The 64,375-nt window shown below is 50.2% G+C and overlaps 1 protein-coding gene across 2 annotated transcripts; it reads left to right on the top strand.

Annotated features, from left to right (window-relative positions):
- The first annotated feature begins 558 nt into the window (after positions 1-558).
- On the top strand, positions 559-48,962 carry PCNX3 (pecanex 3). 2 transcript variants are annotated; one of them, XM_033136419.1, is made up of 35 exons: positions 559-1,705; positions 8,660-8,853; positions 9,481-9,583; positions 11,043-11,082; positions 11,879-11,974; positions 13,872-15,170; positions 15,859-15,988; positions 16,095-16,264; positions 17,909-18,005; positions 19,262-19,397; positions 20,449-20,609; positions 21,233-21,386; positions 21,561-21,593; positions 23,008-23,179; positions 23,287-23,397; positions 24,876-24,967; positions 25,264-25,373; positions 25,822-25,927; positions 26,809-26,901; positions 27,698-27,848; positions 28,235-28,382; positions 29,806-29,983; positions 31,616-31,724; positions 32,471-32,600; positions 34,167-34,225; positions 35,405-35,620; positions 36,959-37,212; positions 38,098-38,328; positions 38,917-39,020; positions 39,803-39,950; positions 40,144-40,374; positions 41,808-42,082; positions 43,185-43,381; positions 44,414-44,841; positions 48,464-48,962. In XM_033136419.1, the coding sequence occupies exons 1-35, from the start codon at positions 1,553-1,555 to the stop codon at positions 48,653-48,655; spliced, it is 6,501 nt and encodes a 2,166-aa protein (XP_032992310.1). In that variant the 5' UTR covers positions 559-1,552; the 3' UTR covers positions 48,656-48,962. The 2 variants fall into 2 exon arrangements, with proteins under 2 accessions (XP_032992310.1, XP_032992311.1); XM_033136420.1 differs by having other exon boundaries at positions 1,623-1,705; positions 8,641-8,853.
- The last annotated feature ends 15,413 nt before the right edge of the window (positions 48,963-64,375 follow it).

Raw genomic sequence — 64,375 nt, forward strand, 5'->3', positions numbered from 1 at the left:
AGAGGCTAAAACGGAAGAGGACCATCAGTTTGTCTGGATAAGTCACTTCCAGGTTCCCATTGAACAAGCTTTATCAAGTGTCCTCATCCCGCCACAGAAGTTAGAGCTGCCCACGGAAAGGAGTAGAGAAATCCAGGATTGTGACCGTTACTGGGGAACAAAGTGCCCGCAGAAGAACGAAGGGCAGCAGCAAAAAGGGGCTCGCGCTTTTTTCTTATTTGGGTTTTATTCAGCGAGAATTCCCACTCGTCCCTCACGGCATTCACAGATATTGAAAAACTCACACAACCAAAAATCCCACGCGCAGAAAGCCTCGAGCTAGAAAAAGTGAGTCATTCCTATCTTTGTATCTGTTTACAGAATAAACAAAATAAAAAATAAAAAATTCCTTCCTGCACACTTCTTCAGATACATATTTGTACAGATCTTTGTATCTCTTCCTCTTTTTTTTTTTAGTCGAAGGGGACTTTTCAGTAAAATACAGTACAGTATTGGGATTTTTTAAAATTGCATGGACAAACTTCACTGACTTCCCGTTCTGAAACCGAAATATATATATCTACACTTTTCATATATCTGCGATCCCGTCAAGAGCGACACCCCCATCCATGCTCTCCCTCTTGACCCTTCCCTTTTACTTCCTGCCTGCAAGGGGGAAACAGGAGAGGATAGCGCATGCGCGGTGCCGTGGCTGCTGCTCCTGCTGCTTCTCGGGCTCCTCTTCCGGCCTCCCCAGCCCCTGAGTAGGCTGAGGTACCGGGAGCCCCTCTCTGCTCAGGCGAAGTAGGGCTGACCTTTGACTCCGGAAGTGCACTGGACTTTGACTCCCCTTTATAATTTTTGGAGGGGGGGGCGGCCGTTCTCCGGCTTAATTTTGCTCTATACTTACCCAAGGGGCCCCCTAGCAATTTCGGGGCTGTTTCTTCCCGCCTCGGCTAGCACCCCCAGTTAGCACCCCCAGGGGCCACTTCCGGTGCAGGCTGGCTTGGTTTTGGGGTTCCTGTCGTCACTAGTTAGTGTTTTGGAGCAGCTTGTGCCATATCGAGCGTGGTCCCATTTTGCCGTCGTCCTCCCTCCTCCCCCCATTCCAGAGGCGCAGGAGTCCCACTGCAGCCCTTGCGAAGATCCACCAAGGTGTCCTGGCGGAGCCCCATCATTTGAAGTCAATATGGCATGAGTCTCCATAGTGAGCCTCCATAGTGGAGATAGTGGAGAAAGAAGCTTCTCCACAGTGGAGGTTGGGGAGGGGAGGGGATGGTTGCCCTGAGCGGGAGGGGGGGTATAGTGGTGTGGTGAACCTGCCTTGCTGAATGGGGAGCATGGGCCTTTGGTGAATCGCCCCCCTCTCCCCACCCCGCTGCTATAGGAAAGGGTTTGTAGAGTGAGCTGAAGTAAGACCCAAAAGTGGGGAGGAGAGGGTTCTGGATTCCCCAGGCCTTGTGGATCATGGGCCTCAAGCTGCCTTGATGAAGGAATCTGTGAGTGCCAGCTGTGCAGTGGTGTTCCCTGAGGAGGAGGAGGAAGAAGAGGAAGAGGCGGCCCCACCGTGGACATGGGGTCGCAGGTCCTGCAGATCCTACGCCAGGGCGTCTGGGCTTCACTGACCGGTGGCTGGTTCTTTGACCCGCACCAGAGCACCTTCTCCAACTGCTTCCACCTCTATACTTGGATCTTCCTGCTCATCTTCCCTTTCCTGCTGTACATGGTGAGTCTGGGTCTCAGTAGGCTGGGGGGGGGGGGAGTGTTGGTATGTTGGTGTTAACGTCTGTAGCACTTTTCAGGGTGCAAAGGGCTGTACAGCAGGAGCCTCCCTCCTGGAGAAGCTTTCCCTCCTTATTTATTCACTCATTTCTTTGTCCTCTTTCAAGGCACAAAAGGTACTGTATAGACAAGAATGTTAGAAGCTCTTGAAATTTCAGCTTCTTGCATCAATTAATCCCAGTGGCGGCTCTCCATTTACTCTCATAGCCTGAATCTTGCTGTTAAGATAGTGTTGTCTTTGCAAAGTGAGAAGCTTGAAGTGAGAAGCTTAAACAGAGATAGGAATAATTACTGATTGAATTTCAAGATGGGTGGATGGACAAGTGGCTTGGAATGCCTTGTATTTCAAGTCCAAGATGGAAGAGTCCAATGCCTGACTGATTTTCTGATGTGACTTAACTAAAAACATGGAGTGGAATATATCTTCCCACCCCCCACCAGCATTTTCTCCTTTTGGACCAGCTTCTAGCTCTCATGGCTTCCAAGCAATGCCATCCCAGTGCTTGCTTGAGGAAATCTGAGAACTTGTCTCTCAGGAATCATCCAGGAAAGAAATCGAGCTGTCATCTATTCCTGCAGGATCTGTGCTGCAGGATGCAACTACAGTCTACCTTGATGGATGGCTGTCCAGCTTCTGCTTAAATACCCCTAGCAAAGGAGAACTCACTGCCTCCCGAAGTAGTCACTTCCACTGTCAAACAACTCTTGCTGTTAGGAAGTTGTTTCTAATGTTTATCCATCTGCTTCCCTGCAGTTACTACCCATTTGTTTAAGTCCTGTCCACTGGAGCACCAGGGGTCAATCCTGCTCCATGTTCTTCTGCATGACAGCTCTTCAGATATTTGAAAAATGCTGTCATCTCTTTCCCCTCCCCCCATTAATTTTCTCTTCTCCAAGCCAAACATATACAGTTTTCTCAATAGTTCCGCATTGAACTTCATTTACAAATGCCTTGCCGACCCAGTTGCAAACGTTCAAACCAAAAGCCGGAGTCTAGTCTTGGTGGTTTTAGCAGATAAGTAATATTGCTGTGTAATGAGCAGAGACTCTGAGGACCAAAACTAGGGGTGGGGGTGGGGGTAGTGGCGGTAATTTGCACTACAGAACACTCCCGGTTCTGGCAAAAATCCTTCCAACTGTTATGCACTTTGGGAGAGGAGTTGCCATTGGCAAAATAGCAAGTGTGCATGTTTTTGTGTTAATGGAGCTTATCGCATAAGAACCCTGCTGGCTTAGGAAAGTTTTTAATGTGTGACATTTTAATGTATTTTAATCTTTGTTGGAAGCTGCCTAGAGTGGCTGGGGAAACCCAGCCAGATGGGCGGGGTACAAATAAATTATTATTATTATTGTTATTATTGTTATTATTATTATTATTATTTTATATTGCATCTTGTTTACCACAGTGACCCCCAACCATTCCATCAGGAACCAGCAGAGGGAGCCAGTGTTAGAAACTGAGATAGGAAACCTAGGAGCTAAATGGCACCTTAAACCTAAGTTATGGGCGCAACAACAGAATGCCTAGGTGTGCTTTTTTATAACCAGAATACAAAGCTGAAAATCAATGAATTGCAGCTGAAATACTATGTTTATTTTTCACATGGTCTAGTCCTTCCCCTGCCCACTCTTCTAATATTCTTAAGAGGGTCTCTTTGCCAGTCTTCAGAGTAGCTGGAAGTAAAGGTAAAGGGACCCCTGACCATTAGGTCCAGTCGCGGACGACTCTGGGGTTGTGGCGCTCATCTTGCTTTATTGGCCGAGGGAGCCGGCGCACAGCTTCCGGGTCATGTAGGGAGGCAGAAAAAGGTCCTCCTTTCCTTCCACTCAGTAGTTTTAATCTGAAATCATAGGTGCAGTACTTCGCCCACAGCTCAGAAACTGCTCATGCTAATGAAATGTTGCAAAATGTGCCTAGAACAATGGGAGTTTTGAACACTGGAGGGAGCAAGAGAACTAGGGCCCAATCCAGCCCTTTCTGAACTGCTTGCATTCCAGCTGGTCATTATTTGTTTATTTATTAAATTACATTTGCATCCCGCCTTTCCTCCAGAGAGCACAACTTTATGCTTGGTTCTGTTTGATGTTGGTTGCTTTGATACTATTTTTAATACATGTTTTGGCATGGGTTGATTTTATGTTTGTGCTTTGCTGATTCCTTGATTTTGCAAACACCCGGAGGACTTCGTTGATGAGTGATGTAAACCAGTGTTAGAAACTCAGGTATATAAGCTAATGGCCAAATGGCACCTTAAACCTGGGTTACGGTCACCGCAATGGAATGCCTAGCCACCTTTTTTTTTACAGTGACATTTATTAATACTACTACTACTATTAAATTCATTTCTATATTTTAAAGAAAAAAATCTCAAAGCAGTTTACAACACATTAAAACCACAAATAAAACAATCCAGATTAAAACAAACTCAAGCTTCAAAGAAAACATTTCAGATACTTCTCTTAAGTGCATTTTGCTTCCCCCCTGTTTATTTACTTACTTAATTCCAGGTAGGGGATACATTGTGACCAACAGTTGACAATATAAAGGTTATGAGAATGTAGAAAATAAGGCGAGGAACTAATGTATATGCAGCTACACAAGATGTATAAAGAACTGTCATGGAACGCTGGGTGGGAAGTCTAAAAGATCTATTGTATAAAAACGGAAAATGATGCAATTGTAAATTTGAAAACTTAACATATATATATATATATATAGAGAGAGAGAGAGAACACACACAAACACACACTGCTGCCCCATAGCAGAGGACCTCTAAGAAGCCAGTGTGGTGTAGTGGTTAGTGTGTTGCACTAGGACCTGGGAAATCAGGGTTCAAATCCTCACTTAGTCATGAAGCTCACCAGGTGACCTTGGGCCAGTCACAGCCTCTTAACCTACTTCACAGGACTGTTGTAGGGATTAACTGAGGAGTGGGGGGGGGGGTGAACCATGTACTCTGTGGGAATACACTCCGTGGGTGTCTTTGCACCCGCGATTATTTGTATCTGGTTAATGTCAATAATGTGCACTATTTAACGTATACTTCCGAGTAAAAGCGAAAGTGAAAGCAGGACTCAGTAGGCGTCTTGCCACTGAGATCCCTCCGCTTAGACTTTTTGGCTCCAAAGGTTTAAACTTGTTAATGGTCAGTTAATCTGCTTCCCGCCCTTTTCAAGGGCAGCAACAGTGTTCTGATTGGTAAAAGTATTGATCATGACGTTGCCTGTTCGTTGTCAATAAAAGGCTGCGGCTCCCCGTTTTGGGCAGATAGTTAGGATTGATCAGTCATTCAGGTAGTCGGGGTTTTGGGAACGGGTTGGTTGGGTTGGTTGGGTTAGAAGCGCGTGCAGGAGGTAGAGAGGTTAGATTGCGGAAGAATTGGCGGTAAAGGTTTAGCTAGCTTTAGCTTTAGTATAGGTTAGTCTTGCGGAAGAATTGGCGGTACAGGGTCGGCTAGTTTAGGTAGGCTTAGAACAGTCGAGGCATAGAGAAAAGTAATAGCCTATGCGGGTCAGCCAAAGCCATCAAAAGAAACAATGGTTGTCTGTCTTTATTTCATCTTAATTTAATTTTTCCTAGTTTACTAGCACTCTTGCTTGGCCGTAGTTTTGGCCACCTTTTATTTGGGTACGTTACTTAAGGGAACAAGTTAGGAGGTCGCAAGTGTTTGCAGGTACATCTACGAGGCACTTTTTCATCCGAACTACTCACGCACCCTTCAGATTCAGCCTGGCGGACCGCGGCGCGGTGTGAGTTAAGCTCTGGAATTACCGGCCGTCCCATTCGCAGGCTTGGCCGGCACCCATGCAAGGACGCATGTGAGGCGCTGGCCGCAGATCCCCAGCAACTGGTATCCCGTGTGCAGTTGACCTTGTCCTGCACACGGGAGGCTCCAGCAAAGAATCCCCGCAGTACTCCTTGGAGGAAAAGGTGGGACATGAACGCAGTGAATAAGCTCTTCTGCTTACCTTCTTAAGAAAGCTGGAAGAGCCAGCCAGATGGAGAGTTCAGTTGCCAACTTGGCATCCAGAGATCTCTACATGATTGCAGCTGGACCCACACCAGTTGCAAAATGCACCTGATGAATTTTGATCACTGGTGTAAGGACGCTGTAAATAAATAAATAATAAAGAAACCCCAAGCCCTGGGAATTCAGTTGCTGTTTCAGGCACAGTCTCGTCTCGCTGCTTGCGGTTGCTCCTTGCCAAGCATGTGAAAATCAAAATGGGGAAGATGCTGTGTGAAACTGGAGCTGGACAGCTGGTGTGGAGGAGGGGGGAGTGGGTCCTAGTGGCGTGCGTACTGTACAGTGGTACCTCGGGTTACAGACGCTTCAGGTTACACACTCCACTAACCCAGAAATAGTACCTTGGGTTAAGAACTTTGCTTCAGGATGAGAACAGAAATCGTGCTCTGGTGGCGGGAGGCCCCATTAGCTAAAGTGGTACCTCAGGTTAAGAACAGTTTCAGGTTAAGGTCGGACCTCCAGAACTAATTAAATTCTTAACCCGAGGTACCACTGTACATGGCTAGTGTTGCCTGGTGCCCGACAGCTTTACTCCCCTGCCCCAAATCTCTGCAGAAGGCTCAATCCTGAAGGATTGTTTGTGTTGCTTAGGAGAAGCTTGAAACGCCTTCTCCCAGCAATGTTTTCACTACAGGTGGAGAGTCAATGCTACTTCTGAACCTGCTTCATCAGTGTTAATTACTTGTTCAATTTTCAGGTAACAACCCTGGAGAGCTGCTGCCAGTCAGTGTGGACAATTCTAGTTGGACAGTGGTCAGACTTGGTATAAGGCTGTTTTTTATGTGCCTACAGAGTTATGGGGAAGGGTTGTAAATGAGTGGTAGAACATCTGCTTTGCATTCAGAAGGGTGGTCCCAGGTTCAGTTCCCAGCACCTTGAAGTAGGACTGGGAGAGACCCCCATCTGAAACCCCAAAGAGTCACTACCAGTGTGTGAATTCAATACTAAGGTAGATGGTCCAGTGGTTTGTCTTGGTATAAGACTGTTTTCCTAAAAATTAAAGGAATTTGGCATGCTCCCAGTTAGGTGCCTAAAGGACATGGAATTATTGTACATGTTTTTGCGTGGCTGCAGCCAGGTTGACTTGGAAGGTGTGGGCTCTACTTGTGGCTCCTCCCCAGCCTCTTGTTTGTGTTTGTGGCTCTGGCCTTTTATCAACTCATCCCACTACAGACTCAATAGGAACTTCAATGGCTCCAAAGAAATAGGCCCATTCTGTGCAGTTGGGAATGGAGGGAAATCAGGGGTTCTGGGATACGACTGTCAGAGCACCACTTAATAATGGCCAGGTTTCTCTGAGTCACTGCTTCCAAGTGTCTTTGGGGGTGAGATATGATGGGGTCGCTCAGGTGTGGGAATTTCAGTGGCCCAATCAAGAGTCCCTCAGATGATGCATTCCTGTAGCTTCTTTCCAGCTTTTGGGACTAAAATAGGCTTGTTAGCAGAGCATCACTGCTGAAAGCAAATTGCTCACCAGTGTCCTGTTTAGATTTTGCCGCTGCAAGTCTGCAAAGCAAAATCCTCAGTCTGAACAATGCTCAGAAGACTTTGTGTACTAAACTGGGAATCTAGGTGTCTGGCAACCCAGTCTGATGGTCAGGGTATAAGCAAAAAGTTGTTATTACTATGATTACTATTATTACTGTGTTGTTGTCAACTCTGACTGGCACTGGCTGTCCCGTTCTTAGGCAGAAAAGAGTGCTTCCTATCTACTTTGAGCTGGAGATGCTGGAAATTGAAAATGAGGCCTTCTGGGTACAAAGTGTGTGCTCCTCCACTGAACTGTGATACCTCTTTCTGGACTGTTAACCTTAGAGCTCCCTCTCGGCATCTGGTGGGGGAACTGAGCATCCTGATGCTCTCAGCATTCTTTTGAAAAAAATGCCGAGTTTCTTTGTGCAGATAGCTTCAGTCGGGCTCAGTGGAGCTCTTTAGTTAAACATAGCTCTTTTCACCGGGCGTGGGAGTTGAATGTAAACATTAAAACATTCCCTCATGGTGTGTGCACCAGCTTGAAGTTACAACACTGCCTTCTATGTTCTCACAATTAAAAAAATGTTTTGCTTCAAATACCTGTACCTGAAAAAGAATTTTGTGTAGCTCAGAAGCTCACTTCTGTCATTCTGAACGTGAATTGGTTCCAAAGAAGTACTGTGCCATTTGAACTGTGTTTGTTCGGAAGTTACAAGGGCACGGATATTCAGGTGTGCTTCTGAATCAGTTTCTGTTGTGCAAAGAACAGGTGCCTAGTGTTTGTGTGTGTGTGTGTGTGTGCATGCGTTTTATGCTACCTATGCTAGGCTTTGGGCTGCCACCAGATTGGGCTGCTGCAATGCACTTCCTGCGGGGCTGCCTTTGAACATAGACTGGAAGTTGCAGCTTGTGTATAATGCTGCTGCCTGGAAAAAGCAGGCTAGAAAATCTGAATGCATAGCTCCGATTTTTGTGCCAATTGCATTGGCTGCCAATAAGTTTCTGGGCTCAATTCAAAGTGCTTGTCTTAACCTTCCAGACCCTAAATGGCTTGGGACTGGATACTATTTTGTTTGTGCACTAAATATCTGATTCAATGATATTCCTCGAATGCCTGTTCTTCAGATCAACTAAGTTGGTGTGCACAGGAGACGGGACCTTCTCGGTGGTGGCCCCAAAACTCTGGAATTCCCTACCAGTTGGATCATGCCTTTCCCTTTCATTACAATAATGCAGAACTTTTTTCCTTCCAGCTACCTTTAATACACGCACTGAAAAGCTGCACATTTCAGAACAGCGCACTCAAAGTGGTTTGTTGATTTCTTTAACGTGGATGCTAATACCTGCGGTATCTTTATCTACTCCTTTTTATGCACAGCCATCTTTTTCCCTGGCAGGTGATGCCTCCCAGTATCGTGGTGGCAGGTGTCTACTGTGCGGTGGTTGCCACCTTCTTCACCACAGTCAAGACCATCAACTACCGCCTGCACACCATGTTTGATCAGGGTGAGATTGTGGAGAAGAACTCTGCACTTGCGGAGGGTGCCAAGGCCGATGATGGTGCTGCAGTGGACGAGGGGAACTTGGCCAGGTGAGCAGGGGGTCTGAGAGGGTGCGACTCAGCTTCTTGCGGTTGGGTGACTTCCACGGACCGCCTTTGCCCTGCCTCTGTTCTGGTCCCCGTCGTACTTGCGAGATTATTTTTTTATTCTTATTTGATGTGAAAGTGTTGCTTAAAAACATAAGGTGAGCAATGCTAGATCAGGCCAAAGGCCCATCTACTCCAGCGTCTTGTTTTCAAAGCAGACTGCTAAATGCCCACGAAAAGCCCAAAAGTAGGATCCGAGTGTAGCATCACTCTCCCCACCTGTGATTCCCAGCAGCAAGTATCCAGGAGCATATTGCCTCCGTCATCTGGGGACAGGATTTAGCTTTGTTGTCTAACGAATCCCATTTAGCAGCATAGGAACTTAAGAAACTGCCCAATACCAACCCAGACTGTTGGTTCATCTAGGTCAGCATTGTCTACAGTGTCTGGCAGCGGTTCTTGAGGGTTTCAGGCAGGGGACATACCTGGGTACGGCGTTAAGGATTGAACCTGGGACCTTTGGCGTACAAAGCAGATGCTGTCTTGCTGAGCTATAGCCCCTCACCAATCAGTATTGTTTATAATTTTAAACTTGGCCCTGGCTCCATTCCTCTCCCTCTCTCCTTGCAGAGACCCTGGCGGGGTGGAGATGACAGTGTTTCGGAAGGTCAGCTCCACACCTCCGGTGAGATGCAGTTCCCAACACTCTGTGTTTGGCTTCAACCAGGTCATGGTAAGAGCGAGGAAGCTTCTCGAAAAGGGTTGGAAAATGGGGGCTGAGAGCACTGGTGGCGTTATCGGGACCACAGTCATCCCCTTTGGCGAGAGAAAGCATCAAGGGGGCAGCACCGAACCTGGCACCGCAGAACGAGCTGTTGAGACATGCCACCTTCCTCCAAAGCTTTTTTTTTGGGGGGGGGAATGGCATAGGATGCTGCTGGGAAGGTGTCTGGCTGAATTGCACTGTCTGCTGTCTTCTCATTCTGTGACTCTAGGATTTATTTACAGAGTACAGATGGACAGGTGCCAGGCTCTTGCTGGCCTGGATTTTGCATTGCAGAATCTTGTATGAGCTCAGCTGGCTCAGATCAGTGGCCTATCCTGCTTCCCCCAGCGGCCATCTCCCACTTGTGACTGGCATTCAGAGGTGTCAGGGTGCCTCTGACCCTGGAGGCAGATTACAGCCAGTGGGACTAGTAGCCCTGGACAGCCTTGTCCTCGGTCTGTCTAATTGCCTTTTGCAGGCCTCTAAACTAGTAGTCGGCACTGCATCTTAAGGGAGGTGGATTCCATCATTTAACTTACATGCTTTGTAAAGATGTATTCCCTTTGGTCTGCTCTGAATATACCACCACTCAGCTTCCTTGGATGACCCTGGGTTATAGCATTGTGAAAGAAGGGATGACCTTGACCATGTTATCCCATAGTTGCTTCCCTTCCCCCCACTCCACCCCAAAAGCCCCCAATGTTGTAGCATTTCCTTTATCTTGTATATGTAAAAGACGTAGCTGAGGTTAACTCAGCATGCACAGACTTAGGGACATCCCAGTTTTCAGGTGGGTGGCCTGGCAGTTGCTGATGCTGCCATCCCACAAGGAAGGTGCAAACCTGATCAGAAGCCCAGGACTACCAGGGGTCACTCATTCAAGTGGAAGCAGAATATGTGTAATAAATGAAAAACGAGAACAGCAGCAGTGATAAGAGCATCTGAGTCCTGCCCTTCAGAAGGGAGGTACTCCAGATAAGCCCTCAAATGGTCTAGTTGAAATTAAGTGCTGCACGGGAGCAGTGGGGTTAGGGGTCGGGTGCTTGGCCCTTAAGGGGGTGGGCTGCACTTCAGCACAGGATCAAGAGATCCTTGCATGAAGAGTACCCCCACCGCCCTCCAGCTGGACCTCAGACTTCGTCAAGAGAGTGTTATGAACATAGGAAACTGCCTTATACTGAGTCAGAGTATTGCCTATACCGACTGGCAGCAGCTCTCCAGGGTTTCAGGCAGGATTCTCTTCCAGCCATCCTGGAGATGCCAGGGATTGAACCTGGGATTTTTTTATTTTTTATTTTTTTGCGTGTGCTATGCTCACACTGAGCTCTGGCCGCTCTGAAAGGCGTGGAGGTCCAGCCTTCATTCCTGCCCTCCCTCAATAATCTTTCTGTGAAATAGCAGTTTGATATTTCTCTTTGCCTTTTAGGATCTGCTGCCCCACTTGGAGGACGGGAGGCCTATAAGAGGTGAGACTATTCCCTCTGCCGATTCTGTCCAAAACATGACAGCATGGATTCATTTCAGTTATAAATCGGGGGCAGGGGAGGGGCGGGGAAAATCCACTCTGCACAAGGCGCCTTTGCAGCAAATGGACTTGTGTCTGAACCTCCCAGCACTACGATACTGCAGGCACTCTGCCGTTTTCTGGTAGCTTTCCAATGTATGTGTTTCAACAACAACAAACTTTATTTGCGTAGCCTACAGGCCATTGCATCAAAAAGACACATATTACAGATACTGGAGAAAGCGCTATATAAACCAATAAAATGAGCTGAATCAGAATTCAGCACAACACAATTAAAACAAAATAGATGAGATCTTAGTTATAAGTTCATGCAGAGGGCGCTATTATCATTCAGCTGGCAGCCCTCAATTTCATGTGTTTCTGAATAGGGGCAGAAAGTGGCCCTGATGATCTTACCCTCCTGAGCTCTCCAGGAGGTGGTGGGTTTCTCCAGCCATGTGCCTTGAAGCAGGGGCAGGGCAATTTGCAGCCCTAAGGCTAGATCGGGCCCTTGGCTTAATTTCATGTAAGGGGGGGGGGAGGAAGGGGGCTGCGGCGCCTGCGGCCAGTATGCAGCCCCCAGCAGATTACGCCCAAGGGAACGTGGACCTCGATAGAGAAGAGATGCCCTCATCTGCCTTAGAGCAACGAGCCCTGGCTTTATAGCTGAGATTGGAGGCATGAATGAGGGGTGGTGAGAGGGTGGGTTGTCTGCGATGGGGGAAAGTCTCTCAAGCTCCTGTTGCTTCATCCTACAGACATCAAAGAACTCGTGCGTGAGCAAGGCAGCAACAACGTCATTGTCACGGCAGCTGACCGGGACATGCTCCAGCACTGTGCCCCCGAGAACCGTGGTAGGTCCCTGGCTGTGGTAGGCGGGGTGAGAAGGAGGGAGGCCCTAAACAAGACGGGAAGAAGTAGGTTTATAGACTTACAAAGCTGACTTCTTCCAAGCTGGGCTGTCCGTCTGTCTATCCCAGTGTTTCTGCTGTGACTGGCAGTGGGTTTCAAAGGATCTCAACAGCCATCTGGTCCAAATCCCTTATGATTACCACACCCTTGCAAGGTTGCCACCCAGCCTTTGCTTAAAATCCTCTAACGCACCACCTTCTAAGGCATAGCACCGTTCCATAGCTTGCACTGTCCAGAAATTCTTCCTAATGTTTTGTCAAAATCCCCTTTCCTGTAACTTGGTTTGGGGCCTGCCCTCTGGAGCAACAGAAAACATTTGCGCCATCATCTGTGTCACAGTCCTTTTGAATATTTGGAGATGGTTTACATGTCGCTTCTCAATCGCACCTTCATATTCACACCTATCTGTTCCTCATAGGACGTGGTCTCCGTCACCATCTTTTTTTGCTACCTTCCCCTGGTGTGTTGCAGTTTGTCAAGATCTTTCCCAGCCCTGCCACTTGGGAGCCTTTTTTCATGTATAATATGTACAACTCCCCACCCCCAGCAAATGTTACACAAAAAGAGAAGCAACTCGCCATAGGCGACCAGAAATTCTATGCAGGCAAGCGAGTGGGCTGACAGAGGAGAGACAGTTCACTCCATTCCTCTTCTGTGCTAATCATGGAGGGAGGAAAATCTCTTCTTCCATGATAAGCATGGAAATGCAGCAGCACAAGAGGGTCAGAGTAATCCACTCCCCCTCTGGCAGCTCACTTGGTAGAAGTCTCAGGCAACTTCTTATATTCCTATTGCTGCTTCTCAAAAAGAGGAGTGTCTGTAATCTTCCTGCCTGGAGATTAATGTGTGGATTGCAGGCTTTTTCAGACACATAGGATTGTTTCTAAGAGTAGACCTATTGAGTGCTGCTGTCATTAGACAGTGAGCTGGATATCTCTTGTTCAGTACAAGGAACTTGTTGCCCTGCTGTTGGCAGCTGTGTGAGTGGAAATAGCACTCCATTGAGAGCACTTCATGAGGAAACAATTCGAGACTGTCTCAGAAAAGCTAGCTTGACGCAATCTGGCCTGTAGCAGTGTCAAAAAGACTTGCTTCCCACGGTAGAGTGGTCCAAGGCACTTGGAAGCGGTACCATTTTGAATCGGTGCTGTTTCCGTTCTTATGTTTCGTTAACAGAGAGTCAAATCTCAAGCCCCCCACCCCCACCCCCCCAGTTACCCAAGTGAAGTGACACTCTGGAGTGATTTCACTGTTTTGCCTGAGATTTTGGGCAGAAAAATTGTATTCCACTTTTATTTTTTATTTATATTGTTGTGCTTATTTATTTTTGCTTCCTCTTATCATCAGTGTACATACCATCAACTGTACATAGACCATCTTTTCACTCTGCTTGTCCATAGCGACTCAGATATCATCGCTCCAGATTCATATCTTTACCCATTATGCACCCATTTCAGGGGCAGATCTACTGCGAAAGTAATGAAGCATAAATTTCAAGGCCCCAATCCCAGAGGGCCCCAGAAGTGAATAGTTCACATTGCTTTAGAAAAAGGGGGGGGGGGTTAAATTTTCGTTCCCAGAGTTTGAGAGTCGGTAGCACAGATGTAAAGATTGTTGTAAACAACCCCATTGAAGAAGATAACAGTGGTTGCCCAGACCTCACTGCTGGTAGCAAAGGGCCCCTGAAAATGTAGGCCCGCCACTGACCCATTTTATATGCTTTCCTGTGCATACATCCTTGGGTGGGGCTAAGATCCCAGCCAGCTAATAAATGTCCCTGTCTTGAGACGTGCACTTGTGTGTAATGCCCTCCTCCTCTCTGCCTTGCCCTCTCTCCAGCCAGTGATGTCAGGATGGTTTCTGCTGATGTGGAAGGTGCAAGCGGTAGCCTGCTGCCTCTTCCCAAGGCAGAGCCCCCACCTGCTGGGAGGAAGCAGCCTCCCTCCCTCCCAATGCAGACTTCCCTGCAGAGCACAGATTCCTCGGAGCAGTCTCCCCCTGCCGGGGCAGGGTCCCGGGCCCCACCGCGCTGGACCGCCAGCGAGTCGGAGAGCATGGGGGACACACCGCTGAGCCCTCTAATCAAGAGCAGCTTGAGCGAGGAGCTCAGCCAGAGCTTCCTGAGCCTGGCGTTGCCAGAGGCTGGGGGTCATGGCCGCCGCGAAAAGCGCTGCTCCGGAACAGACTACCAGCCCTTGGAACCCCGCCCGGAGCGGCCCCTCAAGGCCGGCTCTTCGGACAGCTGCTTCAGCGGCACCGACAAAGAGACCCCCAGCACTCTGAGCAGCTACCGCAGCGAGAAGACCAACTCCACGCACTTGGACAGCCCCTCGCTCGGCCCCGGCCCTGGAGACGGGGCGCGGGGAGACGAGGGCGGGCCCGGCATATCCCCACCCCCCGACGGCGGCAGTGACACGGACGCCCTCTCTGACAGTGAGCTGCTGCGCTCCCCTGAGCTGGGCCTCCTCGGGGAGCTGAGCTTTGACACGCAGAACACCCTCAACTCCCTGGAGACGGTCAAGGGCGACGGCGAGCTGTGGGGGTGCCCCGAGCCGGAGCAAGTGGTCCGGCCGAAGGAGCTGGGCCTCAAGGGCCGGCGGCGCCTCTCCCGCAAGCACGGCAGCTCGTACCTGCCCATGCGCACCCTCCTGGACAGCAAGGCTTACGCCGAGGGCTTTTTCGCCGACGAGGACTCGAGCGACTGCAGCGACCTGAGCCGGGCTTCCAGCTTGCACTCCCAGCACAACTACAGCACTGACACCTCTTCCAGCACTTCCTGCTACTCTCCCGAGCGCCACCCACCCGCCCAACACGGCAAGCAGTGCCTCCCCTCTGCCGAGGCCAAGCCCCCGCCCCCTCTGCCCCCTGAAGGCGCCACCCTCCCTCCCCAACATTCCCACTACGCCCAGCGCTCTGGGAGCACGGCCAGCGCCAAAACCCACGCCCGTGTCCTCAGCATGGACGGGAGCCACATGGAAGTGAAGCCCGCGGGCTGCCTCACGGTCTCCAAGTCGGATTTGGAGTCCCACGCGGGGAAGCTGACTGCGGAGCAGGAACTGGGCAGCGCCGTGCGGAGCCAGTCTGCCAACCAGCCCGGCTGGAGGGGGGAGCTGCAGGCCGAAGGGGCCGTCGGAGGAGGTGAGTCCCTGAGATACTCCAGGTGTGGCTTGACTGCCCAAGGGGAGAGCTCACAATGTTGTTCGAAAAGTTGGACACGGCTCCCAGTCTCTGCCTAGCCACAGCAAGATTCCAGGGGGTTCTTGGCACTCAAACCAGGGTCTGTGTTTCTTAGAGAAGCAGGACACGGTGGAGGCTGTCATAGCTTTAAGATAACTGGTTTATTTGCATCTATCCACCTTTAGTCTGCATGGAGAGGAAGTACAGATCTTGCACCATGGTCACCTCAAGAGGGGCTGGTTCCCCACAGCAGTGCAGCGCTGCTCCCCCTTGGTTCCCCAAGGCATCTCTCCCAGCCTGCCTTCAGCCAAGATCCTTCTGCCCTTTATTTCAGCTATTCCAAGGCTCATGCCAAAGCCCCCCCCAAAAAAACTCTTCCTGCAACATCACACCCAACTGCCCAGCTTTACAGGCAACATGGGCAGGGAACACATTGTGACTCCCCGGCCACCGCGATGTTATCGCCAGCTCAAAATGTCTGAAACCGGTATCACAACCTGAGCACCATACCGGTTTCAGACCATTTGCCGAGATATCGCCCAGCCCTAGTGGGGAGTTGCCTGTCACCAGAGTCAGGAGGCAACAGGGGGGACGGGACGGGACGGGACACCATCTTCAGCAGAGGATCGCTTGGGCTTTTCTCTTGCAGCTGCCACTGGAGAGGACGGGCCCAAGCCTGACCGGTCCAGCAGCATCAAGCGCATGCAGGCCATAAGGCGGAGGCATAACGCGGGCAGCAACCCCACCCCCCCGTCCTCAGTGATGGGGTCCCCACCCAGGTAAGCACCGCAGCACATGCATGCACTTTCTCCTTTTTCAGTTGGTGTTTTTTTTTTTAAATTATTATTATCTTGCCTCTTCTCACCCTCCTGCCTCTCCCTGCAGTTTACAGGACCTGCAGCGAGGCCGGGCCTCTTCGCACTCTCGTGCGCTCACCCTCCCCTCTGCCCTGCAGTTCGCCAGCTCCCTCCTGCTGCCGCGAGGGGCCATCCACGAAGCCTGCAACTTCGACGACACGTCTGAAGGTGCCGTGCACTACTTCTACGACGAGAGCGGTGAGCGAGGGGCAGGCAGGAGCAACACTGCATGGGAAAAGGGGGGCAGAGCCACAGGAGCTGCTTGAGCAGGGGGCCTCTCCTGATCCTCCCATTGTTTTACTCTGCATTTTAAATTATTGGCGTTCGTGTTCAAAGGTTCATGTCATCATACTTTGTAAGCTGCTCAGAAGCAGCCTTTGAAAACTGCTTAGAAGCGGCAGTGGCTTTTTTGTGGCAGTTCCCTGTTTATGGGATGCTGTCAGGGATTGGACTGAAGAAGAATGGTGGGGGCCGCCCCCGCTTCTCCTGAACCTTCCCGAGAACTGGAAGACAGCATAGATTTAGAACAGTGGTTTGCAGAGGGGCATAGTTGAGAGGCTGCAGAGGGCAGAAGCTGGGAAATAATTGGAAGATGAGCAGCAGGAAGAAGAACAAGCACCAGGGGAGAGACAGCTGACAGACTCAGTGTCTTTGGAAAGCATTCCTGACCCCCCCCCCCCCTCACAGAACAAGGCGTGCATTATGGCTAGTAGAGCAGAGAGCTCAGAGATAGAAATCTCTGATTAGCCAGCTCAGGGGTGACGTAGAATAGGGACGATGTAGGGGGGTGGGACTGTACTTGGAGGAACGCCATCGTGACATAGATACAACATTCCTTTGTGTCTCTCTGTGAATACTGAATAAATTACGTGGTAAGGACTCTTCGTGTTTTCTGCATTTTTGGCTGCCACCGGGGGAGGGATAGGATTCCCTGAACCTTGACAGATGCCCTCCTCGGAGAGGTGCACCTGTGTTCCTCATCAGTGACTTTCAGGAGGAATTTGAAATTGTTTCTGTTTCCCCCCGAGATCACTGTTTTTAGACAGTTTTTAACTGTAACTTTAAAAAAAAACTTTTGTTATTGATCTGTTTGCTACCCTGCGATAAGAAAGGTGAAATACTACTATTATAATTATTATCATTAGTGGTATAAAATTTAAATAATAATAGTAATTTAGGAGGGCAAGTCTTGCTTCAAGGCCGTTCACCAGTGTTTTGTGGACAGGACTAGGTTCCCTTCTGCTCAGGAGTATTTTGTAGTATGTATTTCTTTCTTTGTGGCACGTATAACTTGCCTGTTGCCCAAAGGGTCCCAGGTTGTGGTACACATACCTTACTGATAACAATATATCGGCTGAAACCGAAACACAGAAGCCATCATACAATCTCAATAAGAATGACGGCACAGCAGAGAGAACCAGAATAAAAACACATTCACCGTGTAAAGAGGTGTATCTTCACCTGCCAACACGGTTGAAGCATGACACACCTCAGAGGGGAAGTTGTTATGAAGATACGGAGCCACCACCGAGAAGGCCCTGCCCATGCACATCGCTGGGTGATAGGATTACAAGCAGGGTCTCCCCTGTAGATCTTAAATATAAGGGCAGGATGATAAAAGAAGTGGTGTATGCCAGAATGTACCTTGGCTCCACTCCTTGAATAAGTGGATGCCCTCATTTCTCTGTGGTGATGAGTAGCACCCACACTTGAGATGAAACCATGTTCTCCAGAAGTGCCCAGCATCTGTGCGGGGGATTTCTCCAGCAAAAGGAATCCAAGAGCAATGGAAATGCTGTGCACCCTCCCCCATATTCCTATCCTTTCTCCCTTTCTCTCCAGGGGTCCGACGCTCATACACTTTTGGACTAGCCGGGGGCGGCTACGAGAATCCTGTGGCACAGCAAGTCAGTGCGGAGCACGGAACCAACAGTGGCTGGTGAGGCCTCCTATGTTCTAAACTTGAACGGCTGATGTAGCATGCGGATGTGGGCTTTCTGGAAAGCTTTGAAAGTTGTGGGGGGGGGGGAGAGATTCTGGAAATGTTTCCCTAAACTCATGGCTAAGTTAGCATGTTTATAATGAAGTAATCACTTGTATTAAACAAATACCTTCTTCTCGTAATAATCATTAGTAAGCAAATCTTTTCTTTAAATAAAGATACACTGCAATCCTATACCCACTTAACTGCAAGGAAGTCCCACTGAACTCAATGAAGCTTACATCTCAGTAGTCATTTATGATTGCGCTTTTGGGTGGTTTGAACATTGCTGCATTCAAGGCTTTCCTGGAACATTTGATTTTTGTTGAAATACTTGTAAATCTTTTAAAGATATGATAGCTCAGTAGCATATATTCCCCTCATTCGACATACAGTCAGGGTAAACCTGTTGAAATCAATAGACATTAGGGGACCCTCAATCATTATCTTGATCAGGGTTTCCCAAACACTGAGCTGCATAGATAAATGGCCGGACTCTGTATAAGCCACTTCCTGTGTTCCTTGTCTAATGGTTTTAGGTCAGGCAGGAGTCATAGCTCAGTGGAAGGCACATCATTTGCATGCAGAAGGCCCCAGCTTCAATTCCTGGTGGGGCCAGTTAGGGCTGGGAGAGCTCCCTGGAGCCCTGAGGCCAGTCAGTGCAAGACAGTACTGAGCTACACCAACAAATGGCCTGGCTCAGTTTCAGGCAGCTTCCTGCCTTCTTCCTATGTTAATGCGTCAGATTGTGACTGGGGAGACCCAGTTTTGAATCCCCCGCTCAGCCATGATCTCAGTCCAGTCACCAGATCTTAGCCTTACCTACTCATGGGGTTGTTGTGAGGATACATTAGTTGATGGCAAGAACCAGGGAGCTACTAGCGGGATTGTAAACTTAATAAAGAAATAGCTTGAATTGGTATCATGCGTTGGTTATCCGAAAGTAACTGATGGTGAAATTGTGGGGAATCTGTGGCCCGTCAGATGTTGCCGGACTCCAACTCCCATCAGCCTCCAGCCAGCATGGCCGGTGGTCAGGGTTGATGGGAGTTGTAGTCCAGCAACATCTGGAGGCCTGCAGCTTCCCTATTCCTGATGTAAGCAAACTCCCGCTTATAGGACCTGTTGGTTGCACTGGGATACATGCCTCCCATCATCAGCTTCTCCCGGGTGATCGCTGCCCCATCACACTTCTCCTCTGTTTGCTTTGACAGGGACAGGCATTCACATTCCTCCAGCTTCAACTCTGCAGAGGTGCCGGAAGGGACGCCTGCCCTTACACTGCTGCAGCCACGCCCCGTGGTTCTTCAGGGCATGCAAGTGCGCCGGGTGCCACTGGAAATCCCTGAGGTGAGGCCCTGGGATCCAGGTGGCAACACTGAAATCGCTTGGGCTTCCTCGGAAAGAGCCCTGGTTGGGTTGCATCGCTTTGTAATTTTGTAAGGCCTCAAATGTGGGAAATTACAGATAGAAGAGGTATAAACCTGTAAATAAGCAGCTGGGTCTGTTTGCACTTTTAAGCTCTCCTCATTGCTTGGGTGGTAAGACCTGCTCGGCGTGCCGGCTCTGGAAGACTAGGGATCTTGCAGGAACTCAGATTGCCCTGTGAGATCTCATGAGAGCATCTGAGAGCTGTTACACACAGCAGGCCTTCCCCGCTAAGCAAGGCAGAGAGCTTAAAAGTTTTTTCTGTGCTGGGTAACTCCAAGGGAATTGGACACAAAAGAGCTTTGCATCTCTCTGCCTTGCTTGGATGTAACTTGCACAATTTCAACCAACCTGCCCTCAACCACATGTGGTTGGAATTGCACAAGTTATATGTGTGTAAAATGCAGCCATACTCTATTTGATTTCCCAAGTCCTCGTCCAGCACACTGACCACTCTACCACACTGGCTTCCTAGAGTACTACTGCTATGGGGCAGCTCTATAAATTAAGTAGGTAAATAAGTATGGGGAAAGCTAAATGTCACTTAGAGAAGGATCTGAAATAGTTTACTTGAAGTTTGTTTAATTCTGGATTGATGTTTTCATGTGTTGTATTTTAAAGGAAGAAAAATCGGTTTACAAAGCGGTATAGAAATGAAAATAATAATAATAATAATAATAATAATAATAATAATAATAATAATAATAATATACTCCCCCAGTTTATTGCAATTGTGAAAAACAGGCTTAGCAGAATTCAATTTTTCTAGGGGGAAAACTGAAGGAGGCAGGGGCAGAGAGATTGAAAAGCAAGAGAAAATTGAGAAAGGGGGCATTATTTGCGGGTTCAGCTTTTACTTTCTGGCCCGGAGGCGAAGTCTCTTTCCTGTTCCTTTTTAATGGTTTTGGGGGTGATGGGATGGGTCCTGAGTGGAGTGGCAGAACTGACCCAGTTAATTGGCTGTTTTCTGCAGTTCGACCTTCTGGACCAGGAATCGCTGCACGAATCCCAGGAGAACACACTGATGATTGAGGACAAATGCCACCCGCGCCAATACTACAAGTTCTGGGTGCTGCCCGGACGCTGGATGCGAGTGCGCTACGACCGCCTGGCCTTGCTGGCTCTGCTGGACCGGTGAGTGAAGCACCCAGCTGCTTGTCCGGCTGGGATCCCGACATGCCTGTCTCCCCAGTGATGCCTCTTCCTGCAAAAGGTGCCTCTGGGCATATGCCAGCCATAAAGGTGCAAGATGAGGTTGGCAAAGTATCGCAGGTTACTGCTGAATGGAAGACTGGCACCTCCTTGGTTACAAGCTGTCCAGATCCTTGCGTTTCTGAAGCCTCTTTGCAACCTCAGAGCTTTGGAAAGCTGTAGCCCAAATGGTCGCATCTGCCAGGGAGTCACAAGATACGGATTTGCTCATGAGCCCTTGGGTGGATTTGGACAATACTTTTGAGAAAAATAGCAGAACCCTTTTGAAAACAAAGCAACCCCCTGCCTGTTTCTGATCTCCACCCTGTCCCTGGAATGCCGCTTAAGTGTGCTGAAAGGTGAAAACTGGGCTTTCCGATTCAACATAAGGAAGCAGATCTTAGTTGCACGATTTTCTAATGACCAGCCAGGATGGAACAGTTCAAGAAGAAGTCCCTGCTGCCTTGTGATGATGGGAGCAGCCCCTGCTTCCCTCTTCTGCTGCCCATTGCTGCCAGGTGGCAGTGGATGGTCAGTGATGCTCCGTTCTTCCTCCGCCCCTCCAGGAACCGGCGAGTGGCAGAAAATGTGTTTGTGGTGGTGCTGGTGAGCCTGGTAGCTTTCCTTGGATACCTCCTCCTCCTCCAGGGCTTCTTCCGGGACATTTGGGTGTTCCAGTTCTGCGTGGTCATCGCCAGCTGTCAATACTCTCTGCTGAAGGTGAGTCCGTGGAGCCCTGTCTGCGGCTGAGCGTGTAGCTTTGCCATTCAATGAGTGGATTTTCAGTACTGGTCCCCTCTTCCCCCGGTTGTCCTGAGGGTGCATTTTCTCTGCAAAGAGACCTGGTGTATCTAACCCCCCGCCCCCCTTTCCTGACATCTTTTTTTTTTTCAGAGTGTCCAACCTGATGCTGCTTCGCCGATGCATGTGAGTATCAAACTGCTGGGAATTTGAGCAGGCTTGAGAGAGAGTGTGTGTGTATGTATGTGTGCACGCATGCACCAGGATAGCAGAAATGGCTTTGGTTGGTTAAGGATGCTTCCCTTGGATTCACTTTTGTGCATGTTATGTGGAATCAGTTTATTAGTGGGCCTCATGCACCCGAGAGCTGGGAGCAGGAGGACAGGGCAGGAAGCACCATGGGGGCAATTGCTCTAAACCAGGTGTGGGAAACTCTGGCCTGTGGTCCAGCCTTGTTCCACCAGGGTTTCCAGTTTGATCCGCAAGGTAGTTTACTCCCTGAAAGCATGCCCACCGGTCAATCAGCTGGCACCACCTCAATGGGTGGGTAATGCCACCTGATAGGCTGGGCATTGGAATGGATCTTTAAGGCCCTGAATGGCTTCTTCCCTGTATACCCTGAGGAGCATCTCCATCCCAGTCATTCAGTCTGGATACTGAGATGCAGCTCCAAGGGTCTTCTGGCAGTTCCCTCATTGCGGGAAGTGAGGTTGCAGGGAACCAGGCAGAGGGCCTGTGGAATGCCCTCCCGTCAGATATCAAACAATTACATGACTTTCAGTAGACATCTGAAGGCAGCCCTGTATAGGGAAGATGTGAGTATTTGATGCTTTATTGTGGTTTTCTAATTTGCTGGAAGCCACCCAGTGTGATTGGAGCAACCCAGTCAGATGGGCAGCATATAAAATAATAATAATAATAATAATAATAATAATAATAATTATTATTATTATTATTATTATTATTATTATTATTATTATTGAAGGGGGATTGACTCACCCACCGATGGGCAAGGGGGTTCAGTGCTACCTGGCTCGGGTGCATGAGAGACCTCCCCATTTTTCACACGATCAAACTCTGCAGGAAGTTGATGGGCAGGAAGCTCAGTCCTACCTTGTTTGGACACAGGAGGTTCCCAAGTGCCCAACAGCCAGGTGATTTCCGGGCACAATGCCAGCCACTGCACAATGGATTTTAACAGCCAGGTAGTGGCATCAGAAAAAAATAAATACGGGGGGGAGCACAGAAGAGGCAAAGTATATTTCTAGGTGGATGAGTTGTAAGATCTCTGAAAGAAAAATGACAGCATGTTTACTGACTGGAGGAGTCCAGCTTACCCCCCTCCTGGTGCCACCAGTGGAGACATATGACCTGGCAATCATCCAGCATGCTAATGAAGAATGGGAGGGGGCTGATAAGGAGCCAGCCCCCTGCTCTCCGCTGCCTTCCTCTGTGTGCATGAAAGATGGCCTTGGAAGGCAGAAATGAAGCAGTCCCTGCCCAGAGACCTCGCAGCCTTGTGCTAGTTGCTGTCCATAAGAGGAAGCATCCCTAGCCCCTGCTCTCAAGGGGGCTTTTCTGCTTTCCCTTCCTCCGGCAGGGGCACAACTGGATCATCGCCTACAGCCGCCCCATTTACTTCTGCGTGGCGTGCCTCTTGATTTGGTTTCTGGACTTCTGCGCCCATGCCATGCCCCTCCCACCCGTCTCCTTCTACAACCTCACCCTCTTCTCCGCCGGCTTCTTCTACTGCGCCCGAGATGTGGCGATCGGTGAGTGGCTGGCGGGGTGGCCCGTGGCTGGCGAGAGAATCCCCAGGCGGCTCACGGGGTCATTCGAATGTCTGTGGCTTGATTCCGTTTTTTCTTTTCTCACCCAGTTTTCACCCTCTGCTTCCCGGCCATCTTCCTCTTTGGACTCCTCCCCCAAGTCAACACTTGCTTCATGTACCTTCTGGAGCAAGTGGACATGAACATCTTTGGTGGAACAGGTGCAGAGAGAAGAGGGGAAGGGTGAAAGGGGCAGGGCTGGGGGTGGGTGGGTGGGGCTGGGGAGGTCTTGGGGTTCTGCTGGAGGTACAGAGCACATTCCTCTTCGTCCTCCCTGGTTCGCGTGAAAAAATGGCAATGCTTTGCTGAGCTGAGCATCCATAGTGGAGCTGGGTATGGACTGCAGCACTTCAAACCATGGGTCCAAGATGGGACTCCCATAGTGCAGGCTGCAAGAGGCGCTACGGAAGGTGGAGGGGCTCGGAACTGAGGGACTGGGTCAGGAGGTCCATCCACTCGTAGCTGTGACTCCACCCTGCCTTCAAACCAATTTGTCAGCCCCTGAAATGTTTTAAAAGCTCTCCCTTGTCTTCCTCCACTGTCCTGATCTGTTGATGCAGAGGCAGGTGGAAATAACAGGGTCAGAGGTACACTGAGGAGTGGGCTGCACCTCCTCCTCCACTCCGCCCACAAGAATTAGTGTCCTAGAACTGTAGGGCCTGGAAGGGACCCCCAGGGTCATTTAGTCCATCCCCCTGTAACGCAGGAATCACGCCTAATTGTGACTCTGCAGGGATCGCCGTGGTGGGGTACTGGTTGCTGGAAGCCACAGGAGGCGAGAGTGCTCTTGTGCTTGGGTTGTGGCTGCAGGAGTGATATGGGGCAGATGAGAGGGAGCCAGCGTACAACGCCCTGCTTGTGAGATTAGCACTGAGTGCTTATCTGCTACTGGGCCAATTTTAAGGTGTTGGCACTGACAAATAAAACCCTATTCAGCTCAGGGCCCAGGTCGCTTTAGAGAGCACCTTATACAACCCAGTACATTGCTGTGGTCTGCAGGAAATTTTCTCCTGCAAGTTCCTAAGATCTCAGAAGCCGCCTCTGCAGTAGCTCAGAGGAGCAGGGCTTGTAGCCCCTGTTCTGTGGACTGTTCCTGTCCAGAGATGACACCCAGGCACCCACGATCCGCACTGTCCAGAAACAGTTGAAGACATTTTTGTTCCGGCAAGCTCTCCCTGCTAGATAAGTGTGTCTTACCTATGAGTTTCTACTTTGTTAGGGTTTCAGTCTTGTTTTAAACCTACTTGTTGCTTTTGTGCTTTTAACTATTTATAATTATTGTGGGTAAATCACCTTGAGACAGTGGTTTAGAAGGCAATTGATACATTAATTGTAATAATATAGTCGTACCTTGAAAGTTGAATGGAATCCGTTCGACTTCCAAAATGTTCAGAAACCAAATCGTGGCTTCTGATTGGCTGCAGGAAGGTCCTGCAGCCAATCAGAAGCCGTCAAAGCCACATCAAAGGTTCGGGTTCCAAAAGAATGTTCACAAACCGGAACACCCACTTCCGGGTTTGCGGCATTCGGGAGCCAAAATGTCCGAGTTCCGGGGCGTTCGGGATCCAAGGTACGACTGTAATGATGATAATTTATGGTGCTGCTTTCTCTCTCTCTTTCTCTCTCTCCCCACCCACAGCTGCCACCAGTCCCCTCACCGCCTTTGTTGCTCTCCTGCGCAGCCTCCTCGTGGCCGCCCTTCTGTATGGTTTCTGCCTTGGGGCCATCAAGGTACCTGACTTTTGTGGGGAGCAAACGGGCCAGACTTGCCTTTGGGGAATGGGCCGGGGCTGGGTGTTGGCATTGAGCTCCAAGGCAGGTTCAGGTGGTTTGCTTTTTGGTCACACTGCAACCTTTTGGTCTGAAGCAACGGTGCCATCAGATCAGGTCTAGGTCGGGGCATCCGCTTTTGGCTGTCTGCTAGGGCTGTGTATTGCTGGCTTTGAGTTTCAGGCGGGGGCTTTGAGGGTGTTGCGGTTTCTCTGAGCCTGATTGGCTTAGTTTCTCTCCCCTTTGCTCTCTCCCAGACTCCGTGGGGTGACCAGCACGTGCCCGTCCTCTTCTCCGTCTTCTGTGGCCTCCTCATGGCACTCTCGTATCACCTGAGCCGCCAGAGCAGTGACCCTACTGTGCTCTGGTCTGTATCCCACCCGGGATGGATGGGGAGTGCAACTTGCAGCAGCAGAGAGCATGGAGGGAGTTGGGACTCCTGAGTGGCAGGGAGACAATTCCAGGGTGGGGGGGGGGGTGGAGAGCAGAGTTTGCTATCAATAGCTGCTGGGAGGTGGAAGGACGAGAGAGGGGAGGATTGCTGGGGACAGTGGTGCAGATTCCTATGGGAGGTGGTGGACTCGCCTTTCTTGGAGGTTTTGAAGCAGAGGTTGGATGGCTGTCTGTTATGTGCAATCTAGTTGAGATTCCTGCGTTTGCAGGGGGTTGGACTGGATGACCCTCGGGGTCCCCTTCCGACTCTACAATTCTGTGATTCTATGACTCCCCATTGATGTGGGAAGAGGCATGAGCCTGCTGGGGATTTCCTAACCCTAGTTCTTCTCTTCCCTGTTCGTTTCCCCCGGACGGGACAGGTCTTTGATACGGAGCAAGCTTTTCCCTGAATTTGAAAACCGCAATGTGGAGAGCCCCCCACTTGGAATTAAGGATCCGCTGCCTGAGAAACTACGCAGCTCCCTGGTGAGTAAGGAGGCTTGAGGAATTTGGGTGTGTGTGTGTTCAAAAGCTCGCCTGAGGCACAGCCCCCAAATTCATTTGCAAATTGGGCGTAGTCTGCACTGAGCCAGGCGTCGGGAGGAGAGCTGCCTTTTTAATTTTTATTTTCCATGCAACATCCCAGGGAAGGGTAGCACGCTATCACCCCCCGGGGAATTTCCATCCACATTTTAAAGCAACGGTGATTCTTCGCTTCTCCAACCGGCTATGAGCTGTAAAATTTAAAAAGTAGGGGGAGTGGGGAAGTTGAAATACAGCCCATAAACTGCCTTTTATGTGGATTAAATAAAAAAGACCTGCGCTTGCAAAGGGGCTATCTGTTGGTCACGTGCAAAATAGATGTGGTTTGAGTTCAGGCTGCTCTGTCCATCCCTGTTGGTGAGGTGGGTGGGGCAGCAGCCTGAAAAAGGAAAAAGAAGGGGGTCTGCCCTATGCAGTTTTACTTCTTCACTGATAAATGGTTTCCTAGCAACGGGCCGTCCCAGAGTGGTCCATCAGCTTAAAACAGGTTGATCGCTATCTACTGTTAGATCGACCAGTGTCTGTGGTGGATCGTGGGATCCTTCCCCCCCCCCAAAAAAGCTCAACAACTTTGATAGATCACTGCCATTTATTTTATAGTGGGAGTAGATCTCAGTCTCTTGAAAGTTGGACATGTCTGGCTTAAAATATCGACATAGTAGCGATCATCCATAAGAGAAAGCTGTGATGGGCTGTGATGGAGGGTGTGGGGCTCAGGTGTCTGTGTCCCAGATGCAACCAGTCAGCCACCTCTAAAGCAAAGGGCGATGTGCACAGAGAAAGTCCCAGCTTCTCACTTCCTCTTCCTCCTCGCCCCTACGCAGCGGGAGATCCTTCACTCAGACCTGGTCATGTGCCTTGTCATCGCTGTCCTGACATTTGCCATCAGTGCCAGCACCGTCTTCATCGCTCTTGAGGTACCCGTGGGAAGAAAGGCGTAGCGTTGGTGGGTTTGGGAGACAGTGGCTCCATAGGAGCTTGGGTGCTGCTTTGTGCAGGGAGTGTCACTGGTTGCCAAGGAGGTGCCCAGCGCTCCAGAGCCAAAAACTTGGAGATCTGTGGGGTCTGGTGATGTCACAGGTTTGCTGATGTCTGGATTGGAGCCAGTGGGGGTGGTGGGGGTGATACTAGAGGTAGAAGGAAGGAAGGCAATCATAGAATCATAGAGTTGGAGGCGACCCTGGCAATAATCTAGCCCAACCGCCTGCAATGCAGGAATATTCAGCTGTCCCATACAGGGATTGAACCTGCAACCTTGGTGTTATCAGCACTGCACTCTAACTGACTGAGCTATCCAGGGAATAGTTGTGAAGGCCTAGAAAAAGAATTGGGTTAGGGGATCAGGTGGCAACCCCCCCCCCCCCGCCCGAGAATTTTAAAGAGAAAATTGAAAACCTCCTGCGAACCATGTGTGAAGGGACAATCAGGGTCATCTAGATTAAGAGTCTCATGCTCTATTGACAGCTATTTTCTGCCCAGCTTGTTGACACCAGTGTCCCCCTGCTGCCGACCCCCAGGCAGTCCAACAGTTCTTTGAGCTGCTCACTTAGATAACCCTTGGCAGGTAGGCATTACTTAGTCTAGTTAGTAAGCCTGCACACATAGTAGAAAAACAGTGAGCAGGTGCTCTGAGCTAACATGCGTAACAGAGACCCTTTATGTGCCTGCATTGTACTTTATTGCATTGCCCGCCTCTCGTTCTGCCCTTCCCAGTCTGTTCTAGGTTACGTGCTCTACGCTTTGGCCGGCCTGGTGGGCTTCGTCACTCACTACCTGCTGCCCCAGCTGCGGAAGCAGCTGCCCTGGTTCTGCCTCTCGCAGCCGGTGCTGAAGCCACGCGAGTACAGCCAGTTCGAAGTGCGCAGTAAGTACCCCGGGTACATGTAAACATGATGTTCCTCTGAGCTCTTGAGCAGGGAGAGGCTGCCTTTGGAGGGCTCATTGCTCTCAGCTCAGCCCTGGGATGGTGCAGACATGGGATGATGCCTTTGTGCACCTGGACTTCTTATGACACAAAGCAGAGCTTTTAGGTAGGCTTGAGACGCAGTGCAGCAAGGCTTGAGCCCCCAGGGAAGCACTGTTGCTCAATCCCTGCCATTTCTTGGTAAGGCTGGGAGAGACACCCCTGCCTCTAACCCTGGAGAGCTGATGCCGATCAGTGAAGACAGTCCTCAGCTAGATGGGCCAAGCAGGTGAGATTGAGCATCATCTTATGTTCCTGTGTGCCTTCCTCCACTCAACGTCTTCCAGGTGCTGCCCAGCTGATGTGGTTTGAGAAGCTCTACGCCTGGCTACAGTGTGTTGAGAAATACTTCATCTACCCAGCTGTGGTGCTCAACGCTCTCACCATCGATGCCCACTTTGTCAGCACTCCTCGGCAGGACAAGTTCTGCATCTAGTAAGTCCCACTCCCACACTGGGCTGCAACTTCATTGTACAGTGGGAGGGGCCACTGTGGTGGACTTTCCCTCCCTCCCTCTCCTTCTCTCTGTCAGCTTCTGCACTTCAGGGTAGAAAGCTGTCTTAAGGGTTCTGTAGTGCCAAATATGTTTACACCAGGAAAACATGACTCCCTAAGACTACATTTGCACTGTATATATTCAAAGCTGTATGATAACAACTTCAACAGTCATGGCTTCCCCCAAAGAATTCTGGGAGCTGTAGTTTGTTACGGGTGCAGAGAGCTGTTAGGAGCCTCCTTATTCTCCTTATGGAGCTGCAATTCCCAGACTTCCCCGTGAAGAGAGATAAATTGTTTAAGCTCTCTTGAGAATTGTATTTCTGTGTGGGGAATATAGTGGTCTCCTAACAACCTTCAGCGCCCTTAACAAGCCACAGCCCCTGGGATTTTGGATGGGGGGAACCATGACTGCTTAAAGCGGTATCATAGCGTTTAAAAGTATGTTGTGAATGTGGTCTTTTCCCACCTGGTGCCTTTCAGAGGTTTTGAACCACAATTCCGATCAGCATGCTAACTGGGGCTGATGGCAGCTGTAGCCTAACGTATCTGGGGGGGGGGCACCAGGTTGGGGAAAGCTGCTCTAAATTATGGCTGTCAGAAAACCCTTGTGTAACTGCATCATTTTCAGAATTTGTTGTGTGCTTGCTGATCACAGGGATTGGGTGTGGGTGTGTACTTGGGCCATGAGCACTGAGAAACTCCACTCGTGCCTCTTCCAACCATTTTTTTGACTTCTGAGATGTCTACATAACTTCCAAGCAAAGGGTAGCAAATGATCAGCCTAAGAAGCCAATATCCTTAAGCATACCGAATTTGCAATATGAAATCCTGTGCTTGCTCACCATTTGCTCAGAATGATCTAATAGCATTGGCCGTTGAGGGCCAAGACTGGATTTTTGTGTGTGTACTTCTGTTACTGCCCAGGCTGAGGAGTTAGAACTGAACTGAAAGTGTGTGCTTATGTTTGTGTTTAAGTGAGTTTCTAGCTGTTGCGTTTATGAAGCTGTGCTTTGAATGTCAGTGGGCTGCACCTGGCAGAATCCCAGAAGCCAGAGCGTACCGGGAGGGTGGGGGACTGAGGGGAACTTTTGTGTCTGCATTTAGCTCTTGGGTTCTCCCCACGAATAGCAGGAGCGGTGTGCATAGCCTGCAGAAAAAACATTTTGCAAAAGCTTTGCACGATCCATTTGTGATCAGAAATCATGAGCGCTGACCTCCAAATGCCTTTGGCTAGCAATAAACTTTGTGCAATGAACCTAGGTTTCCCTTTTTATTTTTTTTTTGCTGGGGGTGGAGGACAGATGCACGAGTGACATATTCTCTCTTCTTTTCCCTTTCCCCGCCTCCCCTCTGATCCCAGTTGCCGAGCCCTCCTCATCACCATTGCAGGCATGAAACTTCTGCGCTGCTCCTTCTGCTGCCCCCCTCAGCAGTACGTCGCCCTGGGCTTCACTGTCCTCTTCTTCCAGTTTGACTACAAGCAGTATTCCGAGCGCTTCCTCACCGACTACTTTGTCATGTCCATCCTCTTTAGCAAGGTGGGTGCTGACCTGAACCCCCCTCTCCTGTCGGGAGGAGAGTCCTAGAATCATAGAGTTGAAAGGAACCCTTAGGATCATTCCTGCAATTCAGGAATATGTAGCTCTCCCATACAGCGATGGAACCTGCAACCTAGGCATTATCAGCACCACGCCTGTGGTGAAACAGGCAGCTTTGCTTGGGGTCCAAGGGGCTAGGATAATGCATTGCAGTGCCTTCCTCTGACTTGGTGCCATTCATTTGGGAAGTGATAGCAGATCTTCTATGAACTAATATCAAACTCCTTCTCTGAGTGTGAATTCTTGTATTTTATTCATTCATTCATTCATTTATTTGATTTCTGTTTCTCCTTGGAGCTCAAGGTGGCTTCCCCTCCTCCCCATTTTATCCTCACAGCAACTCTGTCAGGTAGACTAGGCTAAGAGACAGCGAATGGCCCAAGGTCACCACCCAGTGAGCTCCATCACTTACAAAAAGAGCAAATTTGAACCCTGGTCTCCCAGGTCCCTAGTCCAGCACTCTAACCACTGCACGACATTGGCTTTTACATAGCCAAAAGAAATTCCACTGTCCGTTCACAGCAAGGAAGTATCACCAGGCTCAGGAGAACTCAAAAGTTTGCAGGGAGGGAGGGGAACCTCAAACAGCCCAAAGTAGAATTGAGTGTGGCTCAGTGTCCGTGGAATGCTAGCTGACTGTTGGGGAAGGGAAAATGGATGGTGTGGGAAAGGTGAATGGAATGGAGTATCCTGCAAGGTGGCACGGCTGGCTGGAGCTATGAACTGGAGCACTTTGCACTGCAACCTTCTATTGCAGTTACCACTGGTATCCAGTGGCTGGCTCCATCCTTGCAATTGAGGAATTGGCTCGTTCTAACACGGTAGTTCCTGTTTGCGTCCTGCGCTCCTGAGTTTAGATTGCCTTCTGTTTATTTACTGATTGGTTGGTTTTATTTTTATTTTTCAGTAGATCTGTGGCCTGCATTTCAACTGGCATTCCCAAGGCAGTTCGCAACATACAAAAATGCAGTAAACCCATTAGCCGCCTTACAGTTTAAACAAAGGCAAACCAAAGGTTTCTGCTGCTGCTGCTGCTGCTGCTGCTGCTGCTGCTGCTGCTGCTGCTTTTAACCATTTGTACCTCTCATTCCTTTTCAGTGGATTGAGGAGGGAACCCAAGAGTTTTGGGTTACCCTGTCCGGAGGACTGCACAATCATTGTCACCCGCTATCTGGAAGGGCTTTTTGTCTTCTTTACCCGATAAAAAGCCAATCCCTGGCAGCATAGCAACTCAAAAAGGAAGGAAGGAGTTTTGGAAGTGGCATGCAGTGCAGTCTTTGATGAGGAGTGTCTGGTGCAGGTCAAAGAGGAGGGGCAGGGGAGCAGGACAGGCAGGGACTCCCCAGATTGTGGACCAACCCATTGGGAATAGGGGAAGGTGACCCAAGACTTCTGATGGGCAATTTTTCCTTTATCAAATTCAGGTGGGACCTGTCCCTTAGCCATCCCAGTCTCTGGAGTGGGGCAAATCTGCTCCCTCTCCATCTGATCCGCTAGTCTCTACTGCTAGACTGAGCTCCGTGTGGGTAAACTTCTCTGTTCTTCTTTTCCCGCACCCCATCCCCTCTCCAGCTGTGGGACCTCTTATACAAGCTCCGGTTTGTGCTCACCTACATCGCCCCCTGGCAGATCACGTGGGGCTCTGCTTTCCACGCCTTCGCTCAGCCGTTCGCCGTACCTCGTATCCTTTTCCTATTGCGGCAGACAGGGGGTGGGGGTGGGGGGCAGCACATTCAGAGTTTTTCTCAGTAATATTAAATTCAATTCATTTTAAGAAATTTACTTGGTGGAGGAACGCTTGAGTGTTTTACAAATGATGAGCGATGCAAACGGGAATAATTCCCCCTACTCCGTTTCTGTCCTCTGCTCTCAACACAACCCCCGTCATCCAACACGAGTGGCAGCAGACTCAGGACTGCACATTTAACCAGTGGGATTCACTGCCACATGATGCTCTGGTGGGCAACATAAGCTGCTTCTAGGAAGATTCGATTCATCAGTGACTCAGTAGCTTGAATTGGAGCTGCCACGGTCAACATTTTTACTTGTTTCCTGTTATCTATACCCCCAACTTTCCTTCAAGGAGCTCAGCATAGTTCTCCGCCTCTCTATTTGATCCCCAAAGCAACTCTGTGATGTAGGTTAGGCCGAGAGAGACTGTGACTGGCCCAAGGTCGCCCAGTGATCTTCCTGGCTGAGTGTGGGTGTGAACCCTGGTCTCCCAGATCCCAGTGCATCACACTCGTTCCTACAGTACACTGTTTTGGTGAATGCTGGAGACAGAGAGCAGCTGGCTGGCTGTAACTTTCAGCACCTGGGGTGTGCTTACATTGGACACTGAACCAGCAGCAAGAGTAGCCGGGTATTTGACTTTGTCCTTTTTGAACTTGACGCTGACGTTTCCTTGACTGCTGCCTGCCTGTCCAGACTCTGCAATGCTGTTTGTCCAGGCTGTTCTATCTGCTCTGTTCTCCACCCCTCTCAACCCGTTGCTGGGCAGCGCCGTCTTCATCATGTCCTATGCTCGCCCCGTCAAGTTTTGGGAGCGCGACTACAAGTGAGTGCTGAGCATGTTGCAGGGAGACCCTGGAGCCGACCTCCCTTGCCACTCGGCCGCTTATTATTATTATTAGTAGTAGTAGTAGTAGTAGTAGTAGTAGTGTGTGCCCATCTGACTGGGTTCCCCAGCCACTCTGGGTGGCTTCCAGCAAAATATTAAAATACAATAATTCATCAAATATTGAAAACTTCCCTAAACAGGGCTGCCTTTAGGTGTCTTCTAAAAGTCAGATAGTTGTTTATTTCTTAGACATCTGGTGGGAGGGCGTTCCACAGGGCGGGTGCCACTACCGAGAAGGCCCTCTGCCTGGTTCCCTGTAACTTCACTTCTTGCAGTAAGGGAACCGCCAGAAGGCCCTCAGTGCTGGACCTCAGTGTCTGGGCAGAACGATGGGGGTGGAGACACTCCTTTAGGTATACTGGGCCAAGGCCGTTTAGGGCTTTAAAGGTCAGTACTGACACTTTGAATTGGGCTCAGAAACGTACTGGGAGCCAATGTAGGTCTTTCAGGACTGGTGTTATGTGGTCTCGGCAGCCACTCCCAGTCACCAGTCTAGCTGCCGCATTCTGGATTAGTTGTAGTTTCCGGTTCACCTTCAAAGATAGCTCCACGTAGAGCGCATTTCAATAGTCCAGGCGGGAGATAACCAGAGCATGTACCACTCTAGAGAGACAATCCACAGGCAGGTAGGGTCTCAGTCTCCGTACCAGATGGAGCTGGTAGACAGCTGCCCTGGGCACAAAATTGACCTGCGCCTCCATGGACAGCTGTGAGTCCAAAATGACTCCGGAGTGAGCTTTCTACAATAGGGACGTAAACGTTGCCTTGCATGGAGACAGGTCATTGGTCCATCTAGCCCAGCATTGTCTACCCCAGGGGTGGGGAACTCCCATCATGCCTCATCACTGGCCATGCTGGCCAGGGCCCATGGGAGTTGTAGTCCAGCGATGTCTGGAAAGCCACAGGTTCCCCACTCTTGGTCTACACCAGGGTTTCCCAAACCTGGGTCTCCAGCTGTTTGGAGACTACAATTCCCATCATCCATGTCCACTGGTCCTGCTAGCTAGGGATGATGGGAGTTGTAGTCCAGCAACCACTGGAGACCCAAGTTTGGGAAACTGGCAGTGGCTCTGTCTGTTTAGAGTTTCAAGTGGGGGACAATTCCCAGCCCTACCTGGAGATGGCAGGGACGGAGCCCAGAACCTCCTGCTTGCAAAGGGACTCCTCTGCCACTGAGCTACAGCCCTTCCTCACTGGATCACGGGGTCCATGCTCTTGGCCTCCCTTCCTCTGGAGAAAGGTCTCATCTAGGGGTGGGCAATGCTTCTTTTTTGCCAAGGACCACATTCCTGCTGATTGTGGGTGGGACTGGATCCAGGGGTGGGCAGGCCAGATCCAGAAGTGGGTGAGCTGCCCCCTTTTCTCTCTCCCTCCCTGCCCTGGGGGCTGCTGTGGGAAAAATAAAGAGGTCCGAACTGATTACTTGCAAAGACATTTCTAAGTCAGGCTGAGGACCACAGGTTGCTCCCCCCCACTTGTCTAATCTCTCTCTCTCCTCCTCAGCACCAAGAGGGTTGACCATTCCAACACCCGACTGGCTACGCAGCTTGACCGCAACCCAGGTGTGTTTCCAGGGGTGGCCCCCTACTGGAGAGCTTGAGGCTGGCGGCAGGGCGGGGGGAGGCACAGAACTGTTTTCTCCAGCTCCTAGTGCACTTCTTATGTCAACCTGGTCTAAAAAAAGGCACTGTACCATAAGAGTAAATCTTGTGCTTTAGTTCCATGGCTGTTTTCCAGCTCTCCGTTCACCTTTCTATGTAAATCCGCACATTTAAAATGATTTTGCAGTGCAATCCTAAGCGTGCTTTCCTGTAAAGGAAATCCCACCGCCTTCCGTGCGTCTGACTCCTAAATAAGTGCTGTTTCGTATCCAGACATTGCCGGCTCGAAGGACTAAAGGCCATATTAGATGTAACTTTAGTGCAGCCACAGAGGGAGTTTGAATTTGATAGGCACAATGATGGGAGGTGATTAATGCTTTTTCCACAAGTCACCTGTCCCTTGGCTGCAGTTCCTTGTTGGAAAAGCAGGATGCATCCGCTATGCCTGCTGTCTCTGCCTCTGCTTATAAACATAGGCACTTCCCAGGCTAAAGCGCAGTACGGTTGATAAAAGAGCTGGTGCACTGCTTAAATGGTATTGGAGTGTGAATGCCACAAGGTCATAAGGGCACATAGGAAGCTGACTTACATCCTGTCAGGCTAATTTTCCATCTAGCCCAGTATTGCTGATTCTGGCTGGCAGCAGCTCTCCAGGGTGTGAGAGAGAACCTTCCCTAGTCCTGCTGCGTCAGATGGCAGGGACTGATCCTGCAGCCCTTTGCCCACAAAGCAGGGGCTCTATCTCTGAGCTGCATTCCCCATCCCTGAAGGTAGGAGACTGCCTTACACTGAGTCAGGATCTTTGACACTGGCTGGCAGTGGCTCCTTGTGGTCTCGGGCAGAGATAAGTTCTCGTCGGCTGATTCATTTAGCTTTCTGGGAGTTTCTTGGGTGCAAAGCAGGCGCTGCAACACTTGATCTGCCATGGAAGCCAGCAGCAGTCATGAACCACGGGCAAAGAAAACCCTCTCCCCTCCTTTGCCCAAATCACTAGCCTGCCTGTTGTGGAAGGAAGCCCTTCTGGGTTCCGAATGATGAGGGCAGAGTTGGGAATCCAACATTATCTGGAAGACAGCTCTTCTCTGCCTCCCCTGTGCTTTTGCTACATATTTGTGCTCATGTGGTTTCCCCCATTCGCAGGTGCCGATGACAACAACCTGAACTCCATCTTCTACGAGCACCTGACACGCTCCTTGCAGCACACGCTCTGCGGGGACCTGATCCTGGGGCGCTGGGGCAACTACACCACAGGGGACTGTTTCATCCTGGCCTCGGACTACCTGAATGCCCTCGTGCACCTCATCGAGATTGGCAATGGCTTGGTGACCTTCCAGCTGCGGGGCCTCGAGTTCCGTGGTAAGTCGGCAGGGAGACCAAAGTGATGGAGAAGCCCAAGTTCTTCCTGCTGAATCTTCCTGGGACAGAAGACTGCTCCTGGGGCCGATGGGAAATGTAATTCAAAACATTTGGAGGGCCCCAGAAGACTGGATTACAGCTTCCACCTTCCCTGACGGTTGGCTACACTTGCTGGAGCTGATGGGAGATGGATGCCCAACATCTGGGCTGTCCCTGGTCCATATTGTCGCACACACACAGACACACACGCGTGTGCACACACACACACACACTCAGGGTTTCAGTAATGGTCTTTCCCAGCCTTGCCGGGAGATGCTGGGGACTGAACCTGGCACATTTTGGCCCTTGGCCCTTGACATCTGGGCATAGGAAGCTTCTTTATATCAAGTCAGACTTGATTTGCCTATTCAGCCTTCCAGTATTGCCTACTGCAGCCTTCTGCAACCTGGTGCCATCCTGATGTTTTGGACTACAGCTCCCATCAGCCCCAGCCAGCTTGGCCAGTGGTCAAGGATAATGGGAGTTGTGGTCCAAAACACCCGTAGGTAACTAGGGTGCAGAAGGCTGGCCATTGTTGTTATTGTTGTTGTTGTTATGGCAGTTGTTCAACAGTGGAGCGCTCACCCTCAGGAGGTTATGTATGGACTCTCCTTCCTTGGAGGTTTTTATGCAGAGGTTGGATGGCCATCTATCATGGATGCTTTAGCTGAGATTCCTGCATTGCAGGGGGTTGGACTAGATGACCCATGGTGTCCCTTCCAATTCTGTGTTTCTATGATTCTATTATTGTGTTATTATTAAAATTTATTACCCACCTTCTGCCAGCAGGTCCCAGGGCGGGTTACAACAACCCCAAGATTCAGAATTAAGAACAGTTAAAATACTGTCACTAACTAGCAGTAGGTCCGCAGCAGAGAAAGGGCTTTTCCCCATCCCCCTGCTTCTTTTTTTACCAGAGCTGCCACTGCGCTCCGGCACTGCATCTAGCCTGCAGACTAGAGGTAGGCAACACGCCAGCCCAGAGGTGGAATCTGCCCTCCCCTGCAGAAATCCCCAACAATCAAGAGACTGTTGTCGAGAGGTTTAGAACCCTCTGTGCTGTGATGCGAATTACCAGTGACCCCCCTCCATAGTCATTAGATTGGCAATTTCATGAGCAAGGAGGGGGCAATAGCGCCTCTCCTCAACTTATCTGCAAGGATCTCTGTGTTCTTGTTTAAGTGTGGGGTCAGATCCCCTGCTGTCAAGATGGGCCGTGGGTGACTATGGCCCATGGGGCACAGAGAGGTCAGCGCCTGCTGCCGCAGACCAACGTGCGGGCTGCCCTTTCTTCTCCAGGTACCTACTGCCAGCAGCGAGAGGTGGAAGCCATCACGGAGGGGGTGGAGGAGGACGAGGGCTGCTGCTGCTGCGAGCCGGGCCACCTGCCGCGCATGCTGAGCTTCAACGCAGCCTTTGGGCAGCGCTGGCTGGCCTGGGAGGTGGCTGCCACCAAGTACGTCCTGGAGGGCTACAGCATCAGCGACAACAACGCCGCCTCCATGCTCCAGGTCTTCGATCTTCGGAAGATCCTCATCACTTATTACGTCAAGGTGAACCTCGTTGCCCGGGAGGGGAGATCTGTACTACTGAACTTCTGGGTTGTTAGTAATGGTCGTTACGTCACAATAGTTTTGTTTTTCTAAAAATGAAAAGGTTGGTTGAAAGAGGTTGGTGCCTTCAGCAGGCACCGGAAAAGCAACAGAGATGGTCGGTGCTGTTTTTCTAGAAAAAGAGGTGCCAGAACTCACCAGGAACATCTCCCTCGTTCTTTTAGAATGGCAATGGCACCCACCTGAGAGGTGTTGGAACTGAGTTCCGGGGGGAGCGGGGAGCCCTGGAAACAGTGCATATCTAATATTTACCAGACAGAATTCCCAAAGGAATTGGTTGGTATTAGAGGGTTCCCTTTTCCCATTGCATTTGGACAGTGAAATCTCCGCCTAACAAGCCAACAGGCGTGAGCTTCATGCAGTCACTTTGGTCTTAGGAATGGGGTCTTTACTGTGGAGCTTCCCCCCCCCCCATCTGTATCAGACAGATGCCGCCTCTGTTAACTTTCTCTTGAGACCTTCCTTTTCCAACAAGCCTTTTAAATGGAGGTTTTTCTCCCAGTCTAATATTGGACTTGTTTTTTGTTGATATTTTGATTGTTGGCTGCTTTGGGATGTTTCATTGGAATCGATTCATATCATAAAACAGAAGTTTGGAGCAGGGTTTCCCAAACTTGGGTCTCCGTTTTGGGACTACAATTCCCATCATCCTTGACCACTGGTCCTGCTAGCTAGGGATGATGGAAGTTGTAGTCCCAAAACAGCTGGAGAGAGACCCAAGTTTGGGAAACCCTGGTTTAGAGAAACAGTCACAGGAAGTCTTGCAGCATGCTGACATCCCTCCGCTTCCATCCTTTGTGATCACTTCCACCTTCCCTTTGGCAGAGCATCATCTATTATGTGACTGGCTCTCCAAAGCTCGAGGAGTGGCTGGGCAACGAGGGGATCCAGGAGGCCCTCCGGCCCTGCACCTCTCTGAACTACGCAGACAGCGACCCCACCTTCAACCTCAACATAGACGAGGATTACGATCACCGCATGGCAGGCATCACCCTGGCTTCCTTCTGCAACATCTACCTCGACTGGATCCAGTACTGTGCTAGCCGCAGGGAGAAGGTGAGTCATGGGCTGTTGTGGGTAGGGGAGGTGTCGTAGGAGAGAAATGGTTGCTCACTCTCTTAAAAAAAAGGAGGTGCCTGTGGTTCCGCCTGGTTCTCCTGGAAGTCTTCCCAAACCCCCAATCCCATATGTGTGTGGGCTGCTCAGAGTCTTCCAGAGATGGAGTAATTAGTAATAATAACTTTATTATTTAAATGCCGCCCATCTGAGTCTCCCTCTCCTGCTGCAACAAGCTGTCCTCCACCCTGGTCTCCAAGAACAAGCAGCATAATGAGGAGGGCAGAACAGAGACCAGATGTGTGCAGACACAGTTTGAGACTGCTTGGGAAACATCTGGGGGAGGAGGAGCCTTCAAAGGGGTGGAAGGTTGGGACCTTCAGTCTTGGCAGCTGCTCCATAAGGGCAAGAAATGTTGCTGAGCTGCATGCCATTTCCTTGAATAAAGAGTTAACTTCACTGACAACCCTGACTCTGCTTCTTCGTGCTGACCTGCATCTGACTCCAGCCCTGACAAATGCAGATTCTGTGCGTGGGCCCCGTTCTACCTCCCATACCTCTGTGTTTCTTTTCTTTCTTTCCTTGCAGCCGGTGGACCGGGAGTGGAACTCCCCTCTGGTCACCCTGTGCTTTGGGCTCTGCATCCTGGGGCGCCGGGCCTTGGGCACTGCCTCCCACAGCATGTCAGCCAGGTGAGACCAGGTTTGATTGGAATGCTTTGCCAAACAGGTTTATATTATTGTTTGCCTAGCAAGGCAGCATAATAATAATAATAATAATAATAATAATAATAATAATATAGTCATTCCTTGGATCCTGAACGCCTTGCTACTTGGAATTTTTTGGCTCCCAAACGCCACAAACCCGGAAGTGACTGTTCCAGTTTGCAAATGTTCTTTGGAACCCGAACATCCGACGGGGGTTCCGCAGCTTCCGATTGGCTGCAGGAGCTTCGTTTTGGAAGCCGAACGGACTTCTGGAATGGATTCCGTTCGACTTCCAAGGTATGACTGTACAGTGGTACCTCTAGTTCCGGACACAATCCATTCCGGGGTGCTGTTTGCACCCCGAAAAGTCCGCAACTAGAGCGGCGCTTCTGCGCAAGGGCAGAGCACTTCCAGGTTTTTCGCGTTCGCAACCCGAAAAGCCGCAACGTGAAGCAAACGCAACAAGAGGTATGACTGTATAGGGAACAACTGCTAAAGACTCCTGCCTGTGTGGCCTGCCTGAACAACATAGCTCAGCCTCTTAATCTAAGGCTCTTAATCATGGCATGAGCCTCTTAATTTTAGGGTCGTAGGTTTGAACCCCACATTGGGCAAAACAATTCCTACATTGCAGGGGGTTGAACTAGATAATAATAATTTTTATTATTTGTACCCCACCCATCTGACTGGGTTTCCCCAGTCCCTTCCAACTCTGCAATTTCATGATTCCTCCTTCCCTCCCTCCCTCCCTCCTTCTTTCTCTGCAGCCTGGAGCCCTTCCTGTACGGCCTGCATGCACTGTTCAAGGGGGACTTCCGAATCACTTCACCCCGCGATGAGTGGGTCTTTGCTGACATGGACCTGCTGCATCATGTGGTGGCACCCGGAGTGCGCATGTCACTCAAGCTACACCAGGTGTGCCTTTGCCCCGCATCAGAACATTAAGTACAAGCATCAGAAGCTGCCAGACCGTGTCATAGACTGGCTGGAGGCAGGGGAGTGGGAGAAACCAGCTGGGGAACCCCCAGGGGAAGAAGGCTCAGAGCCAGGGGTGCTCCTTCCCTGTCTCGCCCCTTGCAATACAGCATTGCCTCTCTTCCTCTTCAAGGACCATTTCACCTCCCCGGATGAGTACGACGACCCAGCTGTGTTGTACGACGCCATACGGTCGAACGAGGAGAAGATGGTGATCTCACACGAGGGCGACCCCGCTTGGCGCAGTGCCATCCTCACCAACACACCTGCCCTGCTGGCCCTGCGACACGTGATGGACGACGCCAGCGATGAGTACAAGATTATCATGCTCAACAAGCGCTACCTCGGATTCCGGGTCATCAAGGTGGGCAAAATGCTGAGATGGTGTGAGATGGATGGATTTTCCTCTTTCATGGGAGTGGGGGAGAAGCTGAGCTCTGTGGGCAGGGAAGTGTGAGGATGCAGGTAGCGAGAAAAGATTGCCCACGTCAGCATCCACAATGGGAAACAAAAGACAGACCTGTGCATTTGGCTTCACACACCGGACTCACCTGGTTCCTCCGGCTCCTAAAAATAAACTTCTTCATAGCAGCCTTCCTCAACTTGGTGCCCTCCAAATGATGTTGGACTCCAGCTCCCACCTTCCCTGACCACTGACCATGCTGGCTGAGGCTGATGGGAGTTGTAGTCCGAAATATCTTAAGGGCAACAGGGTGGGGAAGTTGGTCCTTATAGTTTGCATCTTTTTCACCATCAGGGTTTTACTGACTTGTGGAAGCTTTCTGTTGAGTCCCCTTCCAGCATTTTGGCTGGCAATAGTTATCCTGTCCACCTTGCACCTTTTTACAGAAGAACATCCTAGCCTCGGTTAACATCTCACCCGACACTGCGTATATCTTTCTGTATACATAAAAATGTAAGGTTGTCGTCATGCGGTCCTCGTTGGAGGATTTGTAGCCCCTCGCCACATCACAATACTGCATTTTCATGAAGTCAGGATTTGGTAGGGGAGCAATAGAGAAGGCCTGCAGTTGCACAACACTAGTGGGCATGGCATAGGAGTGCAAAGGGAGGGACATTGATGGGAAAAACAACAGCAGAGGTTAGAGTAAAGCTGGGCTGGGGAGAAGAAAATGGTGGTTTTAAACAATGACAGAGGTTTGAGTGAAGTATCTTCATACCATGGAATATTTAGGGGTGGGGTTGGTGAGCCTTGTGTGTGTACCCACGCACCCACCCTAGAATAGCTGTTAAAATGACCTCAGAAGGGTTTTCCTACAATGCTTCGGGCGGTGTGAGGAGGCTTGCAAGCGAGAGAGCCTGGAAGTGAGCTGGTGTTGCTCATCCCCACTCCAGTCTTTGAGCCTCTGTCGGGATTACCTGCAAGCATTTGCCAGCCTGAGCTTGCATGCCTGGCATGCCCAGAGGTGCCTTTTGCAGGAAGAGGCATCTCTGGGGAGACAGACCTGCCTGGATCCCGACCAGAAGAGCAGCTGGGTGTGTCACTGACTGAACCAGCAGGGGCAGCAAGACCAAGCAGTTGCAGCGCACCCACATCCATTGCTCAGGCAGTGGCCAGAACTTCTACTATTGGCATGGGTTCTCCTGGGACTTGTGCAGAGATTCCGGGTTCAGAAGGTGAAACACTGCAAAGAAGAGAACGTTGAGGAGCTAATTTGTGCCTTTTGGTGGATGCCCCTTCGACTCCGTCCTGCGCCTAGCTCCCGCTCCCAAAGCTGGAAACTTGCGCTGTGTGCTTCTTGCGGAGCAACGCTTTCCTCCCTCCTTCTGTTCCAGGTGAACCGGGAATGTGTGCGGGGTCTGTGGGCCGGGCAGCAGCAGGAGCTGGTGTTTCTCCGGAACCGGAACCCCGAGCGCGGCAGCATCCAGAATGCCAAGCAGGCCCTGCGCAACATGATCAACTCCTCCTGCGACCAGCCCATCGGATACCCCATCTACGTCTCTCCCCTGACCACATCGTACGCCGGCAGCCACCCGCAGCTGCGCTCGCTGTGGGGGGGCCCCATCAGCTTGCACAATATCTCCGCTTGGTTCATACGAAGCTGGGAGAGGTGAGGCTCTCCCTTGTGTTGTAGGAGGCTCCATGTTTCCCTGCAGCTGGGATGGGGGATACTGTGCCCCTCCCAAATCCTGCAGGCCTCCAGCTAGCATGGCTAGTGACTAGGGCTGATGGGAGTTGGAGGTCAGCAACTTCTGGGGGTTTGAAGGTTCCACTCAGCCATGAAGCTTACAGGGTGACCTTGGGCCAGTCACTGTGTCTCAGCCTTACCTACCTCACAGGGTTGTTGTTGGGGTTAAGTGAGGAGCGGGAGAACCCTGTTCACCACCTTGAGCTCCTTGGAGAAGAAGGTGGAATATAAATGTGCATATATATACGCCATATTTTCCGGCGTATAAGACGACTGGGCGTATAAGACGACCCCCAACTTTTCCAGTTAAAATATAGAGTTTGAGATATACTCGACCGCAGATTCTCCACCTGGCGTATAAGACGACCCCCGACTTTTAAGAAGATTTTCCTGGATTAAAAAGTAGTCTTATACGCCAGAATATACAGTATATTGTTTCTAGTTTTTAAGAAAATACAAGAACCTTTAAACATTCAGCAGTACATCTGATGGTGTTTGTTCCATCCATTGACTTTGGACATAAGCTTACACATTCAGTGCTCAAACGGATTACTTAACATAACCTCTCCACTGTGCAGACGGAGCAGTTGGTATAACAAAGTCTTGATTTTGGCCATTAACATAGTTTTAAAAAGGGGTCCACGTTTCTTGGAAGGTGCCTCTTTTCATTATGCCTTTAATTTCCCTCCTGTGTCTGCTGAGACCCTCAAACATCGCTGTATCCCACACATTATTTTTCCATATGTTTAGGGGTATTTCAGTCTGGCTCTTCCATTGTTGAGCTAACTGTGTGGCACTCAGGAAGAAGCCTACTAGTTCTCTGTAGTGCAGGGTGGAGCCTATTTCCGAAGATAGTAGGGCCAAGGCAAGAATAAATGCAATCAATAAATAAAATTCAAGGTTGGGGGGGGGGGAGGTCTTGGCAACTAGAAGAACAGGGTGGGCACTAACCAGCACAGCTATTCCCTTTGCTTGCACCCCTACCTGCTCAACACCTGTCCCAATTTCACCCTCTGTTTCACAGGTTGCAGAAAGGCTGTGGGGCTGGTTGCAATAGCGGAGGGAACATTGAGGATTCGGACTGCGGTGGCGGCTCTTCCTCCCTCAGCAATAATCCCACCGTGCACGGGTCTCAGGCTCCTGGGAGCACCGCTCACAGTGTGGGCACAGGGGCTGCAAACCCCGCCGAACCCGTCATCACCACTGCCCAGCCTCAGGCAGGTAAGGAGGACCCCGCCCCCGCAGATGCGACATGGCTTTTGGTGAAAGGATGGGGCACAATAGGAGTGAACACAGCGGGTTGGGGTGGGAGTCAGAGAGGACGAGGTTTTGGAAACGGGAGGAGGGCTGGGATTCCAGCAGAAGGAGAGCATGCTGGATGGAAAACCTGCAACAGCACTCCCCCCCCCCCCAACCTGCAGACACTGTCTTCTTCTTTTTTTGTTAAATAATTTTTATTAATTTTCAATTACGAAAATCCAATATGTGCCATATTATATTAATACCAAATAGCAATACCAATTCAAATACAAATAAATTACATAGCCAGTTATAAATTTTGTGTGGCTTCCCACATGCTGTATACTTCAAGGTCTGATTCCCTTTAATTCTGCCTCCAGACTGTTGCTCAGACCAAATACAATCCATTCTTGATAAAGTCCCTTATACCACAGCTACAGTGATTAACTTCAGTTCGCATTAACACATATAGTAATTTGTAAATTCGCAAATGAAGTTCTCCTTTCTTCTTCCTGTTTGAGGTTTTCATTTCCATCAATTGTTCCTTTATTTCTTTATCAAATATTATGTCCCTATTAGTTATTCCTGATCTCCTTTGTGCCTTACGGCTTCTGTTGACTCAGAGTTACTCTGGAGAGGTCACTCCCTTTATTCTCACTGCAGACACTGCCTTCGACCATGGAAGAAGAACATAGCCAACATGGCTAAAAGCTATTGACAGCCTTTTAAAACAAAAACAAAATTTTATTGGTTTTTAAACATATAACCATTAAACACTTATCCATAAGTACATGTAATGATGCTTGTTCTATCCATTGATTTCGGACGTAAACTTACACGCTCAGTGTTCAAGCATATTTCTTAATGTATAGCCATTGGTAGCCTTATCCTCCCTGAATTTTGTCCAATGCCCTTTCAATAAGAGGCCTCGGTGCATGCTCAGGGCTGCTCGTCCCTCGAGGCTTGTCCTGTCACATCGCTGTGGTGGCCACGTTGCTGTTCTTATCTCTGCAGAACTAGAGTCCGGCCTTCCTCTGCCTCCGAGCCAAAGCTGGCTGGTCCAGCCCCAGCCGGCGGGCCCCTTGCTGAGCCAGGGCGAAGGACGGCCCCCACCCACGCCGGCTGCATCGTGGCCCCCCGGTCCGCATTTCTTGGGAAGCCAGCTTTCCTGCGCCAGCTCCTTGGCTTCTGTGGCTGAGGGGCCGGGACGTGCCCCTCTGCCTCTCCGCCCAGGGCTCGGGGCCCACTCTGCATTTGCCTACGAGGGCCTCTGTGGCAAATGGAGCCTGCCCAGCCGCAAGGGACTGAACGGGCTGGGCGGGAGCGAGAGCGACGTCCCCCCTGGAACACCCTCGCCCCGCACCAAGGACAACGCTGCTCTATCATCTCCCGCTGTGGCTGCGCTGGGGACTCAGGGTGTTGGTGGGAGCCCTAAACCTCAGGTGTGTATTTGCTCACCTCCATTTTTAATAGACTTGCCTTGCCTTTACAGCCCTGCAGAGAGCCAGCAGGAAAGCTTTGCCCTTCAGCTGAATTTCATTGGGCTGCGCCCTCCCTCCCTCCCAATTACAGTGGTACCTCGGGTTAAGAACTTAATTAGTTCTGGAGGTCCGTTCTTAACCTGAAACTGTTCTTAACCTGAAGCACCACTTTAGCTAATGGGACCTCCCGCTTCCGCTGCACCGCCAGAGCACGATTTCTGTTCTTATCCTGAAGCAAAGTTCTTAACCTGAAGCGTTATTTCTGGGTGAGCGGAGTCTGTAACCTGAAGCGTCTGTAACCCGAGGTACCACTGTATTTCCCTTCCTCTTTGTACCCTGACATATCACAAGAAGGCAGGTGTTTTAATAGCTTCGTGGATTCGTAGAGTTGGAAGGGACCCAAGGGTCATTCAGTCCCAACTCCCTGCAATGCAGGAATCTCTGCTAAGGCACTTTGTGTTTTCTTTCATTGTTATGAACCATCTTGGATCCCACTGCACGGAAAGCCAGGATATAAAATTAAGTAATAAACAAATTGATAAAATGGTGGGAAATAGCCAGTCTGCTCCCTCTGCAGGACAGCCAGTTCTTTCGAGTTTCTGAAATAACAGGGAATTGGTCTTCAGCCATTGTCCCTTCTGCCTGTTCTATAAACTTCTACCCAGCAGCCTTATAGCCAGTGTTCTTTGGGAATTCTAAAAAACTGAAAGATCAGTGCCATTTCAAAAGTCCAGTCCGCCATCTTGATCCAAAATGGCACCCAGTTTATCCAAGCATGGATAAGAACCTGCTGCTTGATCTCGGGAACCATCAGGCAAAAGCTTGGTTACGATATGGGGGCACCTGGCCAAGAACATGTGACACCATTGTGAAAACATCTGCATGGACTGCCCATCTGCTGCTGAGCCAGGCTTAAGGTCCTTGTATTAATTTACAATGCCCCCAACCACTTAGGTCCAGCATTCAAAATTCGCCAGGTGCATTCTGCACCTGGCTATCAGCTACTTGCGACCAAGTGAAGATGCCCGGGCACCAGGATGGCGCTTGACATCTCCACCATCTGGAGGTGCATGCCTGGGGTCTTTGGGTCTTGGCCGTTTTCACACACCAGCAACACATCCTGTAGAATTTTATCCATTTATATTTTATCCCAAATGAATTTCAGGAACCAAAAAGTTGTACTGAATATGACTTCCGAGCCGCCTGGCCCCAAAATGGCAACTAGGCATTCCTTTTTGGCAACCGTAACCCTGGTTTAAGAAGCCGTTTGGCACCTGGCTTATATACCTGCGTTTCTAACACTGCTTAGGCGCAGGGTATTCAGGGCTATCCCAGCTCAATCACTGAGATCATCTGCAGGAGCATCATTGGTTGTTCCCCAAATTGGTAAGACTCATTTGACAACAGCAAGAAATCCTTTAGTCTCATTGGCCTAGTCCTGTGGAATGTTCTGCCAAGAAGAGTATTTTAGTTGTGTAGTCAGTCCTCATTTTGATTCTGTTGTATAGGTGTTGTTGTTGTTTTTTAAAAAAAATACAGTTGCAATGCCATTTCTGGCCTTTACTTTTAGACTGCTCTGATATCTAACAGAGGAAGGATGGTTTAAAAATATTTTAATAAAATAGTACAATTAATAATTTAATTTAATAATTGGGATGTGGGTGGCGCTGTGGTTTAAACCACTGAGCCTAGGGCTTGCCGATCGGAAGGTCGGCGGTTCGAATCCCTGCGATGGGGTGAGCTCCCGTTGCTCGGTCCCAGCTCCTGCCCACCTAGTACAGTCATACCTCGTGTTGCGTATGCCCCATGTTGCGTACGTTCAAGTTACGGACCTCCATGACCCGGAAGTCCTCCACAGAGCGTGCACGATGTGTGGGTGCGCAGAAGCGTTCTGTGCACTTTGCGCATGCGCAGAAGCGCAAAAACTCGCAAACTTCCGGGTTTTTTCTTTTTGTTCGTTCACATTACGTACGCCCGGGTTACATGGCGCGACCTGGAATGGATCGCGTACATAACACGGGGTACCACTGTAGTTTGAAAGCACGTCAAAGTGCAAGTAGATAAATAGGTACCGCTCCGGTGGGAAGCTAAACAGCGTTTCCGTGCGCTGATCTGGTTCGCCAGGAGCGGCTTAGTCATGCTGGCCACATGACCCAGAAGTTGTACGCCGGCTCCCTTGGCCAGGAAAGCGAGATGAGCCCCGCAACCCCACAGTCGTTTGCGACTGGACCTAACGGTCAGGGGTACCTTTACCTTTAACTTTTACAATTAATAAATGTCAAATTCAGCATTCTGAAGTCAGATCGCTAGCCCAGGAAAAGGTGCTCTTACAATCTTAACTGGTGGGTGGGGCCTACAGCTCAAGAGTGGGGAATCTGCTCCCTTCCCTGCCCCATAGTTGCTGACCACTGGCTCCTGGGAGTTGGAATCCAACCGTTTGTACATCCAACTCAAGACATTGTTGTCTTAAGAAGCTTTCCCTGTTGTGTGGTCCAATCCTTTATGCAACGCGAGGGACATACCTGCAGAAATTGTTTCATTGCTTTAGAACTTGTGAAGCTGGCTTTATTGGCTTTAGACTTCGTCAAAACGATTTTATTGCTCATGCTTTTGTGTGCTCATTGTTTATTGAATTGATTTATAACCCACCCTTCCTCCCGAAGGAGCTCAGGGTTGTGGAAACAAAAGTGACAAAACATTAAAACAATTAAAGCTTTATTTAGTTACATTTGCGTTGATGAATTTATGCTGGGAAGCGGCCCATACATACATAAAGACAAATAAATAACATTTGGAGGGCAGTGCAGGTTGCCCACTCGTGCTTTAGGGGAATGTTCGGGAGGACCTAATCTCAGATATAATGCCTATGGCTAATGAGAGGAGAGAGAGAAAAAAACAACAATGATATTCTTCCTTCACCACCCCAGCCAGGTGGCTGGGCTCAGCGTGGTGCCATCCTTAGCTCTGCAATCCTCTTAGTGCTAATGGAAAGCTATTAGGCCAGCTCCCCCTCCCCCATAAACAACAAGGAGGGGGGTGTATTTTGAAGGTCAGGAGGAGGATTTGCCAGCCATTTGCAGACAGTGTGCATTGTGGTGTCTGGATGAATCCCTTGGGTCCTAACCCTTGTCTCCCTCCCCCCCAGCTCCAACCACAGCCGCATCCTCTCCTCTCCCCAACTCTTTGTAGCTCAGGCCCCCTTCCGAGGCCAGTTGGAATTCTGGTATTCTTTCCACTCAAATCCCCCCAGCGGCGTAAAGAATCAGAAAGCATAATAATTTTGGTACTGGTTTACATTGCAAGGTATTAAAGGGTAAAAAACACACACCCCAGTCTAACCAAAAAAATGGAATAATACCAAATCCTGCCGTTCTCCTTTCCTACTGGGTAATTTTTATGCCAAAGGATGTTTAAGATGAAAAGTGAAATCCTATGCAGGTCTACTCAAAGGTCGCCCCAGTTGAATTCAGTGGGGCTTAATCTGTCTTGGGCAGGCTTGTAATACGAACTGAGTACTGTTTCTCTAAATATCTGATATACTAATGTGGACACCTTTCTTCTTTCTCTCTTTTCTCTCTCTCAGCCCTCTATCCCAGGACCAGTCCCTGAGGCCACCAGCGACTCCACGCCCCCCTTGCCTCTGGAACCATCAATGACACCCGGAGGGAACTGCAGCCCCCCAGAACCTGCCCCAGTTGTGGCTGAGTGGGAGAGGCAGCGAGAGGAAGAGGAGAGCCCAGCAGCCGTGCAGCCCCTCCTAGAACACCAGTACTGAGTGGGGTGGGGCGGGGCTGTTTCATCTCCTACAGAATTACGGGCTGGTCCCGTTTGACTCTTACTCTGCCGCCCCCCTTTTTTGGGGGGGGGAATGCACTCTGATTCCGCTTTCCCTCATTCAGGACCATGGACAGCAATAAGGGGAGTGGGGGCTGCTCCTTTCATGCCCTGCTACAGCCTTCTGTGCCCCCATTTCTTGCCTCGCCTCCCTCCTTGCCTGCAGGGGCAGGCTCAGTCTACCCGAAAGGTTAGAGGAGGGGGGAGGACCCCATGCACTGCCCCCTTTTTCTCTCCCACAACCGCTGCACAGGGACCCACCTTGGACACTAACTTTGTACTAGTGACACTCAAGGACATTTTTCTTTTCTTTTCTGCCGTCGTTCCTTGGGCGCATTTTTGTTTGTTTGTTTTTATTTTCCTCTTTACACCCCCCCCCATCCCTGGATCCTGGATTTTTGGTTGGTATAAAAATTAAAAATGCAGGAAAAAAACGACAACAGCCATCCACCTGTGTATCATGTTTTGTAACCTTGCGGTGGGTGGCGGGGAACCAAATATTTGCATGAGGATGGAGAAGAGGGGTGGTGGGTTCTGCATCTCCTTCACTGGTCCCTCTTTCCTTGAGTAAGAGCAGCTGCTTTCCTCCTCTTCCAGAGTGGGGTTCTGCCCCCCTGCGCCTCTTTCAAACTGATTCTGGATTTGTCCGCCCTTCTTACAGGCAGATCATAGGTGTTCACACCTGAGACCTTTTTAGAAATCCACCGTGTATGATGGAAAATGCAAGGCAGAAGTGGGGGAAAGGGGAAACTTGAGAACTGATTCCACACACACCACCCTAAATTTAATCCCAGTTGCAAAGATGGGGGCCTTGTTTGCCTAGGAATGGATGGAGAGAGGGTCTTGCTGCTGGCGGTGGGGGAAGAAGGACTGCAACTGAACTTACCTATGCATTGGCAATGTGAAGAAGAGGAGGTGTTTTTCTGTGCTAGAGTCCTTACCAACCCCAGTTTCGTGTATGTTTCGGGAACTTGCCTTGCACTTGTTCTTCGCTCCAGAGCATCTTCCCGAAACAGCCCCCCAGCCACCCCGTTGCCCTTAGTGTGTCATGATGGTGCTGATTTGCTTCTTTTTTGGGAGGGGGGGTGTTCAGGGTGGGTGACTTCAAAGCCCTCGCCTCCTGGAGGAAACATAGCTGTGTTGGCCACATAAAATATTCCAGATGAATAAAACAGGGGGAGTTAATTACAAACTGTTTGGGGGGGGGGGGGAGAATGAGGTCTGTCCTCCCCCCCCCCAACGTGGTGTACACTCTCTGTGTCTTTATCATCCTCAAAATCAGAGTGCAAACTCAAGTCTTGGCGTTGTCTTCGCGAGGGTGGGAGCGGTACTCAAAAGTACTCTGCACATGTTCAGAATCTCGCTCCTCTTGTCCTAGAAACGAAAGAAGCCGTGCTTTCCTGCTAGCCGCCACTCTTCTTTCCCCCCCCCCCCCGCGCTTTGTGAGTCCTCCCTGGCGTTGTGTGACGCCGCAAAGCGCCCCCTCCTTCCTCCCCAATCTGGGTCTCTCCGCCCCCGATTGAGAGGAGGAAGGAGGAGAGGGCGGTGCCAGGGCCGCAGGGAGCGGAGCGGGGGCGGGCGCCCGGCCGGGAGGGGACACGCGGGGCGAGCGGCGGCGGCGGCAGCAGCAGCGTCCGGTTGGGTTGCAGAGCTGGAGCGCGGACGGGCGTGGAGAGGTAGGCAGGCGGCGGCGGCGGCCGGGCCAGTTCCGTCCTGTGCGCCCTGGCCGCGCGTCATGCGCTCCGGCACGTGGATCGGGCTCCAGGCGGCGGCGGGCGGGGAAGGAGAGGGAAGCGAAGCTTGGCGGCACCTCCGCCCTGACTGAGCCCGGGGGGAGAAGTCGTGGTGGGTAGAGGTGGGCTGGAAGGGGCAGAGAGAGAGAGAGAGGCTCGGCCGCTTCTCCAAATCAGGGCTTGCCGATTCTAACGGGGCGGGGGAAAGATGGATGGGTGCTGGTCTTAATGCATTGGCTGCCTGGGAAAGAGATCGCCTCCATTGAAGCGTTTTAAGGACATCCTTCTCTCTCCCCGCCCCGGGAAATGCAAGCGAGGCAAACTCCCCGGTCGTAAAGCGCGCAGCGGGCGTTTTCACACAATACCGTGCACGTTGCACCTCGTTGCGCCCTCAAATCCCAGCACCGAGAAGAGGGCATTTGCGAGGCACGCGCGCACACGGACGCAACCTGCACCAGGAGCCGGGCTGTTACATAGAGCAAGGCAGACGGGGCGCGCACACGCGCAGCGCAGGCGCTCACCCGCAGAACAGGCTCCCGGCTCCCGGCTCCCCTCCGCTATTGTGTGACAAAAGACCCAACTCTCCCGTGCTTAAGCTCGGCTTCGGGCGGGGCGCGGGGGCTTCTTCCCGGTATACGTCAAGACACGAGGCAAGGGGCGCAAGAGCATGTGCAGAGTGCTCTCGCTCCAGCCGGCGGCCATGGTTGGGCAGCCACTCGCAGGCAGGATTCCCTTTGTGTGTTTGATTCCCTCAATGAGCTCCTCGCTACTTTTATTCCTACAACAACCTTGCGAGGTCGGTTAGATCTGAAAAGGAAGTGAAGGGCCCAAGGTCACCCAGAGAGCTTTGTGAAGCTGCACCTTCCCCAATTGTAGTCAAGGCAGTCATAGTCTGTCCACCATGCTGGGGATATAAACTGGGGGCCGAAATGTTCCCATGGAAGTGAATCTAGGAAGCACCACTTAATGATGGGAACTGCAGCAGGGACACTGGGAAGACAATGATATCTAGAGGCCTCTGTTGTTTAGGAAGGAGATTGAGTGGCCTGAACTCTGTGGCCGTCTCTAGGACACTGCTGGCTGCTGTGTTTAGATTTGGAGCCCCCCCCCCCCCCGCCCTACAAATCAGCTACTCCTTCACACCTTTCTGCCTTTGACAATGCTTAAGAACATAGGCAGCTGCCTTATTCCTAGTCAGATCATTTGGCCATTAGGCCTAGCATTGTCTGCCCTGCAAGTTCTTCTCCATCACCTGTTTACTCCGACCTTTAGAGAAACCAGGGAATGAAAACTTGGACCATGATCTGCATGCCAGGCAGGTGTTCTGCCTCTTGAGTTTGGTCCCTTCCTGATACCCTTCAGTTATTAATGGTCCTTACTTGCAGTTGTCTGAGAACATCTGCTTGGAGATCTTGCGCTTGGCCATCATCTTATGTCGAGTGATCTTGGGAATTTAAGTGTCAAGAGCACACAGCACAGTTCAGCAGTGCAGGAGCAAGGATACCATATATAGATATAGATATACCGCTTCATATTTCGGCAGCTAAGTGGTTTTGGAAATCCCAAGGAAAAATAATATTCGTGAGAAATACAAATTCCACATTCAAAACTGAAGAAGACTGATAGTGCTACTAATAAGAACTCCACATTTCAAGTAACACAATTAAATATCTCCAAATATGTCAAAATGCAACGCAATCGCAATATAGCATAAAAAGTCATAATTACCCCCCAAAACGTAAAAGAGTTGCCGGACGTATTCACTTGCATATTTGCACTGCACACAACTAATTGAAACACACAATCCACAATCACTTAGTTCTCTCCTTGCCCACACCATTCCATGCACTCGGTTCTCACTTCAATAAAACACACCCAACATTGAATTAACAAATAGCCAATAATCCTGTGCAAAGGAATTGGACCCGTTTTATGCCTGTCCAGTGTGAAAGTCTCTCTGCACCTTCACACATATAGTTGAATGCACAAAGTCTCCCCAGGAACAGAATTTCAGATCTCAGGGGAACTTACACATGCACGACTACATGTGCAGAGGCCTCCACCCTACAGATGCTTGCAGTTGTCAGGGGAGAGATGGACACGGGAGCTAATAATTGCCCAAACGGACTATAGATGCATTTACACCTGTAGCGGCTTCTCTTTCAAGCATCCTTTCCTTCCTTCACCAGAGGCCTGTTTTTGGCCTGCAGCTCTCATCTGTCCCAGACAGCACAGCATGGCTAGGACAAATGGGAGATGTAGTCAAACACATCTGGAGGGCACCAGGTTGGTAAAGGCTGGAAAAGGTGATTAAACGGGGGGGGGGCGCATTGGCTAATGTCGGAGCCATGGATGGAATCACAGTCGTAGGATGGGACGTGGAAGACTGAAATAGATGTTCAATGTTGTCAGGTGGTTTGCAGGTTTCATGTTGTACCTAGATGAGCTGGGAAGGAGACACATAAAATAGGTTGATCTCCCTTTAATAATAAAAAATTAAACAAAAATTCCAGTTGTTACCTTAGATCTATTTCCATCCTCGGACAGCACAGGCATGTTCCTTGGTAAATGGGGAAACTAGGGATCTTTTGGAGATTAATTTTCAATCGTGTCTCGGTTAAAAAAAGAAACCAGAAACCAGAATGGTTTGCTTTCTCTCGTAGCTGCAGAGAATGGCCTCTTGCAGAAGGAAGTCCCATCTTCAGGGTGGTCTCAGCACCAGTTTAGGATCCTTCTGTAGAACAGCTAAATTTGGTGTTCTCCAAGTCGTACAAAAAGCAAAGGTAGTTTTGTCGGCCCGTAAGAAAAATATAAAGTGATTAGGCCAACTGAAATATTGCAAAATAGTGTGCAAGTTTTGAATTCCCCAGAACTGTTCATCAGGCTTGAATCACTAGATCAGGGGCAGGGAGACTTAGGCCAGGGGGCCAAATATTATCCCCCCCCCCGCCGCCGACATTGCCACACCCTCCTTGAGTACCATTGCCCAGCTGGAGTGTGTCCTTCAGTTGTGGTGATGCTTCTTGCTTGCCATGATGGAGGGATGTGTGCATGACTGTGTAGAAACCTCTGACATCCAAACGAATGAAGACTCTCACCCAGGGCCCCACCCACTTTTACCTCTGGGGTTTGGCCCTTGGGCAGAAAAAGGTTCTGCACTTCTCAGCTAGTTGGGAAACAAAACAGGCACGTGGGAGTCACATCCATGGCTCCTCCCACTTTTGCTTCTGGCCCTGCCCACCACTGGCAAGTGGCCTAGTGAACATGCCTAGGAGCCATGATGGATCCTGACATCTCCACCATCTGGAGGTGCATGCCTGGGGATAATTGGATTTTGACTGTTTTTGCACACAAATACCCCATCCTGTAGAATTCTATCTCTGGAACCAAAATGCTTTTTCTGTGCAGCCTGAGCAGGGGTCTGAGTAGGCCAATAGATATGTGGACTGTCCCTAGATCAAGTGACTTTTCTTCTTTCAGTTCTCAGAAGTTCTTAAGTTAGCTCAAGGTGGTCATCTGAACTAGCCAGATGTTTAACTAAGAATCAATCACCATTCAGTCCATCATTTCAAAAATAAGACTTTAGCGCTGTGTTGCCCCAAAATGGCAACTAGACATTCCGTAACCTTGGTTTAAGGATCCATTTGGCCCTTTGTTTATACACCTGAGCTTCTAACGCTGATTTCAAGGGCACAGTCCAGTCCTGTCCCCACCACTCTGTGTCTTTTCAGGCTAAATCTGCTCAGTCCCTTCCACCTTCCCTCCTAGGACTTTGTCTTTCCACCCCACCGGTCCTCCCTATCCCCTTTTCCTGTTTGTCTCTGTCCTTCCTAAAGTGCAGCTCCCAAAACTGGACCCAGGTGAGGTCTGACAAGTGCAGATGTGAGCCACCCTCCTGCTCAAAGGATATTTAAAGTTGGGAGAGGCTGGCGAGGGCAAGGGTTCCTTCGTGGCTTTGGAAGAGACACCTCGAAAGCAATGAGCAGACATGACTGAATCCAACAGCTGGCCCTGGCATCTGTGCGCCTGCTTTAAATTCTAAATTAATTAGTCTAGCATAGGAGGATGTGGTTTTAACTGGTTCCTCATCCGCCTGCCCCTCCCCCCCACATGTAGGAAGCTACTGAGAATTTACGGAGTGGATCTGCTCACTGCTGAGGTGCAAAGACTTTCTTCTGGTCAAAGCCTCTGCCCTGTCATCTCCGATTGCTGGGAGTCAAAGGTCAGAGTCTCCCATCTTGGCTGTTGACTGGCCACCAAACTCAGGGCTGACTTCCTTCCTGGTGGTCAAAGCAAGTTTTGAGGTGGGGGCTTAGCTTAACTCTTCTGCTGGTTATTCTCAGCAATGAAATATTTATTCAGAGGATTTGTATACTTTTCAAGGGGACGGCGTACATGAAATGATTATTTATTTATTTTTTAAAGCATCAATCACAATTCTACAACAGCCACCCCCCAAAAAAGCAGGATGGGGGAAACAATCTCCTTTTGTAAGTTCTGTTTCTGCTTCTCCCCTCTCTTCAGGGCAAATGGTTCTTCAGAATCCCCCCTCGGCTGCATTTTGGGGAAGGAGGGGCCGGATGGTGGCAGCTTCTGCAATGGCGTTTAGCATCCAAACGCTTCGCTCACAATAGCTTTGCAGCAATATTGTAAGGTAGGTTGGCGCTGTTACCATATTGCAAATAGGGGGACTAAGGCTGAGGCAGAGCAAGTTGCTAAAGTGAATTAATGAGTTGAATCAGGGATTTAGGCTGCATCATTCCAAGTGATCATTCCAAGCTGGGTTAGGTACATGGGAAACTGGCCAAACCCTTTGCCCTACTACTGTCTATGCCAGCCTTCCCTCACCTGATGCCCTCCATATGGTTTGGGCTACAACTCCCTTCAGCCCTGGGCAGTAAAGCCAATGGTCAGGGGTTATGGGGCTTGTGGTCCAAAAGATCCGGAGGGCTCTGGATTGGGGAGTTCTAGCTTGCTCTGACTGGTCATTCACTCTCCAGGATCTCAGACGGAGGCAAGTAAAAAATCCAGATATTGTGGGAATTGTATCTAGGACCGTCTACATGTAAAGCAAGCACTGTGCCACTGAGCTACGGTGTCCCTCTGACCTGCTAGGGTTTAATGACAGGCCTCTGGCTCTTGTTTTAACAACCAACACTTTTGCCTATTTGTCTTCAACCCCAGGCATCCTGTAGCATTCAGTTCCACAGGACAACTGGGGGTGTGTGTGTTCTTGTTCTTTGTTGTTGTTAATACAAGGGTTTCCAGACATTGCTGAACATCTTTGCTTGCATCAACCCCAAACGTCTGCAGCCAATGTCCAGGAACGAAGAGAGTTGTAATTCAGCAGCATCTGGAGGGCCACAAGTTCCCCGTCCCTACAAGGCTATATTATTTCCTTTGGCTTTAAATCTCTGTACAGCCTCTGGCGCGTATAGATTAATGAGGTTCTGCAAAGGCACAGCAGACAGAGAAGCACGAGAGGGCTGGGAGACCAAGCGTGAGATCAGCCTTGCTCGGAGGCCTGTGGAGATAAGCAAGCGATCTTTTTCAGCATGCAGCCTCTCATCCCTGACGGATTGCAATAACCTGACCGAGGGCTGGCTCTGGGACTGAGAGTGTCCCCACTACGGTGTTGGCTAGTGGGTTGCTATCCTGTGTGGGTTGAACCCTGGTGATCTCAGCTGGCGATGGAGGCAGGCAGCACTGATCCGTTTGGGAATGGGCAGCCCAGCGAAAAGAGTCTCCCTCTGAATTAACCACCCCGATTCCTCAATCTCAATCTCCATTCCAAGCCTGGATTAAGACCAACCCCTGATGAAAGGTTGTGGTAGCAAATGATGGGGAAGACCATTCTGTGCCCAAGGCCAACATGCCCGCCAGAGGACACTGGGCTGGGCTGGAATCAGGGGTGAGGAGGCACCAGCCCATGGGTCAGACTTGGTCAGCGATTTGAGGTTGGCCTGCAAGGTTGTTTTCCCCAAACCATGCTCACCTGCTCTGCATCATATGCAATTTCAGGTGTGGGGCTGTTTGAGACGTAGCTGGCAGTACGGTCAGTAAGGTGCCTTCCCCATTGTGCATTGGCAACGAAAACCCAAAGTGTGATGGAAGAGCTTTGCTAGCAAACTCCCTGTGCAAAGTTCGTTTGCAGAAAGCTGTTGGGCAGTAAAACGGAAGCATTCGGTGCTTCAAAGCGCTGTGTAGGGATTCTTGCAAGCCTGGCATCATGCTTTGAAGTCCCAGCTTTGGGACTTCAAAGTACCCAACCACCTGAGGTGATAGTGACGCCAGGCAGTTGGCAGGTGGACATCCCACCCTCTTGTGGGATTTGGCCCGTGGGGCTGAGATCCAGTGAGGATCTGGCCTGCTCAACTGAAAAGGTTCCCCTCCAATCAGTGCTAGATGGACAAAGGGGAGAGAGGGGTGGGGACTTGAGACATTCCCCTCCCACTGCAAAAGGGGGCCTCCTGAGTGGCAGGCCACTCCCCTTGCATTGCCAGCGCTTTCTCAATGCCTCCCTGTCCGCATTGCCAGGCCGGCTGGTGGCTGACGCAGCCCAAATGGCACTCTGTGGCCTTTCCCTGCCCCCTCCACCTCCAGCCTGGCAGAAGGAGAAAGCCCCCTATTCATTGCTCCTGGAAATCCAGCTGCAAAGGGACGCTTTGGCCTTGTCGGAGCAGACGCAGAGAGAGAGAGGGAGGAGTGGGAGACTGGGTTGCAGGACATGGGTCTGATAGGAAGCCAGGCCACACAGCTGGGACCCGGACATAATTTCCCCCTCCCCACCCCCATCCACAGTGGATCCCATTTTTATGGGATGCAAGAAAGGAAGCTAGCGAGTTTTTCCTTTAGGTAGGATGGGGAAACCCTCCAGAAACTTGTTATATTTGGGGGACTGGGACTCAGGCCTGCAGTGTGTGCTGAGGCCCAGTACTGATCTTGCTAGAGAGGAACCCGCACTCGCCACTTTGTGTGTGTTTGGTGACAGAGGGGCGGGGGGATCTGCAGCTAAGGCCCAGCTCTTTCCTGAGGAAGTTACGTGAGAGAGATGCTGTGTGTGTTTGAGGGATTGGGGGTGGAGGGGGGTAGAGAAGAGGAAGAAACACAAAAGCAGCTGTAGCCGAGCTGCTGTGTGTTTGGGGGGAAGAGTCTGGTCTCCTGCTTGCGCCACACTTCCTGCGCTACAGGAAGTGAGTCACCGCGCCAGCGCTGTCAGGCCACTGCGGACCGCTACCTCCCCCCCCTCCAAAAAAGATATCGGTTCTCTGGCAGGGTGAGGGGCGACCATTATTCTCGGGAAGGGATCGGGGGTGGGGTGCACGACGGGGTTGTTTTGCAATGGGGTGGAAACGGGGAGATAAAAAGGGGGTATTCCATGCATTTGAAATGGACGAGGCCTCGCCGAAATGGTCGGGCTCTTTGCCTAAGGACCCTTCCTTTTGCCTTCCTCCCAAATGCTTTATCATGTCCCTTGGCATGTTGGTGGGGGTGGGGGTGCCTATTTCCTGTTGTCGGCGACATCTTCCTCTTTCCTTCCATGTCTTTCCAGCCCTCTCTTTCCTGCCTCTCCCCCCACCCCATGCTTGCCATCGGGTCAGCCGCCGCTGAATGACTTTAGCCTTCTGCCTCATGTCTGCTTCCTTCCTCGGAAATCTAACTTTTCCTTCTCTCAGCAGCCGTAAGATGGCAACTCCCCACACCTCCATTTGTGGGGCAACTGCCTGGAGCCTGAGATGTGCTGGGAACGGGGGGGGGGGGGGGCTTTTTATTTGTACCCAGTTAAGTTTGCCCTGGAATAATTTCCTGCGGTTAGGTCTGATCCTGATTGGCAGCGGGTCTTGCGGTTTGCTTGCTTAATGTGTCTGGGGCAGTTCGCTTTCAGATTCTTTTCTCCAAAGTCTCTTGCATTGCTCTGCTTGGGGTCTCTGGGATGTGAGCAGCGGGGCCAGCAGGATTTGATGGGTCCAGTGCACTATATGTGGGTTGTGCACACACACACACACACCCCGACCCACTCACAAAAGTGGGTGGATTTGCACAAAATTTGTACATTCTTTGTGTCATACACAAATGGATGCCCTCTTTTACAGGCGGGGTGGAGGGCCCAAAAATAAACCAGTGGCCACACACCTAATGAAATGCTTGACAGACAGAATGAGGACTGGTAAAGCCTCCCCCATAATTGTATTTCCATAGCAGAAAAAACTTAACCTGCTTAATTTTTGACTGCCGTACGGCACACAGAGGCACAAGAAACCTGCTTTCCCCCAGTGCCAACCCTAAATAAAAGCCTAGGCTGCAATTCTGTGGCCATTTATCTGGCAGAAAGCCCCGTTAAAAACAAAGAGACATACATCGCTTCTGAGTAGGTATGTTTACCATTGTACAGCAAGTTAACTCTCCAGTGAGTGCCTTGTCTTTAGCTCCTGCACAGCAGGAGACATACAGAGTTCTCACATTTTGTGTTTACCATTGAGGGGGTTGGTGGATTTAACATTCACCCACACTTAGTATTTTCAGAAAGTAACTTCTAGGGAGTACCTGATCTCTGATGAGCCCACCACAGGAAAGAGGAATCCTGGTTGCTAGGATAAAAGGGAGCAGAAACTACAGAGATTCCAAGGTCTGGGATATAAGACACAAGCAGGAAAAGGGCACTAAAGGGGAGAGGAAAACAGTAATTCATTACCTGGATGTCATAGAATCATAGAGTTGGAAGAGACCACAAGGGTCATCCAGTCCAACCCCCTGCAAAGCAGAAAACACCACCAAAGCATTCCTGACAGATGGCTGTCAAGCCTCTGCTTAAAGACCTACAAAGAAGGAGACTCTACCACACTCCTTGGCAGCAAATTCCACTGTCGAACAGCTCTTACTATCAGGAAGTTCTTCCTAATGTTTAGGTGGAATCTTCTTTCTTGTAGTTTGAATCCATTGCTCCGTTTCCGCTTCTCTAGAGCAGCAGAAAACAACCTTTCTCCTTCCTCTATATGACATCCTTTTATATATTTGAACACGGCTATCATATCACCCCTTAACCTTCTCTTCTCCAGGCTAAACATACCAGGTGGGTGGAAGGTCCTGCCTTTGGGCAGGCACCTGTATTAGATGCTGCTCCCAAGTTTGTGGGCCTTGTTTTGCAGTCAGAACATATAACAAAATGCTACCATACATCCCTAGCTGCTAAGGGGGGAAAGGGAAACTGCAGCCCTCCAGATGATGTTGAACTCACAGCTCCCATTAGCTGCAGTCAGTAGGGATGGTGGTTTGGGATGGTGGGAATGGTCATCCTGCAACATCTGGAGGGCCACAGAGCAGGTAGCAGGTGATGGAATTGGGATCCCTGCCTTAGAAAACTGCTGACCATCAATAGTAGTTAATTACTCGACTAGATAGTCTGACCTGGCATAAGGCAACTTCCTATGTCTACATTGTACTAGAGGACTCAGGTTTGGTGCTACAAGTCCTGAACCTGAACATTTAATAGATGGTTGTTATTATTATCATCATCATTATTTGTATACTGTCCTATACTCATAGATCTTGGGCGGTTCACAACATAAAATTCCAACATAACGAGCACAAAATACATAATAAAAATAAGAGCAAAAAAAAATAAATAAATCCCCAGTAATCCCCACTTCCACAACATATTTAAATGGCATCAGATGTCAATTAGCCAAAGGCCTGGTTAAAGAGGAACATTTTCACCTGACGCCTAAAGATGTATAATGAAGGTGCCAGGCGAACCTCCCTGGGGAGAGTGTTCCACAAATGGGAAGCTACTGCAGAAAAGGACCATTCTCATGTTGCCACCCTCTGGACCTCTCTTGGAGAAGGCACACACAAAGAAGGGCCTTGGAGGATGATCTCAGTGTCCTGGTAGTTTTATATGGGGAGAGGTGGCCCTAGAGGAGAAGGAGAAGAGGTTTCTGGGGACTGGGGAAGGAAAACCTTATCTTTCCCCCTTTCCTTTCCTTTTCTCTGGAAGTATTCCTGTATAGTACTAACCTGGGGTGTTTTCGTTTTTTAAGATTGTGGCACTCATTTACCCCCATCCTACTTGCTCCTGCAGCATACTGACTATAATTTGCAAGTTCTTCAGGGCTTGAGCAAGGCTAATTCCCTCTTCATAAACACATCCTTCAGTTCCATGCTGAATTTCTCAACTGACACCTCAACTATCCGTACATCCTGGAAACTCACAGGTCCTCCATTTTTTGAGTTCCTCTGAATCCTGGGAATTGTAGTTTGCTAAGGGTGCAGGGAATTGTAGCTTGGGGATGACGACTACAGTTTCCAGGGTTCTTTGGGGAAGCCATGACCGTTAGATGTGCCATAAATGTGATTTAAATGTATGATGTGGACGTGATCGTGCTGAATTCTGTTAATGTGGAATAAAAAGAGCACATTTTGGGGGGGGGGGTCAATGTGTGCTTGAGCCCAAAGTGGTTTTTTCATTTGGTTTACAGGTGTTGGGGATGCAAAAATCAGCGTGACTTGTTAGAATCGCTTGCTGACGCTTCATCAGTTCTCTCCTTTGCACGCACGCTGAGGTGTGATGCAGGTTTTCTCGCTTTCTCTTTGCATGTATTCTCCCGCTGCCCGCTGTGAAATTTCCCCATGCGTAATAATTTCCATTTTAGAACATTTCTCATCTTGACTGGATCTTATCAGAGGCTCTTGTGCTTGCTAAAAGAACAACAACAGCAACAATAATAATAATAATAATAGCAACAACAACAGGGCCCTGGCCAGTATTTCAGCCCCCCAGCTTACCCTCCTTAGTAGAAATATCTCTCACGTTTTAAATGTATGTGTTTGTTTGTTTATAAATAAGGAGCTCAAAATAGCTTAGTTCTCCCTTCCCTTGTTTTAATCCTCACAACAATCTTGTGAAGTAGGCTAGTCTGAGAGCAAGAGGCTAGGCCAGTGAGAGATTCATGGCTGAGGGAGGATTTGAACCCGAGACTCCTCAGTCCTATACACATTATCCGTTATGTTGTGTTGCTCCCGAAATATTTTATTAATTCGTTCCCAACCCCCCACCCCAGCATCTTCTTTCCCCGGTTTTGCAGCTCAGGGTGGTACATGGTGGTGGTTGTCTTTCCCACCCACCCCGCCAGTCCCAATCCCATCTTTCTCATTGCAACAACCCTTTGAGGTAGGTTAGGTTGGGAGTGACTGGCCCAACTCACCCCCAGCAGCCCTTGTGCTTGATTAGGGATTTGAATCTGGGCCTGCCCAGTCTTTGGCTACATTCCTGCCATACATTTAAAGCTCTGTGATACCACTTTAAAAAGCCATGGCTTCCCCCCCCCCCCCCAAGAATTCCAGGAGGTGTCGTTTGTTAAGGGTGCTGAGAGTTGCTAGGAGACCCCTGTTGCCTTCATCTTTCCCACAGAGTTCCCTGTGACGAGGGATCGATTGTTACACCGCTTTCGACAATTGTGGCTCTGTGAGGGGAACAGGCCTTTCCTAACAACTCTCAGCACCCTTTAGAAAACTACAGATCCCAGGTTTCCTATGGACTGTTTTGAAGTGGCATCATAGTGCTTTAAGTTTATGGTGTGAATGTGGCCCACGTCTGGCACTCTCTAAACACTTCAGAGTGAGTGGCGCTTGGGCACGGTGTGGCATGAACAAATGTACCTATAACTCTGTATGTGTGGGATAAAGGAGGGAAACCATGTAAAAGATGCGCTGCCTAGAGAATGACAGCAGAGTGGAGTTTGGAGCTACTCAGGAGTAGGGCTAGGCGATATCAGCTTTTCAACATCGCGGTGTATCGCCAGCCGAACATTGCGGTTTGGCGATATACCGCAATGTTGAAAAAACAAGCTGCATTGGCCTCTGCCCACGAGGCACCTGGGGAAACTGCCCTAGCTCTCACCTCGGGAACTGGTCTCACAGGCTGGGGGTCCAGAAGATTCCCCCTCCCCAGCTGAGGCAGCCCTGACACTCACAGACAAATGGCCAGAGCTTCGGGGCTCCTTTAACTGCTTGCAGTGGGGAGGGCAACCGCACTCTCCTCAGCTAAGCAGTTTCACAGAGCCCCCACCCTGACAGTGCATGGGGGCCAACGCCGGGCTGGGCGCTCCTTTAACTGCTCGGCTGAGGTAAGGGCAGCTGCACACGCCTCAGTCGAGCACCTTAAAGATGCAGAGGGAGGGGCAAGCTGTATCCGCGCCTCACTGATACAGCTTGTTTCTCCCTCTGCATCGTATGATGGAAGAGTGCAATGGTGGTTTCACTCAGCGATATATTGCGGGTGAAACTGCCACCACTCCTGAGTCCCTCTGCTAGCCGTGTCTGCTGGGGGGGAGTCAAGAGTTCCTTCCTCCGGTGGCAAGGCTAGCAGAGGGACTCAGGAACTCTGGCAGTTTCATCAGCGATATACCGCTGAGTGAAACCAACATTGCAGCCTGCTCCTCATACTGGTCCAGGCCTACTCAGGAGCACAGAGTGCAAAAGAGCATTGCAAGCTGTTGTCGATGTGGCTTGAAAAAGCTCTCTCTCCCCCCCCCCCAATTCGAGTTCCTGTGAAATTTTCCTCCCCGGGCGCACACTGCTTGCTTCTCTATCTGTCCCCCAGACACAGTTCATCCTTTTCCTCCTCCTCTTCCTCCTCATGCCTTCATGACAAGAACCCATGCCTGTGCTTTGATCGTTTGCAGAAGTTTGGTCTTCTTCCACTTCCTCCTGCTTGTGGTGCTGAAGTGGAGCGTGTGCCTCTAGCCTCTGAGTGGCTCGCTTAAGAGTTGCCATTACATGTCACCGCAGCGTGACTCGGTCCTCCCCACCGGGGTCAGAGGCAGGTTGTTGCCTTCCCCGGCCTGGCTTCCAATCAGTGCATAGTTTATTTTGGGGTGAAGGTGGAAGTGAGTTAAACGGGGTTAGTGATTGTGCAAAGCGCATGCAGGACCAAGACCGGATATGCTGTTATTTTTGCTTCCCTCGGAGTCTGGGACAGGGCCTGCTGCAAGGCAGTGGGCGGGGGGACCTGCTTTGCACCCAGGTTCAGATGCCACTGCCTTCCAGCTTCTCCCACCAAATCTTCCATCCCTGCCCCAAGCTGGCGGGTTCCTCTGAGAAACAGGCCTCTGGCCGGGTGCAGGGCTTGTTGGGCTGTGCCATCTGTACAGGGTAGGGGACAGCTGGGCACCAGTTCCTCCGATGGTGATTGGGAGTGACAGCCCTCGGGGGTGGGTTGGGGAGGATGCTCTGTCAAACAACTAGGCTAATCGGCTCTTGACAGCAGGGATTTTATCCTACATGGGGTGTGGAGCAAATGGAGCCCTGTCTTTGCTTTAATACTTGGGGCTTGGCAAAAGCGCGGGGCCGGAGCACAGGTGTTTCTGGGTATATGCAGAGCGACGAGCATCGTTTGATGCTGGGTTGGGAAGCTGAACTCTTGGGTAGAGGAGCCGCTTTATTCCAGCTTCTCCTCCCCAGGAATCCCAGATGCCATGGTTATAGTCGGGTTCAGAGGTGTTACTAAGTACTTGAAAGCCCAGTGATCAGAAAGGAGATTGCAAGAAAGGAGATTCCAACTAAACATATGAAAAAACTTTCTGGCAGTAAGAGCTGTTTAACAGTGGAACAGTCTCCCTCAGGAAGTTGTGGACTCTCCTTCCTTGGAGGCTTTTAAGGCTGGGTGTGTATGTTTCATGGATGCTTCAGCTGAGATTCCTGCATTGCAGGGAGTTGGACTTGATGACCCTTAGGTTCCCTTCCAACTCTGCAATTCTATGATTCTGTCAGCATCGTCCGCACCTACATTTCCAAAGGCCTGTCTGAACAGGAAGGTTTGGGCTTGCCCGCAGAAGGATAACAAAGAGGGAGCCAGTCTAGCCTCTCTTGGGAGGAAATCCCACAATGTGGGAGCAGCCAGAGAATAGACTCTCTCTTTGGTGTCACCACCA

The sequence above is a fragment of the Lacerta agilis genome, chromosome 17 (assembly GCF_009819535.1).
Source record: "Lacerta agilis isolate rLacAgi1 chromosome 17, rLacAgi1.pri, whole genome shotgun sequence".
Lineage (NCBI taxonomy): Eukaryota > Metazoa > Chordata > Lepidosauria > Squamata > Lacertidae > Lacerta > Lacerta agilis.

Coding starts and splice junctions, on each gene's coding strand:
- PCNX3 (XM_033136419.1), top strand. CDS start 1,553: ATGGGGTCGCAGGTCCTGCAGATCCTACGCCAGGGCGTCTGGGCTTCA. Junction 1,706..8,659: donor TCCCTTTCCTGCTGTACATG/GTGAGTCTGGGT, acceptor TTTCCCTGGCAG/GTGATGCCTCCCAGTATCGT. Junction 34,226..35,404: donor GCAGCTTGACCGCAACCCAG/GTGTGTTTCCAG, acceptor CCCCATTCGCAG/GTGCCGATGACAACAACCTG.